The 72,089-nt window shown below is 36.4% G+C and overlaps 3 pseudogenes; 2 read left to right on the plus strand and 1 right to left on the minus strand.

The window, feature by feature from the left end:
• The first annotated feature begins 26,746 nt into the window (after positions 1 to 26,746).
• On the plus strand, positions 26,747 to 27,683 carry LOC123946057 (annotated as a pseudogene).
• A 16,989-nt stretch (positions 27,684 to 44,672) lies between these two features.
• On the minus strand, positions 44,673 to 45,055 carry LOC123946068 (annotated as a pseudogene).
• Positions 45,056 to 54,539: 9,484 nt separating this feature from the next.
• Positions 54,540 to 55,479, plus strand: LOC123947200 (annotated as a pseudogene).
• The last annotated feature ends 16,610 nt before the right edge of the window (positions 55,480 to 72,089 follow it).

A 72,089-nucleotide genomic window follows, 5' to 3' on the forward strand; every position in this document is an offset into this window, starting at 1 on the left:
AATAATCACTCTCAATGTGAATGGCCTAAATGTGCCCATAAAATGACACAGGGTTGCAGATTGGATAAAACGACAGGACCCATCCATATGTCGTCTACAAGAGACCCATTTTGAACCTTAGGATACACCCAGACTGAAAGTGAAGGGATGGAGAAGCATCTTTCATGCCAATGGGCCTGAAAAGAAGGCCGGGGTAGTGATTCTCATATTGGATAAATAAGATTTTAAACTAAAGACTGTAGTCAGAGATACAGAAGGACACTACAAAATTCTTAAATGGAATATCTGCCAAGATGATCTAACAATTGTGAATATCTATGCCCCCAATATGGGAGCACTCAATTACATAAGAAAACTATTAATCAAGAAAAAGAGTCATATTGATATGAATACAATCATAGTAGGAGATCTTAATATGCCTCTCTCAGAAATAGACAGATCATTGAAGCAGAAAATTAATAAAGAAATAAGAGCATTGAATGAAACATTGGACCAGATGGACCTCATAGACATATACAGAACATTCCACCCTAAAACAACAGAAGACTCATTCTTCTCAAGTGCACAGGGAACCTTCTCCAGAATAGACCATATACTGGGTCACAAAGCAGGACTCAACTGATACCAAAAGACTGACATTATTCCCTGCATATTCTCCGATCACAATGCTTTGAAACTGGAACTCAATCACAAGGAAAAGTTCAGAAGGAACTCAAACACCTGGAAGCTAAAGACCACCTTGCTTAAGAATGCTTGGATCAACCAGGAGATCAAAGACGAACTTCAACAATTCATGGAGACCAATGAGAATGAAGACACTTCGGTCCAAAACCTATGGCATACAGCAAAGGCAGTTCTAAGGGGGAAATACATAGCCATCCAAGCCTCCCTCAAAAACATTGAAAAATCCAGAATACACCAGCTGTCTCTACACCTTAAAGAACTGGAGAATCAACAACAAATCAAACCAACTCCACACGCAAGAAGGGAAATAATCAAGATTAGAGCAGAGATCAATGAGGTAGAAACGAGAGATACAGTAGAACGTATCAATGAAACTAGAAGCTGGTTTTTTGAAAGAATCAATAAGATCGATAAACCATTGGCCACACTAATCCAAAAGAAAAGAGAGAAAGCCCAAATTAATAAAATTATGAATGAAAAGGGAGAGATCACAACGAACACCAAGGAACTAGAAACAATCATCAGAAATTATTACCAACAGTTATATGCCAATAAGCTAAGCAACCTAGATGAAATGGATGCATTCCTGGAAAGCTACAAACTCCCAAAATGGAACCAGGAAGAAATTGACAACCTGAATAGACCAATATCTAGTAATGAGATTGAAGCAGTGATCAAAAACCTCCCAAAAAACAAGAGCCCAGAACCTGACGGATTCCCTGGGGAACTCTACCAAACTTTCAAAGAAGAAATAACACCAATTCTCCTGAAGCTGTTCCAAAAAATTGAAGCAAAATGACAACTTCCAGACTCTTTTTATGAAGCCAGCATTACCCTGATCCCCAAACCAGGAAAAGACCCTACGAAAAAGGAGAATTTCAGACCAATATCACTGATGAATATGGATGCTAAGATTCTCAACAAGATCCTAGCAAACAGGATCCAGCAGCACATTCAAAAGATTATCCACCATGACCAGGTGGAATTCATCCCTGGGTTGCAAGGTTAGTTCAACATTCACAAATCAATCAATGTGATAGAACAAATCAATAAGAGAAGAGAGAAGAACCACATGGTCCTCTCAATTGATGCAGAAAAAGCATTTGACAAAATCTAGCATCCGTTCCTGATGAAATCGCTTCAAAGTATAGGGATAGAGGGAACATTCCTGAACTTTATAAAATCTATCTATGAAAGACACACAGCAAATATCATCCTCAATGGGAAAAAGTTTACAGCCTTCCCGTTGAGATCAGGAACACGACAAGGATGCCCACTCTCACCACTCTTGTTCAACATAGTATTAGAAGTCCTAGCAACGGCAATCAGTCAACAAAGAGAAATAAAAGGTATCCAAATTGGCAAGGAAGTAGTCAAACTCTCTCTCTTCACAGATGACATGATTCTTTATATGGAAAACCCCAAAGACTCCACCCCCAAACTACTAGAACTCATACATCAATTCAGTAACATGGCAGGATACAAAGTCAATGTACAGAAATCAGTGGCTTTCTTATACACTAACAATGAAAATACAGAAAGGGAAATTAGAGAATCGATTCCATTTACTATAGCACCAAGAACCAGAAGATACCTGGTTTACCTAACGAAAGAGGTAAAGGACCTGTACTCGAGGAACTACAGAACACTCATGAAAGAAATTGAAGAAGACACAAAAAGATGGAAGACTGTTCCATGCTCTTGGATTGGAAGAATAAACATTGTTAAAATGTCTATACTGGAAACTGGAAGGGGAGATGAACCATGAGAGACTATGGACTCTGAAAAACAACCAGAGGGTTATGAAGGGGCAGTGGGAGGGGGTGGGGTGGGGTGGGAGGTTGAGGAACCAGGTGGTGGGTAATAGGGAGGGCACGTACTGCATGGAGCACTGGGTGTGATGCCAAAACAATGAACACTGTTATGCTGTAAATAAGCAAATAAAAATAAATAAATTAATTTTAAAAAAAATGTCTATACTGCCTAGAGCAATCTATACTTTTAATGCCATTCCAATCAAAATTCCACCGGTATTTTTCAAAGAGCTGGAGCAAATAATCCTAAAATTTGTATGGAATCAGAAGAGACCCCGAATTGCTAAGGAAATGTTGAAAAACATAAACAGAACTGGCGGCATCACGTTACCTGATTTCAAGCTTTACTACAAATCTGTGATCACCAAGACAGCGTGGTATTGGCATAAAAACAGACACATATTTCAGTGGAACAGAGTGGCAGCCCAGATATGGACCCTCAACTCTATGGTGAAATAATCTTCGACAAAACAGGAAAAAATATACAATGGAAAAAAGACAGTCTCTTCAATAAATGGTGCTGGGAAAACTGTACAGCGATATGTAGAAGAATGAAACTCGACCATTCTCTTACACCGTACACAAAGATAAACTCGAAATGGATAAAAGACCTCAACGTGAGACAGGAATCCATCAGAATCCTAGAGGAGAACATAGGCAGTAACCTCTTCGATATCAGCCACAGCAAATTCTTTCAAGATATGTCTCCAAAGGCAAAGAAAACAAAAGTGAAAATGAACTTGTGGGACTTCATCAAGATCAAAAGCTTCTGCACAGCAAAGGAAACAGTCAACAAAACAAAGAGGCAACCCATGGAATGGGAGAAGATATTTGCAAATGACAGTACAGACAAAAGGTTGATATCCAGGATCTATAAAGAACTTCTCAAACTCAACACACACAAAACAGATAATCATATCAAAAAATGGGCAGAAGATATGAACAGACACTTTTCCAACGAAGACATACAAATGGCTATCAGACACATGAAAAAATGTTCATCATCACTAGCCATCAGGGAGATTCAAATTAAAACTACATTGAGATCCCACCTGACACAGTTAGAATGGCCAAAATTAGCAAGACAGGAAACAACGTGTGTTGGAGAGGATGTGGAGAAAGGGGAACCCTCTTCCACTGTTGGTGGGAATGCAAGTTAGTGCAGCTACTTTGGAGAACAGTGTGGAGATTCCTGAAGAAATTAAGAATAGAGCTTCCCTATGACCCTGCAATTGCCCTGCTGGGTATTTAGCCCAAAGATACAGATGTAGTGAAAAGAAGGGCCATCTGTACCCCAATGTTTATTGCAGCAATGGCCACGGTCGCCAAACTGTGGAAAGAACCAAGATGCCCTTCAACGGATGAATGGATAAGGAAGATGTGGTCCATATACACAATGGAGTATTATGCCTCCATCAGAAAGGACGAATACCCAACTTTTGTAGTAACATGAACGGGACTGGAGGAGATTATGCTGAGCGAAGTAAGTCAAGCAGAGAGAGTCAAGTATCATATGGTTTCACTTATTTGTGGAGCATAACAAATAACACGGAGGACATGGGGAGATGGAGAGGAGAGGGAGTTGAGGGAAACTGGAAGGGGAGATGAACCATGAGAGACTATGGACTCTGAAAAACATCCAGAGGGTTTTGAAGGGGCGGGGGGGGTGGGAGGTTGAGGAACCAGGTGGTGGGTAATAGGGAGGGCACGTACTGCATGGAGCACTGGGTGTGATGCCAGAACAATGAACACTGTTATGCTGTAAATAAACAAATAAAAAAATTAAATTAAAAAAAAACAATGGGAAGGGGGGAATCTGAGGTAGTAATAATGTACTCTTTCTTGATCTAGATGCTGGTTATATGAGTGTGTTGAGTTGTGAACATTTAATAAGCTGTATATTGTAACTACACTTTGTGTTTGCATGTTATACTTCAATTAAAAGTTTAGTTAAAAAATAATAAAGAAATTTCAATGAGCTGTAAAATTATATGGCCTTTATTTTTTTAATTAAAAATTCACCCATTTTTTTAAAGATTTTATTTATTTATTTGTTCTTCTTTTTATTATTGAATACATGTTTTTCCATTTACATGATTTAGCCCATCACCTCATATACAAATTCATAAACCACACGAATTATCAATTATAAGTTTTTTTGTTGTTTTTTAAAGATTTTATTTATTTATTTGACAGACCGAAATCACAAGTAGGCATAGAGGCAGGCAGAGAGAGAGAGGAGGAAGCAGGCTCCCCGCTGAGCAGAGAGCCCGATGTGGGGCTTAATCCCAGGACCCTGGGATCAGGACCTGAGCTGAAGGCAGAGGCTTTAACCCACTGAGCCACACAGGCCCCCCTCAATTATAAGTTTTTATTGCTCAAATTATTAATAAGAATTAGCACCTCTAAAGAGCTGTCTTTCCTATTTTTAAAAACTGTATTAAAATATTTAAAGCCAATTCTCCAAAGAAAAAATATCCTCTGACCTTGTCATGTTTGATTGACTTGTAGAGTTGTCAGGCACTCTGTTTATCCAGAAAGCACTAGGATAATCCTCATTCCCTCCACTATTTTGCAGTGCAGTGTCTGGTTTTAACCACTTAAGTATTAGAAATGCAGGTGGAAATGCGTAAATCAAACTTCAAGCTCTTCCATTTATGGAATTAGAAAATAGAAAATGAGCAATAATTAATGCTTTATACAAGTAGTAATAATAAAATATCACTTTATCCCGCTATTTATTTGTATATAACTTACATGATATTTGTAATTATTCTTACATTTTTGAAAGAAAATAACAACACTTTTTACTTACCATGAGCAGTTTATGTTGGTATTTTTTTTCTGTAGTTTACATGAGCAAGGATCAATGATAATGAAATGCAAACATACTCACTAGAAAATAATATTTAATTTTGTAGTCAGAATGATTAATATAAAATAATCTCATGTTAATTCAAACCAAAGAGATAAAGTGTGAAATGTTAATAATATGATTTGTCTGCATTATCCCATATATCTGAATATATGGTAGTATCTATGGCTTGAGTAATAAAGATTTCTCATAAATTCCTTTGTTTAATACTCTATAATTTATAAAATGTGTGTCCAAATAACCCTACCTCACAAACATTCATGAAGATTATCATAGCTGAGATGATTAGATTACAACTTGGGAAATATATATTAGTTTCCAATTATCTAAAAGGAATGAAGGCATCTCCCTGGGAAATCTAAGGGGAGGATGTCCCTAATGAGAAATAAGAAAGATGAAAAATCACTCCAAAGAACTTACAAAACACCAGTTGACCTTGTCTTTATTCTTTCATTAAATATAAGCTTATTGTTTCAAGCATGATGATAAACAATTGTTAGAGCTGTCACATTAAAAACTGCCCATTTCATGATAGTCATCTAGACAATCAGCAAGTTTTGCTCTAAATTACCAGAATACTTTGGATCATACATAATACTTGCCAAGATACCAACAATATGTGCCAAGATAATTCCTTTTGAGGTTTGGTGGGGGGTTTTTGCAACATGTGAATCTATCACTGGAAGAACAGCATATGGGTATCTAACACAAATACTTCTCCTACTTATTTATTTTACAAGCAGCTGTGTTCAATAGTCAGAAAAGAAATAGAACTTCTGCTTAATATTATGCTTAGAGAATGAATATTTTCTTCAGTGATTTGAGAATGTACAAAGTTCAACCTCTTTGAAATACTACTGATCATTATAACACCTATCATTTATTGAATATTTACTATGCATGTAGTACTATGATGACTGACATACATACATTATTCAGTTAATCATCATAATAGGCAAAGTACACATGATTATTAACTTTTGGGGCTGTTGAAAAAAACAAGAATTAGGGAAATCAGTTTACATGCTCACACTCATGACAAAGTTTAGAAATTATATAGAGACAGAATTGTAATTAGATCTTTAATTCCAAAGTGCAGTTTGTTAAACCATTATGAAATATTTCTAATTAAGTAAATGGATAGTTGGTGGCGGCAGATTATGACAATTAGACAGAAAGATGATAGAGATGGTGCTAGATGGTAGATAGATGATAGATGATGATAGATAGATGATAGATAGATAGATGATAGATGATAGATGAAAGGGCTAATTTAGAAAATAATCAACAATCTAATGCCTGATGCCACACCTAGGATATAAGTGCTGAACTTTTTTTTGAATGAATAAATAAATATATGATTGAAAATTTGACATTCTTATTTCATAAATGCAAAAGCTTTTTCAAGAAATGAACCCATGAAGCTTTTTGAATAGACCTTTAAAATAAAATTTTGATTTTTCAACCATATTTTATGTTTTTCAAAGTTTAAAGAGAAAAAAACTGCAATTGAACATAAATAGAAATAAATGAAGTAACAGTAATTCACAATGAAAAAACCACAGCAGTAATAATCTAAGATACAGAAACAATTAGTGAATAACTCCTTAAATTGTCATGCTCTGATCACTGACTGTCCATGAGACATGTTCTAAAGAGTAAAGGGATGAAAAATCTTTAATTTCTTTGTTACTGATGATGGTACTGATAGAGTCATTCTGATTTCACTTTATACAAATTTTAGCATTGGGCAAATTAGTAAATATTCTGATGTTGACAACTAGGAATCTATGGAGGAAAAGAGAGGGAGGAGACTCAAATATAAATCAGAAAATAATTCAGAGTGGTGGATTAGAATTAGAGACAGCAATGTCAACTAATGATTTCTTAATGAATTTTTTTCCTGTGTCCTTCAAAAGATCCTAGAGAGCTTTTGAAAACATTACTATGCCTAAAAGCAAGGGGAACATTCCAAAATACCACAGGAGCCAAAATATTCTACTGATCCCACCTTGTTTTTCTGACTTCTGCATACTGGATTGGTCCAAGGTTCAGTCTATGGATCTGTTCTCTCATCTTTCTCTGCTTATTCCCAAAGTCCTCTTATTCAGTCTCATCTTTTAAAACTCCATTTATTTGCTGGAATTTAACCACATCTCACTATTTCCATGACCACTTTTATGCTTAAAATCACCCTTATTTTTATTCTGACATTTTACTATTTTAGTAGGCAAACATGTTGAGATTAAATGCCTACCATATGAGAAACGAGAACATCAGTCTATGTAATTCTGGGGGGAGGGGGGCTCAAATTTTCAACTTTAGTTAATAGACTATTAACATTTTGATAAAAATTAGCATTTTATGTAACAGATGCAAACACATCACCTCAGGTTTTTCTGCCCAGATTTTATATTTCTCAGTCTCAAAAATGGCATTAAAACAACTGTCTAATCATTTGGGGGAAAATTCTATATGCTCATGCCTTATACCAACTATAATCCAACAGTATAGATACTAATATGAGTAAGTTATAAAGTTATTGGAAGAAAATACAAGTAGGGGCGACTGGGTGGCTCAGTGGGTTAAAGCCCCTGCCTTTGGATCAGGTCATGATCCCAGGTTCCTGGGATCAAGCCCCACATTGGTCTTTCTGCTCAGCGGGAAGCTTGCTTCCCCTCTTCTCTCTGCCTGTTTTTCTGTCTACTTGTGATCTCTGTTAAATAAATAAATAAAATCTTTAAAAAATAAAAAATACAAGTAAATATATGACAAGATCAGAATAAGTAAAGCCTCTCAAGTAATGGCAACAGATTCAGAAATAATAAGACAAAAGAAGTACATTTTACCACATAGTAACCAAATTTTCTGTATATCACCACCACCCTAAATTATATTAAATGTCAAATAATAAATCATTAAATAGGATTTGTAATATATAAGACTTGCACAGACTTAATATCCTGAATATATGTGAATATTTTAGAAAAGGATAAAGAATCACTTTTATTCAAAAATAATGAAAGGAGAGTAATAGTATTTTCATAAATAAAGCATAAATTGCCAATAAACATATCAAAAATTGTTGTATATCATTAGCAATAAAAATGTGAATTAAAGTGAACAAAAGAACAAAATATTATTTGGATCATCATATTGGCAAAGATAATACATTGAAAATGCATCTTGTATTATTAATGCATCTTCTAATCTCCAAGGACGCTATCCCAATTCCCACATGCATCAGCTAGCTTTTGTTTTGTTTTATGTTTCTATATTAGTTACATTTTACATCCTTGAGTGTCTTTAAAGTAGGGTCACCAAAGACACTTTTCCTTTTAACTTAGTTGATCTTACCTATATAACAGGCTGAATATGTAAATCATCCTCAATCCTATCTCGGTGAAACTTTCAGAAACCCTCCCCATACTAAAATTCTTTGGTCAAACCATCAACTTTTCAAAAATCAAAGAGAATTTCTAGTTTTCCTTTGCCATTTACTAGTCTTTCCTTCTATGTAGCCAGTCAGATATGCAGAAATGGTTCCTTTATAATTTAGACAGATATTATATAATTCATGATAAATGTTAGCCCTAGAGAAATAAAAAATTTATATAGCTTGTGTATGCATTTCCACTGCTACCTTTGACTGAAAGTTAAGTGAGAAAGTGAGGCTATATTACATTCATGTCACTACTGATAGTTCTTATTTTTTTCCCATTTTATTTATTTTTTTCAGCATAACAGTATTCATTGTTTTTGCACAACACCCGGTGTTCCATGCAAAACGTGTCCTCCCTATTACCCACCACCTGTTCCCCCAAACTCCCACCCCTGACCCTTCAAAACCCTCAGGTTGTTTTTCAGAGTCCATAGTCTCTTATGGTTCGCCTCCCCTCACCAATGTCAATAGCCCCCTCCCCCTCTCCCAATCCCACCTCCCCCAGCAACGCCCAGTTTGTTCTGTGAGATTAAGAGTCATTTATGGTTTGTCTCCTTCCAATCCCATCTTGTTTCATTTATTCCTCTCCTATCCCCCTAAGCCCCCATGTTGCTTCTCCATGTCCTCATATCAGGGAGATCATATGATAGTTGTCTTTCTCCGATTGACTTATTTCACTAAGCATGATACGCTCTAGTTCCATCCACATCATCACAAATGGCAAGATTTCATTTCTTTTGATGGCTGCATAGTATTCCATTGTGTATATATACCACCTCTTCTTTATCCATTCATCTGTTGATGGACATCTAGGTTCTTTCCATAGTTTGGCTATTGTAGACATTGCTGCTATAAACATTCGGGTACACGTGCCCCTTCGGATCACTACGTCTGTATCTTTAGGGTAAATACCCAGTAGTGCAATTGCTGGGTCATAGCGTAGTTCTGTTTTCAACATTTTGAGGAACCTCCATGCTGTTTTCCAGAGTGGTTGCACCGGCTTGCATTCCCACCAACAGTGGAGGAGGGTTCCCCTTTCTCTGCATCCTCGCCAGCATCTGTCATTTCCTGACTTGTTAATTTTAGCCATTCTGACTGGTGTGAGGTTATATCTCATTGTGGATTTGATTTGTATTTCCCTGATGCCGAGTGACGTGGAGCACTTTTTCATGTGTCTGTTGGCCATCTGGATGTCTTCTTTGCAGAAATATCTGTTCATGTCCTCTGCCCATTTCTTGATTGGATTGTTTGTTCTTTGGGTGTTGAGTTTGCTAAGTTCCTTATAGATTTTCGATACTAGCCCTTTATCTGATATGTCGTTTGCAAATATCTTTTCCCATTCTGTCAGTTGTCTTTGGTTTTGTTAACTGTTTCCTTTGCTGTGCAAAAGCTTTTGATCTTGATGAAGTCCCAATAGTTCATTTTTGCCCTTGCTTCCCTTGCCTTTGCCAATGTTCCTAGGAAGATCCTGCTGCAGCTGAGGTCGAAGAGGTTGCTGCCTGCGTTCTCCTCAAGGATTTTGATGGATTCCTTTCTCACATTGAGGTCCTTCATCCATTTGGAGTCTATTTTCGTGTGTGGTGTAAGGAAGTGGTCCAATTTCATTTTTCTGCATGTGGCTGTCCAATTTTCCCAGCACCATTTATTGAAGAGGCTGTCTTTTTTCCATTGGACATTCTTTCCTGCTTTGTCGAAGATGAGTTGGCCATAGAGTTGAGGGTCGATTTCTGGGCTCTCTATTCTGTTCCACTGATCTATGTGTCTGTTTTTGTGCCAGTACCATGCTGTCTTGATGATAACAGCTTTGTAATAGAGCTTGAAGTCCGGAATTGTGATGCCACCAACTTTGGCTTTCTTTTTCAATATTCCTTTGGCTATTCGAGGTCTTTTCTGGTTCCATATAAATTTGAGGATTCTTTGTTCCATTTCTTTGAAAAAAATGGACGGTATTTTGATAGGGATTGCATTAAATGTGTAGATTGCTTTAGGTAGCATGGACATTTTCACAATATTTTTTCTTCCAATCCAGGAGCATGGGACATTTTTCCATTTCTTTGTGTCTTCCTCAATTTCTTTCATGAGTACTTTATAATTTTCTGTATATAGATTCTTAGCCTCTTTGGTTAGGTTTATTCCTAGGTATCTTATAGTTTTGGGTGCAATTGTAAATGGGATGGACTCCTTAATTTCTCTTTCTTCTGTCTTGTTGTTGGTGTACAGAAATGCAACTGATTTCTGTGCATTGATTTTATATCCTGACACTTTACTGAATTCCTGGACAAGTTCTAGCAGTTTTGGAGTGGAGTCTTTTGGGTTTTCCACATATAGTATCATATCATCTGCGAAGAGTGATAGTTTGACTTCTTCTTTGCCAATTTGGATGCCTTTAATTTCTTTTTCTTGTCGACATCTAGTACAATGTTGAATAGCAGTGGTGATAATGGACATCCCTGCAGTGTTCCTGACCTCAGCGGAAAAGCTTTCAGTTTTTCTCCATTGAGAATGATATTTGCGGTGGGTTTTTCATAGATGGCTTTGATAATATTGAGGTATGTGCCCTCTATCCCTACACTTTGAAGAGTTTTGATCAGGAAGGGATGCTGTACTTTGTCAAATGCTTTTTCAGCATCTATTGAGAGTATCATATGGTTCTTGTTCTTTCTTTTATTAATGTGTTGTATCACATTGATTGATTTGCGGATGTTGAACCAACCCTGCAGCACTGGAATAAATCCCACTTGATTGTGGTGAATAATCCTTTTTTTTTTTAAAGATTTATTTATTTATTTGAAAGAGAGAGATCACGAGTAAGCAGAGAGGCAGGCAGAGAGAGGAGGAAGCAGGCTCCCCGCTGAGCAGAGAGTCTGATGTGGGGCTCGATCCCAGGACCCTGAGATCATGACCTGAGCTGAAGGCAGAGGCTTAACCCACTGAGCCACCCAGGTGCCCCGAATAATCCTTTTAATGTACTGTTGAATCCTATTGGCTAGTATTTTGGCGAGAATTTTTGCATCTGTGTTCATCAAGGATATTGGTCTGTAGTTCTCTTTTTTGGTGGGATCCTTGTCTGGTTTTGGGATCAAGGTGATGCTGGCCTCATAGAATGAGTTTGGAAGTTTTCCTTCCATTTCTATTTTTTGGAACAGTTTCAGGAGAATAGGAATGAGTTCTTCTTTAAATGTTTGGTAGAATTCCCCTGGGAAGCCGTCTGGCCCTGGGATTTTGTTTGTTTGGAGATTTTTGATGACTGTTTCAATCTCCTTACTGGTTATGGGCCTGTTCAGGTTTTCTATTTCTTCCTGGTTCAGTTGTGGTAGTTTATATGTCTCTAGGAATGCATCCATTTCTTCCAGATTGTCAAATTAGTTGGCGTAGAGTTGCTCATAGTATGTTCTTATAATTGTCTGTATTTCTTTGGTGTTAGTTGTGATCTCTCCTCTTTCATTCATGATTTTATTGATTTGGGTCCTTTCTCTTTTCTTTTTGATGAGTCTGGCCAGGGGTTTGTCAATCTTATTGATTCTTTCAAAGAACCAGCTCCTAGTTTCATTGATTTTTTCTATTGTTCTTTTTGTTTCTATTTCATTGATTTCTGCTCGGATCTTTATGATTTCTCTTCTCCTGCTGGGTTTAGGGTTTCTTTCTTGTTCTTTCTCCAGCTCCTTTACGTGTAGGGTTAGGTTGTGTACTTGAGACCTTTCTTGTTTCTTGAGAAAGGCTTGTACCACTATATATTTTCCTCTCAGGACTGCCTTTGCTGTTTCCCATAGATTTTGAACTGTTGTGTTTTCATTATCATTTGTTTCTATGAATTTTTTCAATTCTTCTTTAATTTCGTGGTTGACCCATTCATTCTTTAGAAGGATGCTGTTTAGTCTCCATGTATTTGGGTTCTTTCCAGCTTTCCTCTGATCCCAATCTTTTGATACTGGTTGAGACCTGATTTGTGACCCAGGATGTGATCTATTCTGAAGAAGGTTCCATGTGCACTAGAGAAGAACGTGTATTCTGTTGCTTTGGGATGAAATGTTCTGAATAGATCTGTGATGTCCATCTGGTCCAGTGTGTCATTTAAGGCCTTTATTTCCTTGTTGATCTTTTGCTTGGATGATCTGTCCATTTCAGTGAGGGGAGTGTTCAAGTCCCCTACTATTATTGTATTATTATTGATGTGTTTCTTTGATTTTGTTCTTAATTGGTTGATATAGTTGGCAGCTCCCACGTTAGGGGCATAGATATTTAAAATTGTTAGATCTTCTTGTTGGACAGACCCTTTGAGTAGGATATAGTGTCCTTCCTCATCTCTTATTATAGTCTTTGGCTTAAAATCTAATTCATCTGATATAAGGAATGCCACCCCAGCTTTCTTTTGATGTCCATTAGCATGGTAAATTGTTTTCCACCCCCTCACTTAAAATCTGGAGGTGTCTTCACGTCTAAAATGAGTTTCTTCAAAAAAACAAACAGCAAAGGATCGTGGGGGGTAACAGTGGGAACCTGGGCGGTTAGGGTCATGGACCTAAGTCCCTGGACCCAGGACAGCCTCCCGGACCTAAGTCCCTGGACCCAGGACAGCCTCCCCTGGTGCAGAGCCAGAGAGAGTGCCGCGGAGAAATCAGGTCTCCGTCCCTGAGCCGCCAGTGCACCTGAATGCCAGCGCGCCCGAGAACGAGTGGGGTCTGGCTCCCATGAGGGGCTGGGAGCCTGGCCAGACGGCAATCCTGAAACGCGCGGGTCCCACACCCTCCTTGGGATAGGTGCTCATAGGCGCTAGCCTGGAGTGCTGGCAGCTGGAAAAACCAGACATTCCCAGCCCGGGACAGCGGGAAAATCTCAGTGTGCAATCTCTGCTCAGAACCCCTCTTGCAGTCTGGAGCTGCCTAGACAGCCACCGCTGCCCTGGTTTTGGGTACAACGAGGAGCTCCTGCATCCCCACGGACAGTGACTCAGAACCGACTCTGCCAGCCGCTTTTGCAAAACACTCTGAGGCTTCTCTCTGAGAGGGAGGTTGGGGTGCTGTTTGCTCTCCTCTAAACCTCCAAAAATCATCAAAAGCTGTCAAAGCGAGAGAAAGCAGATGAAAGAACATAAAAACCCCCAGAGAACAAAAGCCTGAAAAAAACAGTTTCCTGAAAAAAAAAGAGCTCACCCCCTTGAGGGGAGTGGGAGGACTTAACTCAGGGAACATCATTGTCTGAAAACCCACGTGGCAGGCCCCTCCCCCAGAAAACCAACCAGGAAGGAAGAAAAAAAAAAAAGACTACAAGAGAACAACCACCACTACTTCATAAATACAACTTTTATTTTTAACTCTTTACCAATATTCTGGTTCTTTTTTTTAATACACACAGATAATTTTTTAACCTATTTGCCACCACACTGAGATGTCCAGTACATCAAATTCTTTAATAACCTTCTAACCTGAACTTTTTGATACATACACCCGTGTTTTCTTTTGCTTTTCTATTTTTTTAATTCCTGGAAGCTAAAGACCACCTTGCTTAAGAATGCTTGAATCAACCAGGAGATCAAAGATGAACTTAAACAATTCATGGAAACCAATGAGAATGAAGACACCTCGGTCCAAAACCTATGGGATACAGCAAAGGCGGTTCTAAGGGGGAAATACATAGCCATCCAAGCCTCCCTCAAAAACATTGAAAAATCCAGAATACACCAGCTGTCTCTACACCTTAAAGAACTGGAGAATCAACAACAAATCAAACCAACTCCACACGCAAGAAGGGAAATAATCAAGATTAGAGCAGAGATCAATGAGGTAGAAACCAGAGATACACTAGAACATATCAATGAAACTAGAAGCTGGTTTTTTGAAAGAATCAATAAGATCGATAAACCACTGGCCACACTAATCCAAAAGAAAAGAGAGAAAGCCCAAATTAATAAAATTATGAATGAAAAGGGAGAGATCACAACTAACACCAAGGAAATAGAAACAATCATCAGAAATTATTACCAACAGTTATATGCCAATAAGCTAAGCAACCTAGATGAAATGGATGCATTCCTGGAAAGCTACAAACTCCCAAAATGGAACCAGGAAGAAATTGACAACCTGAATAGACTGATATCTAGTAACGAGATTGAAGCAGTGATCAAAAACCTCCCAAAAAACAAGAGCCCAGGACCTGACGGATTCCCTGGGGAATTCTACCAAACTTTCAAAGAAGAAATAACACCAATTCTCCTGAAGCTGTTTCAAAAAATTGGAGCAGAAGGAAAACTTCCAGACTCTTTTTATGAAGCCAGCATTACCCTGATCCCCAAACCAGGAAAAGACCCTACCAAAAAGGAGAATTTCAGACCAATATCACTGATGAATATGGATGCTAAGATTCTCAACAGGATCCTAGCAAACAGGATCCAGCAGCACATTCAAAAGATTATCCATCATGACCAGGTGGGATTCATCCATGGGTTGAAAGGTTGGTTCAACATTCGCAAATCAATCAGTGTGAGAGAACACATCAATAAGAGAAGAGAGAAGAACCACATGGTCCTCCCAATTGATGCAGAAAAAGCATTTGACAAAATCCAGCATCCTTTCCTGATGAAAACGCTTCAAAGTATAGGGATAGAGGGAACATTCCTGAACTTCATAAAATCTATCTATGAAAGACACACAGCAAATATCATCCTCAATGGCAAAAAGCTTGCAGCCTTCCTGTTGAGATCAGGAACATGACAAGGATGCCCACTCTCACCACTCTTGTTCAACATAGTATTAGAATTTCTAGCAATGGTAATCAGACAACAAAGAGAAATAAAAGGCATCCAAATTGGCAAGGAAGAAGTCAAACTCTCTCTCTTCACAGATGACATGATTCTTTATATGGAAAACCCCAAAGACTCCACCCCCAAACTACTAGAACTCATACAGCAATTCAGTAACGTGGCAGTATACAAAGTCAATGTACAGAAATCAGTGGCTTTCTTATACACTAACAATGAAAATACAGAAAGGGAAATTAGAGAATCGATTCCATTTACTATAGCACCAAGAACCATGAGATACCTGGGCATAAACCTAACCAAAGAAGTAACGAACCTGTACTCAAGGAACTACAGAACACTCATGAAAGAAATTGAAGAAGACACAAAAAGATGGAAGACTGTTGCATGCTCTTAGATTGGAAGAATAAACATTGTTAAAATGTCTAAACTGGAAACTGGAAGGGGAGATGAACCATGAGAGACTATGGACTCTGAAAAACAACCAGAGGGTTATGAAGGGGCAGTGGGAGGGGGTGGGGTGGGGTGGGAGGTTGAGGAACCAGGTGGTGGGTAATAGGGAGGGCACGTACTGCATGGAGCACTGGGTGTGATGCCAAAACAATGAACACTGTTATGGTGTAAATAAGCAAATAAAAATAAATAAATTAATTTTAAAAAAATGTCTATACTGCCTAGAGCAATCTATACTTTTAATGCCATTCCGATCAAAATTCCACCGATATTTTTCAAAGAGCTGGAGCAAATATCCTAAAATTTGTATGGAGTCAGAAGAGACCCCGAATTGCTAAGGAAATGTTGAAAAACAAAAACAAAACTGGCGGCATCACGTTACCCGATTTCAAGCTTTACTACAAAGCTGTGATCACCAAGGCAGTGTGGTACTGGCATAAAAACAGACACATAGACCAGTGGAACAGAGTGGAGAGCCCAGGTATGGACCCTCAACTCTATGGTCAAATAATCTTCGACAAACCAGGAAAAAATATTCAATGGAAAAAAGACAGTCTCTTCAATAAATGGTGCTGGGAAAACTGGACAGCGATATGTAGAAGAATGAATCTCGACCATTCTCTTACACCGTACACAAAGATAAACTCGAAATGGATAAAAGACCTCAACGTGAGACAGGAATCCATCAGAATCCTAGAGGAGAACATAGGCAGTAACCTCTTCGATATCAGCCACAGCAAATTCTTTCAAGATATGTCTCCAAAGGCCAAGGAAACAAAAGCAAAAATGAACTTTTGGGACTTCATCAAGATCAAAAGCTTCTGCACAGCAAAGGAAACAGTCAACAAAACAAAGAGGCAACCCATGGAATGGGAGAAGATATTTGCAAATGACAGTACAGACAAAAGGTTGATATCCAGAATCTATAAAGAACTTCTCAAACTCAACACACACAAAACAGATAATCATATCAAAAAATGGGCAGAAGATATGAACAGACACTTCTCCATAGAAGACATACACATGGCTATCAGGCACATGAAAAAATGTTCATCATCACTAGCCATCAGGGAGATTCAAATTAAAACAACATTGAGATACTACCTGACACCAGTTAGAATGGCCAAAATTAGCAAGACAGGAAACAACGTGTGTTGGAGAGGATGTGGAGAAAGGGGAACCCTCTTACACTGTTGGTGGGAATGCAAGTTAGTGCAGCCACTTTGGAGAACAGTGTGGAGACTCCTGAAGAAATTAAGAATAGAGCTTCCCTATGACCCTGCAATTGCACTACTTGGTATTTACCCCAAAGATACAGATGTAGTGAAAAGAAGGGCCATCTGCACCCCAATGTTTATTGCAGCAATGGCTACGGTCGCCAAACTGTGGAAAGAACCAAGATGTCCTTCAACGGATGAATGGATAAGGAAGATGTGGTCCATATACACAATGGAGTATTATGCCTCCATCAGAAAGGATGAATACACAACTTTTGTAGCAACATGGACGGGACTGGAAGAAATTATGCTGAGCGAAATAAGTCAAGCAGAGAGAGTCAAGTATCATATGGTCTCACTTATTTGTAGAGCATAACAAATAACACGGAGGACATGGGGAGATGGAGAGGAGAGGGAGTTGAGGGAAACTGGAAGGGGAGATGAACCATGAGAGACTATGGACTCTGAAAAACAACCAGAGGGTTATGAAGGGTCGGCGGAGGGGTGGGGTGGGGTGGGAGGTTGAGGAACCTGGTGGTGGGTAATAGGGAGGGCACATACTGCATGGAGCACTGGGTGGGATGCCAGAACAATGAACACTGTTATGCTGTAAATAAACAAATAAAAATAAATAAATAAATAAAATTTTAAAAAAAAAGAAAACAAACACTGAAAAAAAATAAAAAATAAAAAATAAAATAAAATGAGTTTCTTGTAGGCAACATACTGATGGGTTTTGTTTTTTTATCCATTCTGATACCCTGTGTCTTTTGATTGGGGCATTTAGCCCATTAACATTCAGGGTAACTATTGAGAGATATGAATTTAGTGCCATTATTAGTCTGTAAGGTGACTGTTACTGTATATTGTCTCTGTACCTTTATAATCCACTACTTTTAGGCTCTCTCTTTGCTTAGAGGACCCCTTTCAATATTTCCTGTAGAGCTGGTTTGGTGTTTGCAAATTCCTTCAGTTTTTGTTTGTCCTGGAAGCTTTTTATCTCTCCTTCTATTTTCAATGATAGCCTAGCTGGATAGAGTATTCTTGGCTGCATGTTTTTCTCGTTTAGTGCTCTGAATATATCATGCCAGCTCTTCCTGGCCTGCCAGGTCTCTGTGGATAAGTCTGCTGCCAATCTAATATTTTTACCATTGTATGTTACAGACTTCTTTTCCCGGGCTGCTTTCAGGATTTTCTCTTTGTCACTAAGACTTGTAAATTTTACTATTAGGTGACGGGGTGTGGACCTATTCTTGTTGACTTTGAGGGGGGTTCTCTGCATCTCCTGGATTTTGATGCTTGTTCCCTTTGCCATATTAGGGAAATTCGCTCCAATGATTCTCTCCAATAGACCTTCTGCTCCCCTCTCTGTTTCTTCTTCTTCTGGAATCCCAATTATTCTAATGTTGTTTCGTCTTATGGTGTCACTTATCTCTCGAATTCTCCCCTCATGGTCCAGTAGCTGTTTGTCCCTCTTTTGTTCGGCTTCTTTATTCTCTGTCATTTGGTCTTCTATATCACTAATTCTTTCTTCTGCCTCATTTATCCTAGCAGTGAGAGCCTCTATTTTTGATTGCACCTCATTAATAGCTTTTTTGATTTCAACTTGGTTAGATTTTAGTTCTTTAATTTCTCCAGAAAGGGCTTTAATATCTCCAGAGACGGTTTCTCTAATATCTTCCATGCCTTTTTCGAGCCCGGCTAGAATGTTCAGAATCGTCATTCTGAACTCTTGATCTGACATATTACCAATGTCTGTGTCGATTAGGTCCCTAGCCTTCGGTACTGTCCCTTTTTCTTTTGTTTGTGGTGATTTTTTCCGCCTTGTCATTTTGTCCACATAAGAGGATATGAAGGAGCAAATAAAATACTAAAAGGGTGGCAAAGACCCCAGAAAAATGCGCTGTAACCAAATGAGAAGAGACCCCAAATTGTGGGGGGGAGAAAGGGGATAAAAAGAGGTTCAAAAAAAAAAAAGAAAAAAATTTAAAAAATAAAACAAATAAAGAAAAAATATAAAAAAGAAAGAAAAAATATATATATTTAGATAAACTAGTCAAAAAACGTTAAAAAAGAAAAGGGTAAAAGTTTTAGAAAATTTAGCAGAAGAAGAAAAAAGAAAAAAATTGAAAAAAGAAAAAAGAAAAAAAAAATTGAAGTAGCCGCAAGACTAAAGAATCATGGGGAGAAAGCCATGAGTTCCGTGCTTTGCTTTCTCCTCCTCTGGAATTGCGCTGCTGTCTTAGGAATTGAACCTACTTTCCTTGATAGATGAACTTCATCCTGGCTGGATATTTTGTTGATCTTCTGGGGGAGGGGCCTGTTGTAGTGACTCTCAAGTGTTTTGCCCGAGGCAGGAATGCACCACCCTTACCGGCGGCCGGACTAAGTAATCGGCTTGGGTTCGCTTTTGGGAGATTCTGTTCCCTGAACGCTTTCTGTAGAGTTCCGGAGGACGGGAATGAAAATGGCGGCCACCTAGTCTCCGGCCCGGAGGATCCGAGAGCCTGGGGCCCCACTCTCAGCGCGCCCCCAGAGGACAGCACCCAATCACTCCCGTATCCCCAGCCTCTAGCCACGCTCCGAGCTCACCCAGCCCGCGACCAGTTCAAGGTAACCCCGAGCTGAGAGTTCAGTCCTTGGCTCTCTCTCTGCAGCTGGCTTCTCTGTTCTAATACCTGCGAGCTCTGTGACACTCCGACACCCCCGATCCTTCTGTGACCCTGCGGGACCTGGGGCCACGCTGACCCCGTGTGGTCTTCACCCCGTTTAGCCTCTGGAGCAATGTCCCTCAGTGGAACAGACTTTTAAAAGTCCTGATTTTGTGCTCCATTGCTCCGCCGCTTGCCGGGAGCCAGCCACTCCCCCCGCGGTCTATCTTCCCGTCGTTTTGGATCCACTTCTCCGCCAGTCCTACCTTTCAGAAAGTGGTTGATTTTCTGTTTCTAGAGTTGCTGTTCTTCTTCTTTCAATCTCCCGTTGGATTTGTAGGTGTTTGCAATGTTTAGATAAGCTATTGAGCTGATCTCCTGCTACCTGATGTAGTCTCAGCCTGCTACTTCTCCGCCATCTTGACTCCTCCCCCCTGATAGTTCTTATTTAACTGTGAGTTCTACTAAGGATCTGTGTGGATAAGAATTGGAGCATGAACAAGACACCAAAGTGTAAGTATGTTCATATTTCTCAAATCAATTATTTTCTTTTATGAAATTTGGAAAAATATTTAAAATATTTCTTGTCACTTTCCTAAGTGTGTGTATCATCTATCCATCTATCTATCTATCATCTATCTCTCTACATTTATATACAAACACATGTTTATGTAGGTTTGTGTACTTTTAAAAATTTAGACAGTTCATAATGATATGAGAAATTAACTTCATTTCCAGAATCCGATTTCTTTACCAAGAATATTAATCATGGGATCAAATGAAGAAGTTTCTAAGCTTGCTTTATGAACTGGTTCATATGTGAGCAATAAAATGGTTAGACCTGATAGGCATATAATGTGGTATCTATTGCCCTAATTGCCAACATATGTGCACACACACACTCACACATATAATCGAAATTGTAAAATTACATCTTTTCACTTAATAAAACTTGGTTGACATTTAACCTAAGAAAACCTTTTTTTAAACAAATGCTTTTTACTGTCTAGTTATATTAAACAAAAATTAGTAAGTTACAACTGCAATATAATTTATTTGTCAGAATGTTTCTGAGGCATGTTTCTGAGCAAAGTAATTAGAAGGACAAAAGGTCCCTTTGCATCCTGAGATAATGCCCAAGATCAGCAGGAACTTTTATTGGAGGTTACAATAGGGAATGAAAGGAAGATGACTGTAAGAAGAAAGGAGGGTGGGCTCTGGGTAACAGTTCCATGTTTCTCACATAGGCTACTGCAGATTTTTCAAGTGTCCAACTGCAGAACATTTAAAAAGTTTTTTGCCCATGAGTGTATTTCAGTGTTTGTCCTCTCTGATAATGTCTAGAAATTCATAAGGCTACCTTTTGTAACAAAGTTTCCATCTGAGACCATTCTGTCAAACTTGGAATCCAAGAACAGGCTTTGGTTGAAACTAGCCATCTAATACCACACCATCCAACAGAAATGCTAATACCAGTCTACCTGGACTACAGTCTAAGAAGTTTGCCCTATATCCTGTCAGTAAAATCAAAGAGTATCCCCACATAATTAAGGGACTTTCTAGTAACAGGTTCAGGTAAATATAATACAACAGAAAAATTATCATTACCTCCTATCTAGAACTTTTTAAAGACTTTGTTAAATTATACTTATTTGTTATGATCTCTATTTTTTCATATGGTCTATATTAGATTTTAAATGAAAAGTTCCATGGAGGTGTGATCACTAGAGAGGATTAAACACCCAGCCTGAGGGACTATACTCTAATACTCAAAATTTAGGCCACCAAATAGTCAAAGGAGCATGATACAAATTCTTATATTAAAGAAAGAACCTTTAACATTGGTGTAGTATCTTCTAAATGAACCACAGGAATAACAGGACTTTTGTTAAGCAGAAATTTGAAAGAGAATAAAGAATATATTCTGGTCTTTGTAAATATCTATGTGTTTAATTAATATACTGAGAAATTATAATATTTCAAAAATGTAATAAGATCTGAGTTGATAAGATCTGAGTCTACTACTGAGTAAGATGGCCCCTGCTCTCAAGACTGTCACAGTCTAATTGGGTGACAAACAGAAAAGAAGCTATTCAATGCAGCTGTGATGTAGGGATGACGGATATAGGAATACAGTGGAGATTTAGCCAGAATAATCTACAGGAATTGAGATGGTATCTCAGAATTTATTCTTTTTTATATATATAATTTATTTTCAGCGTAACAGTATTCATTGTTTTTACACCACACCCAGTGCTTCATGCAATACATACCCTCCCTATTACACACCACCTGTTCCCCAACCTCCCACCCCCTGCCCCTTCGAAACCCTCAGGTTGTTTTTCAGAGTCCATAGTCTCTCATGGTTCATCTCCCCTTCCAGTTTCCCTCAACTCCCTTCTCTCCATCTCCCCATGTCTTCCATGTTCTTTGTTATGCTCCACAAATAAGTGAAACCATATGACAATTGACTCTCTCTGCTTGACTTATTTCACTCAGCATAATCTCCTCCAGTCCCATCCATGTTGCTACAAAAGTTGGGTATTCATCCTTTCTGATGGAGGCATAATACTCCATCGAGTATATGTACCACATCTTCCTTATCCATTCGTCCGTTGAAGGGCATCCTGGTTCTTTCGACAATTTGGTCACTGTGGCCATTGCTGCTATAAACATTGGGGTACAGATGACTCTTCTTTTCACTACATCTGTATCTTTGGGGTAAATACTGAGCAGTGCAATTGCAGGGTCATAGGGAAGCTCTATTTTTAATTTCTTAAGGAATCTCCACACTGTTCTTAAAAGCGGCTGCACTAACTTGAATTCCCACCAACAGTGTAAGAGGGTTCCCCTTTCTCCACATCGTCTCCTACACACGTTGTTTCCTGTCTTGCTAATTTTGGCCATTCTAACTGGTTTAAGGTGATATCTCAATGTGGTTTTAATTTGAATCAATAAGAGAAGAGAGAAGAACCACATGGTCCTCTCAATTGATGCAGAAAAAGCATTTGACAAAATCCAACATCCGTTCCTGATTAAAACGTTTCAAAGTAAAGGGATAGAGGGAACATTCCTGAACTTCATAAAATCTATCTATGAAAGACCCACAGCAAATATCATCCTCAATGGCAAAAAGTTTGCAGCCTTCCCATTGAGATCAGGAACACGACAAGGATGCCCACTCTCACCATTCTTGTTCAACATAGTATTAGAAGTCCTAGCAATGGCAATCAGACAACAAAGAGAAATAAGAGGTATCCAAATTGGCAATCAAGAAGTCAAACTCTCTCTCTTTGCAGATGACATGATTCTTTATATGGAAAATCCCAAAGACTCCACCCACAAACTACTAGAACTCATACAGCAATTCAGTAACGTGGCAGGATACAAAGTCAATGCACAGAAATCAGTGGCTTTCTTATACACTAACAATGAAAATACAGAAAGGGAAATTAGGGAATCGATTCCATTTACTATAGCACCAAGAACCAGAAGATACCGGGGAATAAACCTAACCGAAGAGGTAAAGGATCTGTAGTCGAGGAACTACAGAACACTCATGAAAGAAATTGAAGAAGACACGAAAAGATGGAAGACTGTTCCATGCACTTGGGTTGGAAGAATAAACATTGTTAAAGTGTCTATACTGCCTAGAGTAATCTATACTTTTAATGCCATTCCGATCAAAATTCCACCGGTATTTTTCAAAGAGCTTGAGCAAATAATCCTAAAATTTGTATGGAATCAGAAGAGACCCCGAATTGCTCAGGAAATGTTGAAAAACAAAAACAAAGCTGGTGGCATCACATTACCTGATTTTAAGCTTTACTACAAAGCTGTGATCACCAAGGCAGTGTGGTACTGGCATAAAAACAGACACATAGACCAGTGGAACAGAGTAGGGAGCCCAGATATGGACCCTCAACTCTATTGTCAAATAATCTTCGACAAAACAGGAAAAAATATACAGTGGAAAAAAGACATTCTCTTCAATAAATGGTGCTGGGAAAACTGGACAGTGATATGTAGAAGAATGAAACTCGACCATTCTCTTACACCGTACACAAAGATATACTCGAAATGGATAAAAGACCTCAACGTGAGACAGGAATCCATCAGAATCCTAGAGGAGAACATAGGCAGTAACCGCTTCGATATCAGCCACAGCAACTTCTTTCAAGATATGTCTCCAAAGGCCAAGGAAACAAAATCAAAAATGAACTTTTGGGACTTCATCAAGATCAAAAGCTTCTGCACAGCAAAGGAAACAGTCAACAACAAAAAAAAAGAGGCAACTGAGGGAACGGGAGGAAGTATTTGCAAATGACAGTACAGACAAAAGGTTGATATCCAGGATCTATAAAGAACCCCTCAAACTCAACACACACAAAACAGATAATCATATCAAAAAATGGGCAGAAGATATGAACAGACACTTCTCCAATGAAGACATACAAATGGCTATCAGACACATGAAAAAATGTTCATCATCACTAGCCATCAGAACTTATTCTATATGCAGTGAGGATGATGTATTAAAATTATCAAAACAGGAGTCAGGAACTCCAGTTAGAATATGAAGTTTTCATATTGAGAATGAGATCAAAGTGATCTGAAGTATGGTAGAAGCAGAAGGAATGAAAAAGATGGACTATTTTGTAATACATTAAAAATGTAGAGTCTAAACAGATTGGCCTTATCCATATGTGGGCAATAGAGTGGAAGGAGGCCTTCTAAAAGAAGAGTAATAACAACAAATTAAGGAAGAGCAGTAATGGTAGATTAGTGGATAAAGGTGCCAGATTTCAGTAGCCTGAGTAATGAGTGAAAGATAGAGGAGTAGACAAAGAACAGATAATCAGGTTAATAGATGGGCAGGAGATATGAGCAGACACTTATCCAATGAAGACATACAAATGTCTAACAGAGACATGAAAAAATGTTCATCATCATCAGCCATCGGGGAGATTCAAATCAAAACCACATTGAAATACCACCTTACTCCAGTTAGAATGGCAACGATTAACAAGGCAGGAAACAACAAATGTTGGAGAGAATGTGAAGAAAGGGGATCCCTCCTACATTGTTGTTGGGAATGCAAGTTGGTGCAGCCACTTTGGAAAACAGTATGGTGATTCCTCAAACAATTAAAAATACCCTTTGACCTGGCAATTATGCTACTGGGTATTTACCCCAAAGATACAGATGCAGTGAAAACAAGGGCCATCTGTACTCCAATGTTCATAGCAGCAATGTCCACAATTGTCAAACTGTAGAAAGAGCCAAGATGCCCTTCAACAGATGAATGGAAAAAGAAGATATGGTCACATATGAAATGGAATATTACTCAGCAATCAGAAAGGATGAATACCCAACTTTTGCATCAACATGGATGGGACTGGAGGAGACTATGCTGAGTGAAATAAAGTCAAGCAGAGAGAGTCAATTATCGTTTGGTTTCACTTACTTGTGGAATTTAAGGAATAACATGGAGGACATTAGGAGAAGGAAAGGAAAAGTAAAGTGGGGAAAATTCGCAAGGGGAGAAAAAGTGTGAGAGGCTGTGGACTCTGAGAAACAAATTGCGGGTTTTAGAGGGGAAAAGGATGGGAGGATGGGTGAGTCTGGTGGTGGGCATTAAGGAGGGCACCTATTGCATGGAGCACTGGCTGTTATATGTAAACAATGAATCATGGAACACTACATCAAAATCTAATGAAGTATTGTATGGTGACTAACATAATACAAAAGAAAAGAAAAGAAGAGAAGAAAAAAAGAGAGAAAAGAGATGCGATGAAAATATATACATTGACAAGGAGAATTCGTTGAAATGGCATGGTCTTTGAAATTCAGTGATTGGATGTTAACTTGAACTATTCTAATGAATAAAACCTGTGCCAAGCATGACCTCATATTGTAGTAGACTGAATATATAAAAAAAAGGGTTTGGTGCATTACTAAGCAGTGTAGAAATAAGGAACTATTATAGAATACTAAAGTGTCACTTCTCCAACGAAGACATACAAATGGCTATCAGACACATGAAAAAATGTTCATCATCACTAGCCATCAGGGAGATTCAAATTAAAACAACATTGAGATACCACCTGACACCAGTTAGAATGGCCAAAATTAGCAAGACAGGAAACAACGTGTGCTGGAGAGGATGTGGAGAAAGGGGAACCCTCTTACACTGTTGGTGGGAATGCAAGTTAGTGCAGCCACTTTGGAGAACAGTATGGAGATTCCTGAAGAAATTAAAAATAGAGCTTCCCTATGACCCTGCAATTGCACTGCTGGGTATTTACCCCAAAGATACAGATGTAGTGAAAAGAAGGGCCATCTGTACCCCAATGTTTATTGCAGCAATGGCTACGGTCGCCAAACTGTGGAAAGAACCAGGATGCCCTTCAACGGATGAATGGATAAGGAAGATGTGGTCCATATACACAATGGAGTATTATGCCTCCATCAGAAAGGACGAATACCCAACTTTTGTAGCAACATGGACGGGACTGGACTTTCAAAATGTTTCATTTATATCTTCTTAATATCTGTATAATCTCTAACGATTTTATCATCGTTATCATCGTTATCATCGTTATATCATCGATAACGATGTTATTGCTCTTATTCCTGATAAATCTTTTATTTTCTTTTTTCCAGCTCAGTCCCACAACAGTTTTATCAATTGTTATTTATCCCTTCTAAGAATCAGCTCTTGATTCCTTTCAACTCCTCTCTTGCTTTATTGTTTTCTGTTTCTTCACATTTCCCTTATTGTTTCCTTTCTTCTGCTTAGATAATTTCTCTTTGACTTTTTACATGTAGATTGCCTAAAACATCAAAAGTAGCAATGAGAAATCACACAGCAATAAAAACATTCATCTTGTTGGGACTTACAGAGGACCCCCAGCTGCAAGTTTTCCTTTTTATCATCCTATTTCTCACCTATGTGCTGAGTATTACTGGAAATCTGACCATTATTATTCTGACATTCATGGACTCTCATCTTAAAACACCTATGTATTTTTTTCTTCGAAACTTCTCCGCCTTAGAAATATCATTCACCACAGTATGTATTCCCAGATTCCTGTACAGTATATTAACAGGAGACAAAACCATTACTTATAATGCTTGTGCTGGTCAAATATTTTTTACTGGGCTTTTGGGGCCACAGAATTTTTTCTCCTGGCAGCCATGTCCTATGACCGCTATGTGGCCAACTGCAAACCCCTTCTTTACGTGACCATCATGAACAACAAAGTCTGTACCATCCTCATCCTCTGCTGCTGGATCTCTGGACTCATGATCATCATCACACCTCTCGGTATGGGCCTCCAGCTGGAATTCTGTGACTCCAACGCTATTGACCATTTTGGCTGTGATGCATCTCCTCTTTTTAAGATTTCATGCTCAGATACTTGGTTTATAGAGCAGATGGTTATAATCTGTGCAGTGTTGACATTCATTATTACTCTGATAGGTGTCATTCTTTCCTACACATTTATCATCAGGACAATTCTAAGATTCCCTTCTGCTTCTCAAAGGAAAAAACTTTCTCTACCTGTTCTTCTCACATGATTGTTGTTACCATCACATATGGCAGCTGTATTTTCATCTACGTCAAGCCTTCCACCAAAGAAGAAGTGGACATCAATAAAGGAGTATCAGTGCTCACCACATCTGTTGCCCCTTTGCTGAACCCTTTCATTTATACTTTGAGGAACAAGCAAGTGAAACAAGCTTTCAGTGACACAATAAAAAAAATTTCTCTTCTTTTACACAAGTAAGAACACATGGAATTTGAAAACTCAATGAGAGCAATGACTTGTTCCATAACATTTTTTTCCTGGAAGTCTTAACTAGTTCACTATGATTTGTGAATCTACTTGAAACAAATAATTTCTTTCTCTCTTTAATCTCAATTAAAACTTTTTCCTCCATTGAAGGAACATGAGAATTTCTTTCCAAAAAATAAAATCCTCTCTCACCTCTCACTAAGCTTTTCTTTATTATTCAAAAAGAAATTATATAACATATTAAATATAGTGTCTGTGGGTACATGAAATTTTTAGATCAATACTTTTGCTAAACTCTTTTAATTTGCACATATAAATGTGCCAAAAGAAACACGTGAAATATAGGAAATATATATATCTTTGTTTTAAGATATTAAAAAGATGAGCTTTAAAATAAACTCAAAATGGGCATATTAAGTAAAATTGAAATATAATCAAAGTAAGAATGTAAATACCAGGAATGTGGAAACAAATATGATACATGAAAGATATAAGGAAACCAGAATATTTAGATTTTCTTAAAGAAACAGAAAAATTTAGACCACAACTGCTTGACAATAACATGCAAACATTCATACATGCATACACAAGCACAAAGAATGAAACAGGATAAAAAATAAGAGGACTTTTGCTTCCAGCTGTGTCAGCATAATTACTTTGAGCCCATGTTTTCTGCTTTAAATCATCATAAAACTGAATCAATTTTAAGAAGAAATTTGAAAACAAGCAGCTCAAAACCAGGTCTTTCTATAAAAGGAAAAGTCCAAAAAATATGTCCACAATTAACACTCGCTCAGTCCACAGTATGAGATAGAGACTAAGCTCAAAATGATTGTCTCTCGAACTTGAGTTGGCAAAGATCAAGTCAGCTGCACTGGTCAGTAAGCTCAGGTCAGTACTGTATTGACCTGAGATCTGGGCAGACGTTATTCACTTATGCCTTGGCTGAGGAATTGACTGAACACTTGCAGGTTTACCAGTGATAAAGCTGAGAGTTCAGCAGAGATAGTAGAGGCCAACCAGTCTGCAGCCTTGCAGTTTGGGCCCAGAGAAAGAGAAGAGACCTTGTTAACATCTCTCGAAACCATAACCTTCTAGCTAGACAGCAGGAAAGCCCTTAGGAGTACCTTAGGAGTAAGGACTGCATTATAGAACAAGAGTCAGAAAATTAAGGTCTGAGGGTAAAATCTATCTACCATTGGTTCAAGTAAATAAAGTTTTATTGAAACATGCCCATTCCCACTCATCTCCATATTGTCTATGGCTGCTTTTAATATCAGAGTTGAGTAGCTTAACAGAGACTTCATGGCCCAAAAAGCCAAAAACATTTACTATATAGTCTTTTACAGAAAAAGTTTGCTCATCTCTGGTGTAGAATCTACTTTTCCATTTTTACAGTTTTGTATCATTTGGGAAGAAATAATGAGAAGCAAGTTGCTAAACAGATACATTGTCTTCATCTACCAAGATGTCTCCAGAAAGTAATTTCTAATCTTGGTCAGCCTGAAGAATTGAATTAGTCCATCCCTCTACAATCTTCCCTTTTGTCCATGACTATACTTCAAAACAGATTTTGAAAGAATGAAAATTTGGGGAAGCCTGTCTAGATCTCACACTAACTCAAGTTAAAACCACATCAATGTTTTATAACAAATCGGGAATCCACTTGTTTGTCATTTAATAGAAAATGTTGTTCGCCCCACCAATTCCTATAAATCTCAAATCTCACCTCAACTGTTGGAAAAATACTTTACTCCTGAATGTGCAATTCAAAATCAAGCCACAGTAGTATGTTTCCTAGGGCTACTGATTTTGAAGTAAGGCCATCCATGTGATTTGTACATCCTTTGGCTTAACTATGTGCCTTAAGTGTAAGGCACCCTCCCTAAATTTGGATAGACTTTCAAGTGCTGTTTGGCTGAGTCAGTCCAACTACAGCTTACCCAGCAACCATATAAAAGTAGCCTATCATTTCTTGCCCAGAGCCACATTAATTGAAGAGACCATCCAAGATGAAAATTATTGAGACTAGTTCTTCTTAAATACTACTGGAAATTTTAACTGTTTTTTAAATCGAGTACATTTACTAATCCTAAAGTTGTATCTTGTCTCATGTATATAAAAAAAAATCTGTTTTATCCTAGGAATTTAGATATTGGAACTGTTTCAAAATTAAAATAAAATTCAATGTTATAGTCTGAAAATTAAGATTATTGAAAGCTGACATTTGATTGTCCCTCTTTAACAAAATATTAACATTTCTAATTTTATACTTTATAAACCAAAATAGATAAATAGCACATATTTGTTATATACATTGACCTTCTATTTACTGGTTTAAAGTAGCCAGTTTATGGTATGAACACTTAAAAAAGAGGGGAATAATCAACTAATCTGTTCATAAAGACTACTTGGAAACTTTGCTAATCAAAAAGGTTCAGATTGGAAGATATGAATTGACTGGTTATATTTATTACACATAGTTTATTTTTGCCTATTTTAAACAGGTAGGTGTTCTAGAATGTTTGATTGCTAATGAGTGAGGAACTGGTTACAGATAAATTCCTGTTCTCTGGTTTGTCAGTTAATGTGATATTCTTTTTTAATATAAAGGAAAACACCCATTGTGCTATGCAAATTAAAGTAGAATTTAATACAAGACCATACTGGCAGTATTAAGAACATAAAATGTTAAATCACTAAATTGTACACCTGAAACTAATATTACACTGTTTGTTAACTAATTGGAATTTAAATAAAAACGAAAAAGAAAGAAAGGAAGAAAGAGTATAACGTAAAGATTTTTTCAAAGAGTAAAATTCTTAGCTTTATCTGGTACCCTAAGATTCACCAAACCCATTGAAATCCATCAGGATTTCATAAAAAGAACTGACAATTTAGGTACATAAAAAAGTCATAAGATCATACCAAAAAAAAAAGAGAGAGAAATACAATTATTTTTATGGAATCAACTCATTATTATAAACAGTACAGGATTGCTGATTAATAGCTAGAGAAAATGATGCTATACATCTAAAGCAGAAGTGCAATAAGATTTAAACACTGGAACAGAGATATAGTGGCAAATTATATAATTGGGGATAAATGTATTTCAAATTATTACCTCAAAATAAAAGAAATCCTCTTCATGTGAAAATATATTTCCCACTTCTAGGATTTATGTGTCTAATTCATTTGAAAACTAGAACTAGCAAGGGGAGGGAGTCAAGATGGTGGGGAAGTAGGAGGAGGCGCCATTTCAACCTGTACCCTAAAGTGAGCTGATTACCTACCAAAGAACTCCAACCACCTATGAAATCAGCCTGAGATCAGAATTATACATGTCTGGATCTCTGCAGGAGCAGAAGATGCCAGTGGCAGGTAAAGCAGAGTGGGAACATCAGACTGATATCAGAAGATAAACAAAAGGGGGAGGGAGCCACCAGCGGTGACTGACTGGAAAGTAATATACCAATACGAGAGTGCCCTGCGTCTGGGGACCAGCATTAACTTGGAGTCTGGTTGAAAGCACTCAAAAAACAAAAAGAGCAAAGGATAGTGGGGGGAAATAGTGGGAATCGGGGTGGTTAGGGACAGGGACCTAAGTCCCCAGACCCAGGACATCCTCCCCTGGCGCTGAGCCAGAGAGAGTGCTGCGGAGAAATCAGGTCTCGGTCCCTGAGCCGCCAGCGCACCCGAGCCGCCAGCCCTCCCAAGAAACAGTGGGGTCCAGCTCCCTTGAGGGGCTGGGAGCCTGGCCAGACGGCAATCCTGAAAGGCACGCCTCCCAAACCCTCCCCTGGGAGAGGTGCTCATAGGTGCTAGCCTGGAGCTCTGGCATCCAGAAAAACCAGACATTCCCAGCCCAGGACAGCGGGAAAATCTCAGTGTGCAATCTCTGCTTGGAACCTCTCTGGTGGTCTGGAGCTGCCTAGACAGCCACTGCTGCCCTGGTATTGGGTACAACGAGGAGCTCCTGCATCCCTAGGGGCATGACTCAGAACCACCTCTGCCAGCAGCTCTACAGAGCATTTTTTTTTTTAAATATTTTATTTATTTGACAGAGAGAAATCACAAGTAGGCAGAGAGGCAGGCAGGGAGAGAGGAGGAAGCAGGCTCCCTGCGGAGCAGAGAGCCCGACGCGGGGCTCGATCCCAGGACCCTGGGATCATGACCTGAGCCGAAGGCAGCGGCTTAATCCACTGAGCCACCCAGGCGCCCCTCTACAGAGCATTCTGAGGCTTCTCTCTGAAAGGGAGGTCGGAGTGCAGTTTGCTCTCCTCTAAACCTCCAAAAACCATCAAAAGCTGTCAAGGCAAGAGAAAACAGATGAAAGAACATAAAACCCCATTTTGTTGAAGGTGGAGATGCTGGCAACAGGGAAGACCAGATCAATAGGCTTATTCAAAGAATGAACTAAGGTATCTACCATGATTATTTTTGTAATCGGGCCAGTTAATAAAGGACTACTCGCGAATGGAAAAAAAAATTCCCCCCAAAGTTTAAAGTTATTTTAAAATTTTCTTTCTCCTTTAAAAAAATTATAATTATTAAAAAAATTATAATTATTTTTTATTTTTTAAAAAGATTTTATTTATCTATTTGAGAGAGAGAGAAAGAGCAGGGAGCCTGACTTGGAGATCCAACCGACGACCCCCGCCCAAGAGCATGACCGGAGCCTCTCAGAACACTGAGAGCATGACTTGAGCCAAAGGCAGATAAACAGACTGAACCACCCCGGTACTCTTCTAGTTTCCGCTTTAAATATATCTCCCCCATCTCTCCTGCCCCATGAAATCATTCATCTGAGCAGATTGAGAGTTTTGAAATGAGACGGGGTGCTTGGATGATACAGTGGGTTAAGTCTTAGACTCTTGGTTTTGTCTCAGTTCATGATCTCAGAGTCCTGGGATCCAGCCCCTTGTGGGGCTCTGCACTCAGCACAGTCACCTTAGGATTTTTCCTCTCCCTTTGCCTCTGCCCCTCCCAGTCATGCTCTCTCTCTCTCTCTCAAATAAGTAAATAAGTCTTTTTGTTTTTAAATAGAGTGTTCCAGAATCTTTGTGAGAGAGCTGTTACTGGAGACTACATTATAATTATAGGTCCCTCATTTACTCTCTTTACTTTCCATTTCAAAAACAGTATCTTCAATACTATATATTTTTAAGATCTTATTTATTTGACACAGAGAAAGAGAGAGAGAGCACAAGCATTGGGAGCAGGCAGAAAGAGAGGGAGAAGCAGACTCCCTGCTGAGCAAGGAGGCTGATGCTGGGCTTGATCCCAGGACACTGAGATCATGACCTGAGCCAAAGGCAGATGCTTAACCTACTAAGCCCGCCAGGTGCTCTCTTCAAGAATATTCTTGATCACAATTACCACATGCTGCCTTTTCTCCTGCCTTAAATCATTCCTATTATTTATTCTTTTTTTTTTAGATTTTATTTATTTGACAGACAAAGATCACAAGTAGGCAGAGAGGCAGGCAGAGAGAGAGGAGGAAGCAGGCTCCCTGCTGAGCAAAGAGCCTGATGCGGGGCTCAATCCCAGGACCCTGGGATCCTGACCTGAGCCGAAGGCAGAGGCTTTAACCCACTGATCCACCCAGGCGCCCCCCTATTATTTATTCTTTAAGTCTTTTTTCATGTTGTTCCACTAATTCATTCACCTTGTATTTATATCATTCCTTTACTGAACTTAGTAAGGGTCATGATGTGAATTTTTAAGAAAAACTTGATTTTCAACATCTATTTTGCTTTTGAAAACTGCAGTGCTTTTGATAAACCATATGGATTTTTGGTATTCTGGTGCAATTTGTTATTCTTTTATATGTTTTTTTGAGAAGAAACTGTCTCTTTTATGTTACAGTGAAGCCAAATCAATCTTGTCAATATCTAGTAATTTTTTCATGTTTCTACAGTGTGAAATTTTCAGCTTTCTGATCCTTTGTTTTGAAGCTGGAATTGATTTTATTCATTTTAAAATTCATCTTTGTATTTTGTTGGTGATGATGAAGTATTCTTTTGGTTTTCATTTTTTCTGGTTTTTTTTCCTTCAGTGTTTTATCCTTTTGATACCATTATTAGTTAACAAATTAAATGATCATATTTATCCATCACTTACCCAGAAGTCCCTATTTAAATCTTTAATCATGCAAAATAGTTCTGTATTTGGCTATATTATGAAAAGGTTAGGAAAGTGTTAAATTTAGGCATGGTTGTCCTTGAAAAAAATTCTGTTACTTTAAGGAGGAAAGGCACCTGTTTATTATTTTTCACTCAGTAAAAGGGAAAGTAATGGTATGAGGGTAGGTTTTGTGATGAACATTAAAATTTTTTGAAAGAAGCCCACGTTGGCAAATTCCAGATGCAGTATAATTGACTAGACTAGTCAGGGGAAAATATTATTCCTGAGTGTCTTCATTCTTTTACTTTGATAGAAATTTCATTCTTTTGATTGAATCCTCAAAAGCTTACTTCACTTGCTTGTTTCTCAGGATATAAATAAAAGGATTAACACAGGGGTCATAGAATTAATGAGTACTGATACTCCTCTATTAATGGCCACTTGATCCTTTGCTGAAAACTTGATACAGATGAAGATGCAACTGCTATTGTGATAGAGATTACAATTATGTAGGAGGAGCAGGTGGAAAAGGCTTTCTTCCCCCTCTGTTGAGCAGAAGGAAATCTTAAGTCTTGATGATGTAAATACAAAGTTAACATCACAAGAATGAGAGTAATGATTAATGCTAGTGAAGCACAGGTAATGATTGTTTCCTTTATGAACCATGTATCTTAACATGAAGTTTTCAGGAGAGGAGATCCATCACAGCCAAAATGATCAATCACAGCGGATTCACAAAATTCTACCTGAAAGCTCACACAAAGTGGAGCAAATGTGATTAGTAAATAAGTCAGGCAGCAGCCGAGGACAAGGATAATACAGACCCATTCATTCATCATGGTCACAAAATGCAGGGGTTTGCATAGAGTCCCAAAGTGATCATGTGACATGGCAATCAAGAGACAGAAATGTGTCACTCCAAAACGTATGACAAAAAATATCTGAGTAGCACAACCACTGTAAGTAATAGTATTATCTGTTATCACCAGTTGATATGCTATAAAGGAATCTGGGAACACAAATGCTTTTGAGTGAGACTTCTAAGAACAAGAAATTTCTGAGAAAAAAAAATACATAGGAATTTTAAAGTAAGAATCAATAAATGAAAGCATGATGATAGTCCAGTTTCCTGTTATACTCAACATGTGGGTGATAAGTAGAAAATGAAAAGAACTTTCATTGTGGATTATTGGTCAATCCCAAAGGATGAATTGGTTACAGCATACTGTATGGTTTCTCATTGCTAACTTCTGACTTGTCTCTGATCGGCAAGGACAATTTGAGAAATTGAATCTTGATAAGAGGGGTCTCTCAATATCACATGACAATGAGCAATAGGTGAAGCATAAAGGAAAGCAAGATCATATATGATTTTTTTTTTTTACTTAATCACCTACACAGTCAGTATAATTTTGGTCCCTCTTTGCTTCTATTACTAGGAGAGATTTGACTAATAACCCTTGTTATTGAATTGCATATTTAGCACAGCATTCTTCCCCACTTCTTCATTTTGGTTTTTCTTTCTAGGAAGAGTTAGTTCAATTAAATGAATACTCTAAAGCAACTTTTTTCTTTTTCTTCAACTTCCATTATTTTACTTGATCTTAGGAGATGTGATTGACTAACCTGAGGGGTATACTTGGGCTGAAAACAGAAAAATATTTCTGGCTTAGGTCCCCACTTTTATCCAATGGAATGAGTATCCTTCAGTACTCTTCTTAATTTCTCCATGACAGTTTTCATACTTGGAGACACTTGCCCTAACACAGTGTGATCTTTATAGTTCTGCGAATACTGTTAGAATTTATTTATTTATTTGTATTCTTTTTTTAAAAGTTTTTTGTTTAAGTTTCAGTTAGTTAACATACAGTGTAGTATTAGTTTTGAGTGTACAATTTAATGATTCAGCACTTACATGTAATACCCAGTGTTCCTCACAACAAGCATTCTCCTTAATCCCCATCACCTATTTAACCCAAACTCCACCCTCCTCCATTCTATTAGAATTTAAACTTGACAGCAAATATAAGTGTCATTCTTCAATCCCCAACCTTTTTTTTTACATTTGAAATGCAAATACTGAGATAGTAGTGATGTTCTCATTATTTACATCATCAATTTATCTAGAATTTTCCTTCTCTAACCATTATTAGACTTGAAGACATTTTTGTATTTTTCTATTTACTTGTTTAAAGGGCTACAACAGAAATCCTTTAAGTGAAAATTCATTCCTTGGCTTTGGGTCCTTTCTCTTGGATCCTGAAACTTCTTTACAAGTATTGGTCTTCACAACATAGCATAGGAATCTTTGCACATTTGATTATTTTGATCCTCATCCAGGAAGAAGTGTTGGATACAGGCTATCATCACAGAAATTACATGCTTTTAGATAGTTTGTCTCAAGTTGGAATTTTCTGTGATTCTGGTTTTAGTGTCACTGAGGCAAAAGTCAAGTTGACTATCCCAGGCACATTATTATTGCGTTACTTGTTTTTAATTTTAAAGATTTTATTTATTTATTTCACAGAGATCACAAGTAGGCAGAGAGGCAGGCAGAGAGAGAGGAAAGGAAGCAGGCTCCCTGCTGAGCAGAAAGCCTGATGCAGGGCCAGATCCCAGGACCCTGGGATCCTGACCTGAGCCAAAGGCAGAGGCTTTAACGAACCACGCACACACCCCTGCATTTTTTTTTAATTCTATCCAGCTTACCCTGACAGTCTCCACTCAACCATGCCAGTATCTCAACCTCTCATTCACTGCTTGGTTAATAACAATAAGGTTCATTGTAATAGCCAGTGATTTATGACTACATTTTCTCTTTTTCATGTGTGTATTTTGGTTATCTAAATTTTAAGCATCTCTAAGATTACTAATTTAGTTGCCCTATTTTCCTTTTCTCATATAGGTAAAGTGGAATTCTAAGAAAATATATTTATAACACAAAGAAGATTAATCATAAAGATGAACATAATTAATCACAGTGCATGATAAAAATGCCATCATGTTTCCAATAATCACTTTTCTATTTCCTGATTATTCCATTTTCCTATCCTCCTTCTCCATCCATACTATCTATAGCATCTGTTTTCTACACCATTTTACCCATGCTCTTAAAAATATAGCCATATTTTATATCTATTACATTTAAGAAATTTAATAAGATCCAATGCAGGAAGGTAATAGTATTATTAATTACATGCTGTTGTTAAAAAATGAGTGGAATGATAATTGTGAATGTCCCAAAGACAGACTTCGCTTTTTAAATAATTTGACTTGTGGGTCAATTGTCTTTAGCTCTTCTGCTGTCTAGTGTGGTTATCTACCAAAATCTGTATCCATCCATCTTTTATTTTTTTTTCCTGTTCTGAGTGAGAAACACTGTTGCTTCATCTTTCATGAATACTCAACAAATCCCTTTACTAATCCTTCTTATTCTGCATTGTTTTCTGGTAAAATCTTGTCTCAAAGGCAGTAAGGATTAGTTTGACCGGTGAGATAATTTAAGTCTAACACAATTTTGAATTAGACTGAATTTGCCCCTTGTATTTTAAGTCATTCCCTTTCTGTAATATTTTTCCACTCGGCTTGTTTGGCCCGAGACAGGGAACTTCACTGGGCATCACGCTGTTTAATCTTCCTTTATATTTGCTTGTATGGGCCTCATTTTGTCATATGAACCCACATGAAGAATAAAAGTAACAAGCTTACTGAAGTTTATGTCCTGCTTTATTTTTGCTAATGGCCATCTTTGACTGCTTAGTGTTTTATTAGAGGAGGAAGGACGCCAGATGTCAGGGATTCTGCCATTCACGAGTAGGTTAGTGTTTGGTACATAGCTTTTCCTCAGCTCTTACTAACTCATTTATGTTAGAAGCTACTCAGATGTTTCCACTCTTTGATCAGTGATGCTAGGGCTGTAGATTTTCCTTTCTGAAGACAGTAACTCATTATAGCCCTAGGATTTATAAGCATGATCAAAAAGGGGGTTTTGGACTTGATTTAAGGATAAGACTGCACGTCAGTATAATTATACCCTCAAATTTATTGCTGAGACCCTCAAAGAATGATCAAAAGGCCAATTTCTGTTGTAGAATAGCATTGTCTCTCCATTCCATTCATCATCTCTTTGGCAATCTCCTGACTCTCCTCAAAATCCAAGGACTCACAGTGATTAGTGGGAGGAAATAGAGGAAAATCTGACCCTCAAAGTTTTACTGTCTGATGAATGATTTGCTGTGTGTAATTCCAATCTTTCATTTTCTTTTGGTAAAAGTTCAGATACTTGACCTCTTATTGCTATCGGCTATATATCTACTGAAGGACTGAAGAATTTCCACTCACCCTTGCAAGATTTTATTCCCAAGTGTTCCTCCCCATTTCTTTGCTCAGTCCAAATTGTCTGACCAATAGCTGCTAACCCATAGCTTCAGGCTTACAGTCCCTACATTCCATTCCATGATTAACACTACCCCAGTTTACCCATACTTACTGAGAATTTGAGTGACAAACACTTATCAGTGAAATATTGACCTTCGTTAAGCCTTTTCAAAAATCTTCCCTGGAAATTTTCAACCTTCTTATTAAGTTAATAATGGTGATCTTGAGTTGTCCTTATGTTGAAACCTTTAAATAAAAACTTGAGCTAATGGATTTGATATTTTTTCTTCTTTTGACAATATAAATTTTTTGAGGATAAGGAGGTGGGAAGAAAGCTATTTCTGATAATCTTATATTTACTGAAATGTAAAGCCAACTTTGCTCATGAATGTAACTTAATTATAGGTCAGGTACCAAGGGTCAGGGGTGGGAGGTTGGGGGAACAGGTGGTGGGTAATGGGGAGGGCACGTTTTGCATGGAGCACTGGGTGTTGGGCAAAAAGAATGAATACTGTTACACTGAAAAAATAAATAAAATGAAAACATGGAAATCAAAAAAAAAATAGTTTAAAAGTACTGTGAATTCACTTCATGAGATTTGTAAATTATTTCTACACAAAGATTAAAGGATAAACACAAAATACACCCCAAATTGGGTGCTACTCTAACCTTGAGTTATTTCATCATTGTTTTTTCTTCCTAAAAGTTTTCAAACTTAAAAATTTAAAGTGTCATACTTAGTTTTCTGATAGTAATTCATAGCTTCTGTTGACAATTTCACCAAAAATGTCTTTAGGTCCCTTGTGCAAGTAAAAGTCAAAATAGAAGGTTTTATTCCATTTTTAAAATTTAAATTTGATTAGCCACAGTATAGTACATTATTTGTTGTTGATATAATGTTCAATGATTTATTAGTTGAATATAACACTCAGTGCTCATCATATCACATGCCCTCTTTAATTCCCGTAATTTTTAGTAGAGATATATAAGTATAGTGACTATGTGTTTTCAGAAACCCTCATTCATGAAAGCGCTCACAATGCAGAGATCTTAAACATGTTTTATTCAGATACAATCACTAGATATTGTTTCCCATCGCAAAGTTGGGAAATAAGTTCTTTGCATTTAGTAGTTTAAGGAAAAGTAAACACCAGCACTGAGGCAAATGAATACCAAAAATGGATTATGGAAGAGTTGATGGCCTGATCTTTTCTAGACATGGAGATAGGGTGCCCTGTAATTTTTAAACTACCAATGACTTCTATTATATTTGGTGAATATGCTATGGGTACATAAGAATCAAGTGAAATAAAAAAAGCAAGAGGGTTCTTTGTGATTATTGTATAAAAGCTGGTAATGAATCTTTTAATGAACTCTGACACACACAAAAATACATACAGCAGTGGGACCATTTCCCTAGAGACACAGAAGCGTAACTGTAGCATTAAATATATAAAGAAACACAACAATTATATTAAAACAAAGCAAATGCCTGGCTTCTCTTCTAAGGCAATTGGATATAAGAATTTGATTTTTAATTTTTGTTTTAATTTTTTACATTAAAAATTTAGAAGATTTTATAAAGGAAAATCCATACATAAAAATTCACATATTTTAACTGCACATTACAATGAATTTTCATTAACTGAACTTATACAGATACTTAGCAACAACAGAACAGAACAGTACCATCACCTGGAATATTTCCCTAGTGCTTACTTAGTCAGATAATTATTGAACATCCAACCACTCACTCTTTCATATCTACTGCCAGGAAAATCACTGCCCTGATTTGTAATAATATAGATTATTCATGTTTTTGTATTTATATTAGTGGAGTCATGTAACATGAAACATTTTATGTCTGACTTTTCAGTCAGTATGAGATAGTGAGATCTTCCTGTATTATTGCATGTGATTGTAGACCATTCATTCTTATTGCTTTATAATATTCTTTTATGTAAATTAACTATATTTTATTTATCCATACTATACTGTTTTTCTGCCTTTGTTTAGTTTTCAGTTTCATGCTATTATAAATGGCATTTCTATGATCATTCAAGCACATATATTTTCTTCTCCTTGATTTTGGTATGATAGATTTTTTCTTTTTTTTTTTTTCCTGTTTTATTTTATTTTTTTTTCCATTTTATTTATTTTTTCAGCGTAACAGTATTCATTCTTTTTGCACAACACCCAGTGCTCCATGCAAAGCGTGCCCTCCCCATTACCCACCACCTGTTCCCCCAACCTCCCACCCCTGACCCTTCAAAACCCTCAGGTTGCCCCAACCTCCCACCCCTGACCCTTCAAAACCCTCAGGTTGTTTTTCAGAGTCCATAGTCTCTTATGGTTCGCCTCACCTCCCCAATGTCCATAGCCCGCTCCCCCTCTCCCAGTCCCACATCCCCCCAGCAACCCCCAGTTTGTTTTGTGAGATTAAGAGTCATTTATGGTTTGTCTCCCTCCCAATCCCATCTTGTTTCATTTATTCTTCTCCTACCCCCTACCCCCCCATGTTGCTTCTCCATGTCCTCATATCAGGGAGATCATATGATAGTTGTCTTTCTCCGATTGACTTATTTCACTAAGCATGATACGCTCTAGCTCCATCCACGTCGTCGCAAATGGCAAGATTTCATTTTTTTGATGGCTGCATAGTATTCCATTGTGTATATATACCACATCTTCTTTTCCTGCACTTAGGTTGCGTGGTTGCCTATGTCCTGGTTGTGAGATTGTATCTCATAAGATGTGACCATTGCAAAAAACTGGGTAAAGCATGCATGAGTTCTGTCTCTGTTACTTATTACAAGTGCATATGTACCTATAGTTATATCAAATAAAACTTTTAATTAAAAAAAGAAAAAATCTAAGACAGCAGAGATTTTTTCTTTTTTTAATTAAAAGTTTTATTTGATATAACTATAGGTACATATGCACTTGTAATAAGTAACAGAGACAGAACTCATGCATGCTTTACCCAGTTTTTTGCAATGGTCACATCTTATGAGATACAATCTCACAACCAGGACATAGGCAACCACGCAACCTAAGTGCAGGAAAATTTCATTATCACAGTATCCCTCATTTTGCTCTTTTTTGGCCACTCAAGCCTCCATTCCCTTAGGTCTTCTATCACTGCCATTCATTAATTTTGTAATTTTGTAATTCTATAATTTGCAATTACAATTAAAAAATTCTGTAATTTGTAAAATTCTGTAATTTTGTAATTTGGGTATATATAAGCAAGTCAAAAGTGTATATGACTGTTGGGATTGGCTTTTGGACTTGGCATAATTGCCTGGAGAAGTATGTAGTTCTATGCAATTCAGTGGGTTTTTTTGTCCTTACATCTTCAGCTTTTTAATTTGTTCATTTTTTTTTGGTTTTATTTAAATTCAACTTAGTTAACATATACTGTATTATTCATTTCAGGGTAGAATTTAGGGCTTCATCAGTTGCAAATAACACCGAGTGCTCATTACATCAAGTGCCCTCCTTAATGCCCATCAACCCAGTTACCCCATCCCCCCCACCCACCTCCCATCCAGCAACCCTCAGTTTGTTCTCTACAGTTAAGAGTCTCTTATGGTTTGTCTCCCTCTCTGTTTTTAACTTATTTTATTTTTTCTTCCTTTCCCCTATATTCATCATTTTTGTTTCTTAAATTCCACATATGAATGAGTGAAATCATGTGATCAGAGTTCAGTGGTTTTTAAACCATATACATAGTTGTGCATTCATCAACATAATAAATTTCAAAATGAAAGAGAATAAAACTATATAAGATGACTATAGTGAAAATATAGTTAAAGCATCATTAAAAGGATTAAAATGTTAAAACAGGAAATATTCACTTAATGCAAAAGGAAGCATTGAAAGAGAGATGGAATAGGAAAGAGTACATTATACATATAAAGAGCAAAAAGGAAAGTGGTAGAGGTATATCCAACCATATCAATAATAACATTATATGTGAATGGATCCAACTATCTAATTAAAAAGGCAGAGGATTTCAGTCTGGAGTAATGAAAAAGAAAATTACCACCATATACTATATACAGAAGATACATAATAGATTCAAAAACATAAATAAGTTGAAAGTGAAAGAGTAAAAAAGATAAATTTAAAACATATGTGAACCTAACAATGGAGCTTCAAAATACATAAAGCAAAAACTGACAAATGAAGAGAGGAATAGACAGTTCAACAATAATAATTGGACACTTCAATACTCTTTTCACAAATGGATAGAGCAACTAGGTTAAAGATAAACAAGGATTAAAAAAAGTCTTATAAAGCAATCATACTTAATACTCAAATCTAGAACACTCAAACCCAAAACATCAGAAAAAGAATTCTTCTCAACCCTTGGTATTATTGATTTCCTTTACTGAAAAATTATTTCCATATATTTAGTTTTTGCTATTATACACTCTTCCACATTTTTTTGGTTCAATTTGTACTTTTTCTTATTTCTTAAAATGGATATTTAGATCACTGATTTTAGTGTTTCTTCTTTTTAAAATACAAATACCTAAACTATATATTTCTTTCCAAGCACATGTTTATCTGTATCACACAGGCTTTGTATTCATATAATAGAATACAAAATATTTTCTAATTTCCATTTTGAGTTCCTTTTTTACAGAAAGGCTTTTAAGGTGTATGCTATTTAGTTTCTGAATATATTTGAGATTTTCAGTGTATCTTCATATTGATAGCTTACTCATAACTTCAATTTTATAAACACTTTTTCTTTAAAATTAGTGTGCAGTTTCCAGGGTTTTTTGTACAATATTTTATTCTGTTGATTAGGTCTAGTTTGGTGCATGAGTTGCTTAGACTTCTGTATCATACTAATGCTTAGGTCAGTTTGCTCTATACAATGCTGAGATAAAATGTTAAAATCACCCACTATGATTATGGATTTTTCCATTTTTCCTTTTTGTCCTACATGACTTTTATATTCTCAGGTTCTATGATAAAGTGTACAAAATTTAGAAATATAATATCGTCTTAATGAATAGAAACTTTTTTTCAACTGTTTTTATCTCCCCTTGCTAGTTCTTTTTTGTTGTTGTTGTTCATTCTTTTTTTATTATTATTTTTATTTGTTTATTTTCAGTGTAACAGTGTTCATTGTTTTTGCACCACACCCAGTGCTCCATGCAGTATGTGCCCTCCCTATTACCCACCACCTGGTTCCTCAACCTCCCACCCCACCCCACCCCCGCCCCTTCAAAACCCTCTGGATGTTTTTCAGAGTCCATAGTCTCTCATGGTTCATCTCCCCTTCCAGTTTCCCTCAACTCCCTCTCCTCTCCATCTCCCCATGTCCTCCATGTTCTTTGTTATGCTCCACAAATAAGTGAGACCATATGATACTTGACTCTCTCTGCTTGACTTATTTCACTCAGCATAATCTCTTCCAGTCCCGTCCATGTTGCTACAAAAGTTGGGTATTCATCCTTTCTGATGGAGGCATAATACTCCATTGTGTATATGTACCACATCTTCCTTATCCATTCATCCGTTGAAAGGCATCTTGGTTCTTTCCACAGTTTGGTGACCGTGGCCATTGCTGCAATAAACTTTGGGGGTACAGATGGCTCTTCTTTTCACTACATCTGTATCTTTGGGGTAAATACCCAGCAGTGCAATTGCAGGGTCATAGGGAAGCTCTATTCTTAATTTCTTCAGGAATCTCCACACTGTTCTCCAAAGCAGCTGCACTAACTTGCATTCTCACCAACAGTGTAAAAGGGTTCCCCTTTCTCCGCATTGTCTCCAACACACGTTGTTTCCTGTCTTGCTAATTTTGGCCATTCTAACTGGTGTAAGGTGATATCTCAATGAGGTTTTAATTTGAATCTCCCTGATGGGTAGTGATGATGAGCATTTTTTCATGTGTCTGATAGCCATGTGTATGTCTTCTATGGAGAAGTGTCTGTTCATATCTTCTGCCCATTTTTTGATATGATTATCTGTTTTGTGTGTGTTGAGTTTGAGGAGTTCTTTATAGATCCTGGATATCAACCTTTTGTCTGTACTGTAAATTGCAAATATCTTCTCCCATTCCGTGGGTTGCCTATTTGTTTTGTTGACTGTTTCCTTTGCTGTGCAGAAGCTTTTGATCTTGATAAAGTCCCAAAAGTTCATTTTCGCTTTTGTTTCCTTTGCCTTTGGAGACATATTTTGAAAGAAGTTGCTGTGGCTGATATTGGAGAGGTTACTGCCTATGTTCTCCTCTAGGATTCTGATAGATTCCTGTCTCACATTGAGGTCTATTATCCATTTCAAGTTTATCTTTGTGTACACTGTAAGAGAATGGTCGAGTTTCATTGGGTGGTCTTTTTCTTCATTCCCCCTCGTGGAGAAGAGAATTTGAAGGGCCATAAAAAGTTGTTTGCCTCTTTCAAACTTTTTCCAACAGTATAGATCTCATGAATCAGATCCTCCATGCAGATGATGCCATATTTACCAGGAGATCAGGCAATCAGTGTGTTATCTGTCAGGGCAATTCGCTTCTTGTTGATTTTGCCATAACCACGCTTGTAGATCAATTCATTCACTGACTTCAGGTTCGGGTACCCCCATGCTATATATGGTTCCACAATCCTTAACGTGTTAACTGAAGCCTTGTTGAGCTTAACAAAGGTGCCATTGATGATTTGACAAAGGCGAAGAAGCTGCACACCTTTTTAACCTTTGGGCTCACACCATTGATACCTCTGATCCTGATGACAAATGCCAACTTGGGTTCCGCAGGTACATAGAAGTTGCCAGCTTTTCTTGCCATCCTTGCCATTCGAATCTCAGTTCTGTACATCTGTCTATATTCCTTGTGGTAATGCTTAACTTTTTCATAAGCTTCCTCCTGCCTTTCGAAGCATCTTTTTTTTTTTTTCTTTTTTTTTTTCTCATTTTATTTATTTTTTCAGCGTAACAGTATTCATTCTTTTTGCACAACACCCAGTGCTCCATGCAAAACGTGCCCTCTCCATTACCCACCACCTGTTCCCCCTCCCACCCCTGACCCTTCAAAACCCTCAGGTTGCCCCAACCTCCCACCCCTGACCCTTCAAAACCCTCAGGTTGTTTTTCAGAGTCCATAGTCTCTTATGGTTCGCTTCCCCTCCCCAATGTCCATAGCCCGCTCCCCCTCCCCCAATCCCACCTCCCCGCAGCAACCCCCAGTTTGTTTTGTGAGATTAAGAGTCATTTATGGAATACTATGCAGCCATCAAAAGAAATGAAATCTTGCCATTTGCGACGACATGGATGGAACTAGAGCGTATCATGCTTAGTGAAATAAGTCAATCGGAGAAAGACAACTATCATATGATCTCCCTGATATGAGGACATGGAGAAGCAACATGGGGGGGTAGGAGATAGGAGAAGAATAAATGAAACAAGATGGGATTGGGAGGGAGACAAACCATAAATGACTCGAAGCATCTTTTGAGCAAACTTCTTCCTCAGAAGCTTGATTTCAGCTCTGCAAAATTCCCTCGTTTCTTTTAAGGGTTTCTGGCACAGCAGGAACCTTCTTTTTCTTCTCTTCTGCACCCTCCATGGTTCCAGCTGGAAAAAGAGGAAGTCTGGAAATTTTATTTTTGAATATAGAAGATGAACCTTGAACCAAGTGATAGAGGTAATTATCAAAAAAGTTTTGACTAAAGAGAAAATAGAATTATATATTTATCTTATTTAGCAGTGACAATATATTCTACATAGTAAATTCCTTTCAGACAGTCATAGAAAATATGCAAGTCTTGTGAATCCATTTTATTGAGAGAGGGTGGTAAATGTAATGGGAAGTTAATTTTCTGGCCCCGTTACACATAGCCAGTAAATAAAGATTCAAATTCCTTTTGGTTTTCTTCCAAATATCTTGCTCAGTCTCCTCCCTATGCAATTTCTACACAAGACAAAAAGGCTGTTACCTTCAAGCACAAGAGGCATGAAACTTGAGAAAATACAAATTATTCCCAAATATTTTACATGAAATAAAACTAAAATTTCTGGCTCATTTAACTTTGAGTCTGAGTCTTGCCTTCTATCTTTTTTTTTCCTTTGGGAAAACTACTATGCTTAGTTTTCCAAATGAACACTAGTAGCATTTGTCAATTTTACAACAATTCTTGATATTTTTAAGCATGTTACATGCATTTGTAAGTTAATTTAGGGAACATTAACATACTAACACTATTGCACATTTTTATACATGAACAAGTGTCTTTCCATTGGTTCAAGTCTCATTTGTATACTTGTATACAAATTATCTTCCAATTTTTAAGTTTTATTTAATTTTTGTAAGAACATTTACCATGAGGCCTGCCCTCATTACAGATTGTTAAGTGTATAATACAATGTTATTAACTAGAGGCACAATATGGTGCAGCACATCTCTAGAACTTATTCAGTATCTTGTTATTACTGAAGCTTTAACCCCACTGATTAGCAACTCCCCATTTTCTCCTCCTCTCTGCCCCTGGTAATTACCATTCTATCCTCTGCTTCTGTGAGTTTGACTACTTTAGATTCCATAAGTGAAATCCTAACAGTGTTTGCCTTTCTGGGACTTAATTATTTCACTTACAATAATGTTGTTCCGATTCATCCATGTTTCCACGAATGGGGGAAGTCACTTCTTTTTCCAAAGCTAAATAATATTTCATAATGTCTATGTACAGTTTATCTATCCACCTATCTGTGGGCATTTATGTTATTTTCTTATATTGACTATTGTGGATAGTGTTGCAATGGCTGTGGGGGGTGCAGATAACTCTTCAAGACTCTGATCTGATTCTTTTGGATATGTACCCAGAAGTGGGACTGATGGATCAAATGGTAGTTCAATTTTTAATTTTTTGAGGAACACAAATAGCATTTTCTATAGCAGTTGAACCATTTTTGCATTGCTATCAACAGTGTAAAAAGGTTCTCTTTTCTCTGTATCTTGACCTTCCCTTGCCTTTTGTGGATTTTCTAGTAATAGCCATACTGATGGTTATCAAGGGATATCTTATTATGGTTTTGATTTGCACTTCCCTGATGATTAGTGACTTTGAGTGATTTTTTTAATATACCTGGTGGCCACTTGTACATTTTCTTTAGAAGAATATTTATTCAAGCCCTTAGCTCATTTTTTAATACAGGGTTATCAGTTTGGGCTATTGAGTTGTAAGAGTCCCTGACATATTTTGGAGATCAACCCTTTATCAGATACACAGTTTGCAAGTATTTTCTCACATTCCATACCAGATTTTTTAATTCTGTTGTTTGTTTCCTTTGCTTGCTCAAGCTTTTTAGTTTGATGCAGTACCACTTGTCTATTTTTGCCTTTGTTGCTTGTGTTTTTGTTGCCATATCCATGAAATCATCGTAAAAATCAATGTTATGAAGATTTTTGCGTATGTTTTCTTCCATGAGCTTTACAGTTTCAGATCCTGTGCTTACGTCTTTAATCCACTTCAAGTAGATTTTAGTGTATGATAAAAGATAAAGGTCCAATTTCATTCTTTTGTATGTGGATACCCAGTTTTGCCATTTTACATTTGGAGAAACCATTCTTCCACCATTGTATATTCTTGGCACCTTGTTGAAAATATGTTCACCACATATGTATGGATTTATTTCTGGTCTCTATGTTCTGTTTCATTGGTCTATATGGCTGTCTTTATGGTGTTACCATACTCTTTTGATTGCTGGAGGCTTGTAATATGTTTTGAAATCAAGAAGTGTGAAGCCTCCAGCTTTGTTCTTTCTTGAGATAGATTTAGCTATTAATTAATTTTATGGTTCCGTATGAATTTTAGACTAGTTTTTTTTTATTTATGCTTGGAAGAGGGCCATTAAGATTTTGATAGGAATTCCAATGAATCTGTAGATCCTTCTGAATAGTATGGACATTTTAACATTATTAAGTCTTCTAATCAGTGAACAAAAGATGTCTTTCCATTTGTTTGTACTTTCTTTAATTTTCTTCTTCAATGTTATATAGTTTTTAGTACATTAGTCTTTCACTTGTATATTATTGTATATTTCCTCTGGTTCCCACTAACAGAAAGTATGAATATGAATGAAATACATATATATTTGAGGCATCATTATTTTTAAGTTGATAATTATGACTAGCAAAATGTCTTCCAAGAATAAGCTAGAACTGATCTCTTTCAGGAAATTTCCCACTACTCTGATCTTCATTTCATATTTCCTCTAATGCTCATGTATTATATGAATATTATATCTAAGTGAAGTTATTTAAAATATTTAATGTTGATTTAAATTTCTGGAGATAATTTAATTCTTTCAGCTTTTTATAAGATAGATTTTATTTCATACATCTTTTTTCATATGGATTACATGCAAGTGTTATAAAACTTAAAATACTATTATGAACACTGGGAATTAAGTCCCTTCCTCACCCTTTCCCCCTACTATTCATTCTGCCATGGAGTCATTCATTATCATATGCCCTTTTATGTGTCCCTCCAGAGATGTTTGATACACACAAAAATGTAAGAGTCTTCCATCCAGACTCTTCTATTCTGAGAGAAATAATCATTTTAGAAAAATAAACAATTGTAGGAGTAGAGTTCAAGTTGATGGTGAAGTAGGAGACCTGAGTTTCTTCTGGTACCAGAAACTCAGCTTGATAGCCATCAAATCATCCTGAACACCTGTGAACTCAGCTGGATATCTAGGAAAAGAATAGCTGCAACTCAACAAAAAGCAACCACTTTCTGCAAGGTAGGAGGTGCTCAGAAGGGAATCCAAGGCAATATATAGGAAGATAGACCACAGCAAAGGGGGAGGCAAGGAAGAGAGGGGGAGGAACCCTCTGTAAGCAGGCTACTGGGAAATGATATATAATGATATAACAGCAGATTGCAGAATCAGAACTTTTAGAAATCTGCTCCAGTGAGGTACCTCCAGGCAGGTACATCCCTGCCTGAAAGGGGCAGAACCCTAGGTGGGACAGTGTGGGCTCAGGATCCTTGGGGCCACAGGAAGACCAGGAGTGCCTGAGTGCAGCAGAGTTCCCACACACTGGAGTGGGGACGCTAGATGCAAACAGTGAGCCCAGGAATGGGCTTCCAGCTCAGGGTTGCCATAAACCACTGTTGTGAATGAGATCTCTAAGATGGAGAAGTTTCAAAGAAAAAAATACATAGGTGTTTTAAGATGAGAGTCCATGAATGTCAGAATAATAATGGTCAGATTTCCAGTAATACTCAGCACATAGGTGAGAAATAGGAAGATAAAAAGGAAAACTTGCAGCTGGGGGTCCTCTGTAAGTCCCAACAAGATGAATGTTGTTATTGCTGTGTGATTTCTCATTGCTACTTTTGATGTTTTAGGCAATCTACATGTAAAAAGTCAAAGAGAAGGTATCTAAACAGAAGAAAAGAAACAATAAGGGAAATTCGAAAAATCAGAAAACAATAAAGCAAGAGAGAAGTTCAAAGGAATCAAGAGCTGATACTTAGAAGGGATAAATAACAATTGATAAAACTGTTGTGGGACTGAGCTGGAAAAAAGAAAAGAAAAGATTTATCAGGAATAAGAGCAATAACATCGTTAGAGATTATACAGATATTAAGAAGATATAAATGAAACATTTTGAAAACATCTGCAGAGTAGATTTGGCAACTTAAATGAAATAAACAAATTCTTTGAAAGATCCAATTGACCAAAGCTAATTAAAAATGAAATATCTTAACCCATACAGTCCTGTATCTATTAAAGTGAACAAATACATAGTTAAGTCATCCTATCAAGAGAACTTCAGGTTCAGATGGCTTGGTTGTAGATTTCTACTAAACATTCAAGATAAATTAAAACACCAATTCTATACAAATCCTTTCATAAACTGATTGTTGAAATTATAACATTATTTTATAACATTATAACATTATAACATTATCTGGTGGAGATTCTGATGTATATAAACATAACATAAATTATAACCAGCATAAAAAAGGGAAGAGTGAAGGGTCCTATAGAATAATACAGTTTTTACCTTCTACATCAATATATTTATTAATTTGTCCAATGCTAAAATGTATACAAAATGAAATTAGAATCACTCCATCAATACCACCAATAATAACAACGTTAGATTTATTTGTCATCCTTTTACTCTTTAGAATATATCTCATAGACCACCAGTAATCAGAGCATAATATTTCAAAGAATTACACACTAAATATTTCTGTATCTTTGATTTTTTATCCCTGTGTTCAGTGTGAAATGCTGTTACTTCATTTATTTCTATTTATTATCAGTTGTTTTTTTTTTCTTCCTGTACTATGGTGCCTTAAACTTTAAAACATATAAAATATGGTTGAAAAATCAAATTTCTATTTTAAAGGTATACTCAAAAAAGCTTCATGAGTTCATTTCATTTCTTGAAAAAGTTTTTGCATTTGTGATGTAAGAATGTCCATTTTTCCATCATTATTTATTAATTTAAATTCAGCACTCCTATGCTAGGTATCAGGCATTAGATTATTGCTTATTTTCCAAATTAAATAGCCCTTTCTTCTATCTAACTATACCTATCTATCATCTAACTATCACCACTTTGGAATTAAAGATCTAATTGCAATTCTGTCTCTATAATTTCTAAACTTTGTCATGAGTGTGAGCATGTAAACGGATTTCCCTAATTCTTGTTTTTTTTTCAACAGCCCCAAAAGTTAATAATCATGTGTACTTTGCCTATTATGATGATTAACTGAATAATGTATGTATGTCAGTCATCATAGTACTACATACATAGTAAATATTCAATAAATGATAGGTGTTATAATGATTAGTAATATTTCAAAGAGGTTGAACTTTGTACATTCTCAAATCACTGAAGAAAATATTCTCAAATCATAATATTAAGCAAAACTTCTATTTTTTTTCTTAATATTGACACAGCTGCTTATAAAAAAATATTATAAGTAGAACTATTTGGGTTAGGTACCCATATGCTGTTCTCCCAGTGATAGATTCATTATGTTCTGAAAAAAAAAAAAAACCTACAAAACCTCAAAAGGAATTATCTTGACACGTATTATTGGTATCTTGGCATGTATTATTATGTATGATCCAAAATATTCTGCTAGTTTAGAGCATGACTTGCCTTGCTGATTGTCTACATGATTGTCTTGAAGTGAGCATTTTTTTAATGAATCAATTCTAACAGTTGTTTATCCTCATGCCTGAAAGAATAAGCTTATATTTTTTTTGAAATTATACACTATCCCTTTCTTTTTTTTTCCATTTTATTTATTTTTTCAGCGTAAGAATAAGCTTATATTTAATGAAAGAATAAAGGCAAGGCCAATTGATGTTTTGTAAGTTCTTTTGAATGTTTTTTCATCTTTCCTATTTCTCCTTAGAGACTCCATCCCCTTAGATTTCTTGTGGAGATACATTCATTCCTTTTAGATAATTTGAAACTAATAAATATTTCCCAAATTTCAATCTAATCATCTCAACTATGATAATCTCCATGAATGTTTGTGAGGTAGGATTAGTTGGACACACATTTTATAAATTATATGGCATTAATGGGGCACCTGAGTGGATCAGTCCTGAAGCATCTGCCTTTGGCTCAGGTCATGATTCCAGAGTCCTGGGATCCAGTCCCACATTTGACTCCCTGCTCAGCGAAGAGCCTGGTTCTCCCTCTTCTGGTCCCCCATGGCTTGTGTTCCCTCTGTCGCTATGTCTCTCTTTCATAAATAAATAAAATCTTTAAAAAAATTATACAGCATTAAGAAGAGGAGTTTATGAGAAATCTTTACTATCCAAGGCATAGATACTACCATATGTTTAGATATATGTGATAGTGCAGACAAATCACATTATTAAAATATTCACACTTTATCTCTTTGTATGAATTAACATGAGATTATTTTATATTAATCTTTCTGCCTACAATATTAAATATTATTTTCTAGTGAGTATGTTTGCCTTTCATTATTGTTGATCCTTGCTCATGTAAACTACAGAAAAAAAAATACCAACATAAACTGCTCATGGTAAGTAAAATAGTGGTGATATTTTAAAGTAGTGGGATTATTTTCTCTCAAAAATTTAAGAATAACTACAAATACCATGTAAGTTATATACAAATAGTGATGATAAAAGTTGTATTTTATTATTGTTCCTTGTATAAAGCATTAATTATTGCTCACAAATGCAAGAGCTTGAAGTTCGATTTATGCATTTCCACCTGGATTTCTAATACTTAAGTGGTTTAAACCAGACACTGCACTGCAAAATTGTGGAGGGAATGAGGATTATCCTAGTGACCCCTAGATAAACAGAGTGCCTGACAACTCTACAAGTCGATCAAACATGACAAGATTGGAGGATACTTTTTCTTGGAGAACTGATATTACATGTTTTAATACATTTTTGAAAAAATAGAAAATAAAGCTCTTTGGAGGTGCTAATTCTTATTAACACTTTGAGCAAAAAAACATCATTGATAATTTGTGCGGTTTGTGAATTTGTATGTGAAGTAGTGGGATAAATCATATAAAGGGTAAAATGTTATGTATTCAATAATAAAAAGAAGAACAACTTCAGAACAGGCAAAGATAATTGATTCACAAAACTAATAAGGGATGTAATTTAAATATTTTTTTATTTAAAGGAAAGAAAAAATACACTATATATTTTTTTCTCTCTCTGCCAGTGCTTATGTTCATTTGGAAATACCTTATTTAATTAGAAAATTGACAACAATTCCTCAGGTTAATAGGAAAATGAAGTGCCTAACTAGAATATTTTAATTGAAAATATGACTCTAAAATATATAACCAATCAGTGTTCTGAGCTCACGTTGTTTTTATTTTGTTTTCATAAAATAATAAATTAGAGAAAATAGAGAAATCTTGTTCCATTGCATAATTTCTTTGGTAACATATTAATAAGAATGACCAAATTTTTAATGAAAAATATAAATGACCTATAATAACAACTCATTGAAAATACTTTTTTTTATATATTTGCAGAAATCATACCTTCATGTGTCAGATGCAGACATTTATAAAATTGGGGTCAGTTTGTATAAACTTTTTTGCAACTTATTTTAAATGACTTTAAAATGTAATTATCTAAATGAATAAAATTATTTAAAGAATTGCTGATGTTTAAATAAATTATTTTCTACTTTTCTACTATGCCATGACATATAGCTTATATGTAATGTGAAAATTGAATTGCCTTTTGAGAAAGGTAAATATGTCATTATATATTCTAAACATTTTTTTCCTTTGTAAAGGAAAAAAGTTTTTTCACATTACTGAACTTATTGTTATAATAGTTTTAATTTATTATTTTGGATATTCTTGGGGGGATATTCTTTAATACTCATATTCTTAAACAATAAAAGACCCATTGAAACTTCAGTCTTTTTTTTTAAAGATTTGATCTATTTATTTGTTGGAGGAAGAGAGAGAGAGAGAGAGAACAAGCAGGGGGAACTTCAGGCAGAGGAAGAAGCAGGCACCCCACTGAGCAGGGAGCCCCATGCTGGGGACTGGATCCCAGGATTCCAGAATCATGACCTGAGCCAAAGGCAATGCTTAACTAACTGAGCCACCCAGGCATCCCAAAACTTTGTCCTTAGAGTGGATTGTCCTTCTCCTTGCTCAGATCCATTACTGGATTTTTGTACATGTGGTTTTATCTGCTTTATATTGTTTCAGTTTTTTTCTAGATTTGACTAGTATTTATTTTGTTGTGGTATCACACTTTGTTTTCTTTTGGTATTATCACACTCTTACACTCTTTTTCTTTTGTCATATTCTGTCTTCATCAGTAATTCATAGAAAAGTTGCAAGAGGCTATAGTGGGGCTCTAAACAAATATCACTTTAATATGAAACCTAAAGTTTCAAAATTTAACTGTGGGTCTTAATTCATTACACAGGCATTTTTATTTTGGTGAAATTAATAATTAAAATGAATGAATGATTTTTGAATCTGGAACCAAGATTTTATCTAGTTTATTTAAGAAATGAACAAATTTGGAATGGGTTACAATTGAGCTGGAAGTTTGTAAGTAACAGTGAAAAATAAACTATTACAGATTTTGCAAGTCAATTTTTAAAACAGAGTTGACTTCTATTGTGCTTTTTAAAAATAGTGTCTGTTGCATGGTCCTAGATCATATCTCCAACCTCATGGAATATCTTCTCATAAATGGGCATATATGTGAATATGGATCCTTTTATGTATCATTTCCTGGATATAAAGCTACTCATATAGTTTCTTATCATTGTACCTTTTATTTCTATAATTTGTTTGAAATCACAAAAGAGAAATGAAGAACCATACAAAAACAGGTAGAGTTGATCCTTCTGGGTCTGACAGATAATTCTCTGTTACAGATCATAATTTTCTTATTTCTATTTCTAAATTACATGCTGAGTATGATAGGAAACTTAACCATCATTGCCCTTACTCTACTGGATTCTCATCTCAAGACCCCAATGTATTTTTTCCTCCGTAATTTCTCTTTCCTGGAAATTTCATTCACAAGTGTTTGCATCCCCAGATTCCTAATCACCATTGTAAGCAGAGAAAAGACCATTTCCTATAATGGCTGTATATCTCAGTTGTTTTTTTACATATTCTTGGGGGTTACAGAATTTTTTCTTCTGGCAGCTATGTCCTATGACCTTTATGTTGCCATATGCAAACCTCTGCATTATACATCCATTGTGAGCAACAGAATTTGTCATCAGATTGTACTCAGTTCCTGGGCAACTGGATTCCTGGCCATTTTCCCTCCATTGTTTTTGATTCTGAACCTGGATTTCTGTGCTTCCAATATCATTGGTCACTTCATTTGTGACGTTTCTCCTGTCCTGCAACTTTCTTGCTCAGACACACATTTAATAGAACAGATTGCCTTTTTCTTGGCCTTGATGATCCTCATTGTCACGTTGTTATTACTAATCCTTTTTTACTCTTACATCATCAAAACAATTCTAAAATTCCCTTCGGTTCAGCAAAAGAAAAAAGCCTTTTCGACCTGCTCTTCTCACATGATTGCTGTATCCATCACTTATGGTAGTTGCATATTCACATACATGAAGCCATCTGCAAATGAAAGAGTCACTTCAAGCAAAGGAGTAGCGGTGCTCAATACTTCAGTTGCCCCTATGTTGAATCCATTCATTTATACTCTGAGAAACCAGCAAGTTAAACAAGACTTCAGAGATGTGTTTAGTAAGATATTTTCTGCTTCAGATAAATAATACTGCCTGTTGAAATAAGTAACATAAAAACATAACAAGAACAGTGAAGAAAAATATCTTGATCCTTCCAGTGTAAGGATTGATCTTAAAAAAAAAAGAATTGATTGTTAATATTTAATTATTTGGATCACTTCAACTTACTCGAACTTAGAAACTCTTTCCATTCTATATATTCTAACTTTAACTTTCTGTTCTTCAAAGTGAAACATTTCTATGTAAGAAATATGAAATTGCAAGGTTTTTTTTCTAGACATGTTGTAGAATAAAATGAAAGACTGAGATTGTATTATACAATACAGGTGCTTGTAGAAGTGTGTTTGTTAAATAATTTAAACAAATGTACCATGTTTTATTTAGAAGCCATGTTCTTTAAAATTTTTAGATTAATTGAGTTTTGTCATTATTAAATACACCTTAGATGTTCCAAGAGACCTTACACTTTAAAAAGGGTAATGTGAAGAAATATTTTGTAACTTGTTTTTTAAAATGTCAATTGTCAACATGGTAAAAAAGAATAGGTTATTTTTTAATGAATCATACATTTCATTTGTGTGATTTTTAGTATGAATGTTGGCTAAATTTTTAAAATTTCAGTAGAAGATAAAATGTGATTTAATACACATGTAGTTTATTTCTCACACAATCCTTTTAAAAAACATAAAAGTTTAATCTTGTAAACATGTCAACAGATCTATTGACTAAATGGGAGTATATGAGAAATTTTGTTAGTTTTTAATTCTGTACAAGTTTTCCATAGTAAATGATGTCAAATATCAATTTTTCTTAATTCAAATGACTTCTTTAGTATAGAATTATGTTTTATTTTCTCCAGAGCTAGGGTCACTCTAAGTGTCAGCTCTTAAGACACATAGATGCCACAACTCTTTAATTCTCCTATTGTATATGCCAGCTGGTTTATAGCATAGCTGTAATTAAGCTATTTGCTCAAGATTATCTTCCATATGTGTCAGTGGTATTTGTCTATGTCTATTTCTACAGTTACCATACATTTCTCTGGTCAATATTCTTGAAAGTATCTATTGATTAATTTTAATGAAATCATACCAAAACTAATCCATAACTCAAAAGTAGAAACCATAAATAATGATTGATCTTGACAATGACTTATACTTGTCAAAACTCATCAAATTGGATACTTAAGATCTGTTCATTTCATGAGATGTAAATATTTTATTTAAAAAATTACGAAAAAATTGAATAGGGGATACTTGGTTTCTTTTTCACAGTGATACAATGATCAATTCTGTAATTTCTTTGTTTACTCTAGGTTTATTCAAGTGTGGCATTGAAGAAAGTGATACCGAGGCTTCTCATTGTAGGAGAAACAAATTACAGTCATTTCTTAAGTAACCTGAATAGTGTATATTAGAATATGAAGTATCAGTATGAATTCATTACACACACGCATACACACACACACACACACACACACACACACACACAGAGTCTTCTGAGAAGACTTTTAAGCAATAACACACCCATAGAACTAATGCCCATATTGGTTTTTATCTATCATTAACTAAAAGGAGCCTGGGGTCCTTTGAGAAATGACAGGACAGTAGGACTGATCAAGGAAAGTATAAGAGAGTTAAAATCACCTGTTGTAGAGAAGTACTCAAAAATGAAGAGGACATATAAACAAAATTCAATTGGAAGAAGTTCCCACTCAACATATTTGGGTAATTTGGATGTCAAATAAATGATGACATTAATAAATTACAACTTATTGAGTAAAATGAGTATCCTTGAATCAATATTGCTTTCATAGTAAATGAATAATATACATGGGAGAAAAGAAAGACCATCTTTAGAGTAAAATATACTTAACTACCAATATAGAAGTAATGATTAAGCTAGGAAATCATCAGTGAATGCTAAAACTAGTGGATGAAAGTTTCATGAGAAAAAGGATAGTTATACAGTCTCAAAATATCTCCAAATAATTTCTTAGTATTACATGGAGAAAATAGTAACTTTGCAGTCAAGAGAGATTTGAAAGAGCCCATCTTAGGCAAGTGATCAGTTATCAATACCAGTGGAAAAATCAGCATTATATGGCTCTGGAAAACGTGGACTAAGAAGGCTCTATCATCACTTCTGTTTTTTTCTTGAAAAACAAACAAACAAAACTCAGTTTAAACTTGAAGAAAAGTCAGATGAGCTTGAGTAACATGCCTTCTTCAAAAATTTCAAAACAATAAGGTGAAATATAGACTGAGGAGCTGTTCTAGATTAACAGAGGTAAACAGAAATGAGAACTAAATGAAGTGTATAATCATGCATTATGCTGGATCCAGAGGGAATAAAAAGATATAAAAGATATCACTTGGAAAAATTTATAAAATTTTAATATGGACTATGGATTAGATAATATGTCAATGTCAGCTTTTCTAATTCTGATCATTATACTTTGTGTATGTAATGTAATGATCTTATTAGGAAATATACCCTGAGATAGATAAGTAGACACAATGTCCAATTTATTATCAAATGGTTTAGAAAGTATATATATGTATATAGGCATATATTTTTTTTGTGGTTTTATATATATATATGTATATATATATATGCCTAACAAAAGACATTCTTTAGTCATTCATCTACTGAAGGGCATGTTGGTTCTTTCCACAGTTTGATAATTGTGGACATTGCTGCTATGAACATTGGGGTACATATGGCCCTTCTTTTCACTACATCTGTATCCTTGGGGTAAATACCAATTTATACCAATTGCAGGGTCATAGGGTAGATAATGTCCAAATAAAGGAAAAATAAAAGCACACTTCCATTTAACATAATGTGACAAAATCTCTTGTGCCTCTTAACCTACTGCTCAAAAGAGGAGACACAAAGTCCCAATCACTTTACCCATCTTTTGGTGTTTGTATGATATGCATTCCTGTTCTAGCTGAGACACATAGTCCTTGTGATAGTCTGTAACTACTACTACTGCAATATAAAGCTATTATTTATTATCAATATTAGCATTTAGTTTCATATTTTATACTATAGGGGAATGGAAAAGTGGAAAAATTAAATAAATTTCAATGAAATGGGTGCTTGTGGTGGATAAGGATATACATGTCAGGGGGCAGGACATTACCTTTCTCCCAACTCAATGTTTTACTTCACTGTCTTAACATATTTATTTATTTATAAATGAATAATTGCTTCTTAAAAAATTGTGTGTTAAGGAAAAAAACTATTAATGTCTTGACTTCTGCAACTAGTCAGGTGGCAATAGTTGATATTTAAAATTTTCTTCTACTTCCATTTCCTTTTGTTTCTTTTTATATTTTATTGATATATAATTGGCATACAACATTGTGTAAGTGTAAAGTGTACAACATATCAGATTGGCAGATTAATATATTGCAATATGATTACCATTTTAACTTTAGTTAACACCTTTCATGTCACATAATTATAATTTCTTTTCTTGTCATGAGAACAAACTTGCAACTAGTAAGTAAAATAAATTCTGGTGATCTAATGTACAGCATAGTGATTATAGACAACATACTATATAATAAACTTCAAAGTTGCTAAGAGAATAGGTCTGCTCCCATTTCAGTATTTCTTTTGCCCTCATCTAACATGTCAGCTGGTCATAGAATCTTTCCAGATTGAGTGAACTAAATCTACATTCCTGATAAGTCTGTGATGTCGTGTTGGTCTATGTTGGTTCTTTATCATCTATCATAGGTCATGAGACAATAAAGAGGTATGTTAGGCAATATCCTGAATTCTATTCTATTATAATCTTCCCTGGTCCATGATTTCCTCTTGAGAATCTGAATTATTTACCCCATCCAGGATAATAACATACTTCTGTACCCATTGGCTCAACAGAATAACATGCACAAATTGGACAGGTGGTAATTTCAGCTTCTAGTTCAATAGAACTATTGCTGTGTTGCCTAATAGAATTATTCATCCCTTTGGAACTAAGATCTACATACCAGCAGAAAAAATTCACTGGCAGGTCCATAGGGGTAATACTTAAGAGACACAATACAATTTTCATGCTTTCATTCTCAGAGTTTTATATCCTGCTTTTGTTTCCCTTGTCTCTGGTGACATAAGACAGTCTCCAACGAATAGTGTTGGAAAAACTGGACAGCAACATGCAAAAGAATGCAAAAGAATGGAAATGGACCACTTTTTTACACCATACACAAAAAACAAATTCAAAATGGATTAAAGACATAAATGACAATAGAAAACCATCAAAATCCTAGAGGAAAACACAGGCAGTAGTAACCTGTGGGACACTGGTCACAGCAACATCTTTCTAGATAGGTCTCTGGAGACAAAGGAAACAAAAGCAAAAATAAACTATTGGACCTTCATCAAAATTAAACGCTTGAGCACTGTAAAGGAAACAATCAACAAAACTAAAAGGCAACCTACAGAATGGGAGAAGATATTTGAAAATGACATATCTGGGGTGCCTGGGTGGCTCAGTGGGTTAAAGCCTCTGCCTTCAGCTCAGGTCCCAGGGTCCTGGGATCGAGCCCCATGTTGAACTCTCTGCTCAGCAGGGAGCCTGATTCCCTTCCTCTCTCTTTGCCTGTTTGTGATCTCTGTCTGTCAAATAAATAAATAAATAAATAAAATATAAAAAAAAGAAAAAAGAAAATGACATATCTGATAAAAGGTTAGTCTTCAAAATGTATAGAGAACTTATAAAACTCAACACCCAAAAAATGAATAATACAGTTAAAAAATGGGCAGAAAACATAAATGGATATTTTTCCAAAAGAAACATACAGATGGCTAATGAACACATGAAAAGACACTCAACATCACTTATCATCAAGGAAATACAAAGCAAAACTACAATGAGATATCACTACACACCCATCAGAATGGCTAAATTTAACAATGCAGGAAACAACACGTGTTGCCAAGGATGCAGAGAAAGAGAACCCTCCTGCACAGTTGGTGGGAATGCAAATTGGTGCAACCACTCTGGAAAACAGTATAAAGGTTCCCCAAAAAGTTAAAAATACAACTACCCTACAGTCCATTAATTGCACTACTAGGTATTTATCCGAAAGATACAAAAATACTAATTCGAAAGGATATATGCACCTTCATGTCTATAGCAGCATTATCAACCACAGCCAAATTATGGAAAGAGCCCAAGTTTCCATTGATAGATGAAAGAATAAAAAAGATGTGGTCTATGTATACAGTGGAATATTACTAAGCCATCAAAAAGAATGATATGGGGCACCTGGATGGCTCAGTGGGTTAAAGCCTCTGCCTTAGGCTCAGGTCATGGTCCTGGGGTTCTGGGATCAATACCTCATTGGGCTCTCTGCTCAGCAGGGAGACAGCTTCCTCTTCTCTCTCTCCCTGCCTCTCTGCCTACTTGTGATCTCTATCTGTCAAGTAAATGAATAAAATCTTTAAAAAAAAAAGAATGATATGCCATTTGCAATGACATGGATGGAGCTAGAGAGCATTATGATAAGAGAAATAGGTCAGTCAGAGAAAGACAAATACCATGTGATTTCACTTGCATGTGGAACTTAAGAAACGTGGAAATGAACACAAGGAGAAAGAGAGGCAAACCTAGAAACAGACTCTAAACTATAGAGAACAAACTGATGGTTACTGGAGGGAAAGTGAGTGGGGGCATGAGTTAAATAGGTGATGGGGATTAAGGAGGGCATTTGTGATGAACACTTATTGTATGTAAGTGATCAATCACTATATCTGAAGCTAATCTTTCACTGTATGTTAACTGACTGGAATTTTAATAATTAAATTTAATAAAAGTTTAAAGAAAAAGGAATAATACACAAAGAACAAAAGTTTGAACATTTTTTAAAGGCACATGAAATAGTCACCAAGACAGTCGTATGCTGGGACATAAAACAAGTCTCAATAAGTTTAGAAGGATTGAATCTAATATAAAATATATTTCCTGTGCACAGAAGAATTATATATTTTTATTTGTTTTAAAGATTTTTCTTATTTGAAAAAGAGAGAGAGTGAGCAAGAGAAAGAGAGAGAAGGAACAAGGGGAGAAGCAGAAGGAAAGGAGAAGCAGACTCACCTCTGAACAGGGAGCAGGACATGGGGCCCAATCTCAGGGCTCCAAGATCATGACCTGAGTCAAAGGCAGATGCCTAATTGACTAAACCACCCAGGTCCCCAAGAATTATAGTGAGTTCAATTTTAAAAGGACATCCAGAAAATCTCCAAATGTTGAGAAATTAAATAACGTACCTGGATCACACTACAAGCATGGGGCAATGAAGAAACTACAAGAAAAGGGAAAATACTATGAGCTGGTTAACAGTAAAGGATAGAAAAAATCAGCCAAAGCAACTTCTTTCAAGATATGTCTCCAAAGGCAAAGGAAACAAAAATGAAAATGAACTTTGGGACATCATCAGGATCAAAAGCTTCTGCACAGCAAAGGAAACAATCAAAAAAACAAAGAGGCAAGAACCAAAATGCCCTTCAATGGATGAATGGATAAGGAAGATGTGGTCCATATACATGATGGAGTATTATGCCTCCATCAGAAAGGATGAATACGCAACTTTTGTAGCAACACGGATGGGACTGGAAGAGATTATGCTGAGTGAAATAACTCAAGCAGAGAGAGTCAATTATCATATGATTTCACTTATTTGTGGAGCATAACAAAGAACATGGAGGACATGGGGAGATGGAGAGGAGAAAGGAGTTGAGGGAAATTGGAGGGGGAGATGAGCCATGAGAGACTATGGACTCTGAAAAACAATCTGAGGGTTTTGAAGGGGCAGGGGGTGGGAAGATGGGTCAGCCTGGTGGTGGGTATTATGGAGGGCATTTATTTCATGGAGCATTGGGTGTGGTGCTTAAACAATGAATTCTGGTACACTGAAAAGAAAATTAAAAAATAAAAAGCATTTTTAAAAAGGATAGAAATAATGAAGACAAAGCAGAAATCAATTAAATAGAAATCAATTCAAGTAAGCAATAGAAAAAAAATCAGTGAAATGTAAAGCTCCTTTTATGACCATTTTATAAAACTTGAATATAGTTGACACACAATGTTATATTAATTTTAGGTATAACAACATATTGATTCAATTCTCTACATGTTATACTATGCCAGCACAAGTGTAACTACCATCATCACCATCAACACTATTAGAATATCATTGATTATTTTCCCTATGTTGTGCCTTTTTTTCCTGGGACTTATGCATTCCATAACTAGAAGCCTGTATCTTCCACTCTCCTTCACCCATTTTGCCCTTCCCCTCAACCCTCATCCGTATGTCAACCATCAGTCTGTTCTTTGTATTTATAGGTCTGATTCTGATAAAGCTAATTTTTTTAAAAAAGATCAATATAATCAATAAACTTCTACTTAGGAGATCAAGAAATAGAGTTAAAACAAATTACCAATTGTGCCACTTATCAAATTCCATATTGTCTCTCAGCTTCAAATTCAGTTTCCAATCTGTTATAATAAATAGATGGATTTCTTTCAAGCATTTCAGATAGCACCGTATAAAGATACTCAGTATCATAAGATAAACTCGCTCAGTGAAGAAATGATATTCTCTTGCTATGTTGGCTTGAAAACTGGCTTCCATACACAGAGGGCCAGAAGAGACAAAAGAAAGAGGAAGACCACTCCAGACTGAGAGGTAGCCATTTTAATAAGCAAGGGAACTTCCACAGGTTTGTCTTGGGCAGCCACAAGAGGCGTAGATCTCTGCATCCACCTGACAGAATCCTAAAAGTTTACATAAAGCCCTTGAGTTCAGTCATATACATAATCCAGATGGTCTCAACAACACTTTATTTTTTCAATAATATTTCCATGAAATAGCTCCTAGTGTAGGAATGACAGACAGACAATACATTCTCAGGACAGAGGGTTGGGGGTGGGGGTGGCAGTAAGGAGCCTTCAGTTGCCAGAGTCCAGCTGGGTGTCAAGTCCTCTCAGTGACTTTATCCAACATGCTAGTTCTGCCAGCTGCACAGTGTCAAGAGGTGTGAGAGTGAGGGCATATAGCCCAACCACGCACCAGTTACACAGAGCCCTTCAGCAACCTCACAGCCCTGGACAGGCTGGTGATCACTATTTCTGTTCTTCCTGATGTGAAGGCCTCCAGCCCACTGTTATACTCTTACCACCTATGCACACTTTTACGGGCACCCACTGGCTAGGACTAGTTAGTGCCCTGGGTTGTTCTTTCTGACTTATGCAGAACTGTTGACTAGTTTAGGCCCAGAAAAACCTGTGAACTTCTCTCCACCCAGTGTAATGCAACTATACTTTCTACAAAGAGATTTGAATCTGTCTTGGAGATTCCATTCCCTTTAAAATCATCCTTCCTAGCTAAATCCTCCCTGGGTCTTAGGGTATCTCCTAAAGTTCTCTTATATTTTATGGTTACTTATTTATCATAAGTTAGTAATTCTTTTTTTTTAAGATTTTATTTTATTTATTTGTCAGAGAGAGTGAGCACAGGCAGTCAGAGAGGCAGGCAGAGGCATAAGGAGAAGCAGGCTCCCTGCCGAACAAGGAGCCTGATGCGGGACTCAGTCCCAGGCTGCTGGGATCATGACCCGAGCCAAAGATAGCTGCTCAACCAACTGAGCCACCCAGGTGTCCCATAAGTTAGTAATTCTTGACATAAAATTACCCTTGTTTAAATCACCATGTGGTTTGTGTCCTGATAGAATAGGTAGATACACCAATATAAAGAATGTAAGATAGAACAGCAATACAGATCCTCTAGATATTAACATATTAACAAGAGAGGGCTATGAACAATGTTACACCAATACATTTGACAACTTAGATAAAATGAAAAAGTTATTTGAAAGATGTAAATTACAGAACTGACACATAAAGAAACAGGAAATCTGCATACCTTTATTTCTGTTATAGAAATTGAATTAATACCTAAGTCCTTTCACAAAGAAAATTCCAAATTTATGTTGCCTCACTGGTGACTATCAAAAGGATAAATAATCCAGTATTTCAGAGCATGTGAGGAAAGAACACTCTCACACTCATTTTATGAAATCAGAATAAATTGATACTAATATCAAGCAAAGAAATTACAAGAATGAAAGTATTGACCAATATCCCTCATGATCATAGATATAAATGTCCATAACAATATATTAGTGAACAATAATTATCAACTAAATATGGTCAAGAAAATTTATTAGATGCTTCATAAAGGAAGATATGTGAATAGCTGATAGGCATATGTAAAGGAGCTCAGTATCATTAGTCACCAAGAAATTCAAATTATAACTAAAATGAGTCACACACTCACTAGAATGACTACAATTAGAATGTAAGCTGACAACATAAATCATGACAAGGATGGAGAGCAACTGAAGTATCATATACTGCTGGCAGACATGTGAAATGATATAACTACTTAAGGAAACATTCTGGCAGTTTCATATAAATACAGTTATCATGTCTTAGTAATTGCTCTCCAAGTTAAATACCTGAGAAAAATGAAAATATCTATCTCCAAAAATTATACACATGAAACTAGGACAGTAGCTACCTTTGGTTGAATCTTGACTGCCAGAGGGTAAGAAAGACTTGTTTTGATTGTTGGTAGTATTCTTTTTCTGGGTGGTGGCTTCATGTTTGTATATATTTGTAAAGTTTAATTAACCAGCAAAATTTAATTATTTGCCTTTACTGTGAATGTGTTATTAAAGGTAAAACAGAGAAATTTCCAAAAAAACAAACACTAAGTGAATTCATCACCAGTATATCTACACTAATAGAAAAAAATAGCAAAGTGGTCTTTATTTATAACTGAGAAAAATAATTACATGTATTGATGTCATGAGTGATGAAATACAGAATAAGAAAATGAGTTGAAAAGTTAAATGCACATTGTCTGTATAACACAATAATAAAAATATCTTGTGGGGTTTAAATATATGAAGAATTTTTTTATATATTTTATTTATTTGACAGAGAGAAATCACAACTAGGCAGAGAGGCAGGCAGAGAGAGAGGAGGAAGCAGGCTCCCTGCGGAGAAGAGAGCCTGACATGGGGCTCGATCCCAGGACCCTGGGATCATGACCTGAGCCGAAGGCAGAGGCTTTAACCCACTGAGCCACCCAGGCGCCCCATGAAGAATTTTTAAAACAACAAATATTCCTGGAAAATTCACATCTGGGGATAACTGATATAAAGACCAAGGTTGTTTTAGTAAATTTCTTATATGCTAGGGTTAAAAAATAAAGAGCAACATACTAAGTTCACTGGTTTCCCTAACACTTCAGAATCTCTACAAATGGGCAAATTAGACTCTTACATCCTTTAAATCCTTAAAAGAGTTAATCCAATTAAGAAGATATCAACTCAGGTTTTAGCTTTTGAAAAAAAAAAAATCTGAATTTTATCCAAACATCAAGTGTCCTCTACTTAAAGACAATGGATACATTCATTATCTTTATTGTGGTGATGGTTTCACAGGTGTCTGCATAGGTACAAACTCATCAAGTTGTATACATTAAATTGTGCAGTTTTCTGTATATCAGTTATCCTTCAATAAAACTGTTAAGAATAGAATAAACAGAATAAATTACACTCTAAGAATTGTTAATTGTCTATATATGGGATGTCCCTAAGTTATGGAATTTTCTTACTGAAGTATCTATAGTGTCATTCGATATTAGGTTGCATGTGTTAGATAACGTATCTGTACTTGACATTGGAAAAATATTAGAAGGTAGATTTTCATTTACAGGTTTAGAGTGGCCTTGCTAAATTATTTTTCGAGTACACTGATTCAGAGTAACTTCTGAAATGTCCAACATAGGTCTAGAAAGATAGTCAGAGGAACTGGCAATGGGAAAGTAAAACTGGGAAGGTGGACTCTTTTGCCTTAAAGAGAGCTAATTTCACTCTCTTTTTTTTTTTATTTCTTTATTTTCAGTGCAACAGTGTTCATTGTTTTTGCACCACACCCAGTGCTCCATGTAGTACGTGCCCTCCCTATTACCCACCACCTGGTTCCTCAACCTCCCAACCCCCCCCCCCGCCCTTTCAAAATCCTCTGGTTGTTTTTCAGAGTCCAAAGTCTCTCATGGTTCATTTCTGTCTTAAGCAGTATAAGCATACACTTTGTTAACCACAGGCTTAATGTTAAGCTAACCGGTTAAGAAAAAAATCTTAGAAATATGATGAATATATGAATATTAGGAAAAATATATACTCCCTAATCTTCATATTTCTCTCCACGTGGAGGGGAATTTTTAAGAGTAATTTTCAAAAGGTAAAAAAAATACAATATTCATACAATTATTCAACAAACATATGCAAAGTATTTTATTCCACTAGTTAAACAGTAAAATGGTAAGGCTGTTTGAAAGGAGAATTCAGGGCCATCTGTACCCCAATGTTTATAGCAGTAATGGCCACGGTTGCCAAACTGTGGAAAGAACCAAGATGCCCTTCAATGGACAAATGGATAAGAAAGATGTGGTCCATATACACTGTGGAGTATTATGCCTCCATCAGAAAGGATGAATACGCAACTTTTGTAGCAACATGGATGGGACTGGAAGAGATTATGCTGAGTGAAATAAGTCAAGCAGAGAGAGTCAATTATCATATGATTTCACTTATTTGTGGAGCATAACAAAGAACATGGAGGACATGGGGAGATAGAGAAGAGAAGGGAGTTGAGGGAAATTGGAAGGGGAGATGAGCCATGAGAGACTATGGACTCTGAAAAACAACCTGAGGGTTTTGAAAGGGCAGGGGTGGGAGGTTGGGGGAACCAGGTGGTGGGTAATAAGGAGGGTATGTATTGCATGGAGCACTGGGTGTGATGCAAAAACAATGAATACTGTTACGCTGAAAAGAAATTTAAAAAAAAGAAAGAAAAAAGAAAGGAGAATTCAAGGAATAAACACTATATAATCAAATGATGACTCTTCGGTATCTATTAGATACGAATTGATTAATATCTTATAGAATCATAAAACTGTAGTCCTTAGGATATCTTTTCTACTGAACAGAAATCTACTTAATGTGCTAATGAGTTAATGTGTTATTTCAAGGTGTGTGGACTTTAAGCAAAAAGTAAACAACAAAGTCAGATTCTTGTGTATTTTCCGGAATTATTAAAAAATTTTTGGATGACTATGTTTGTATCTTTAGGGTAAATACCCAGTAGTGCAATTGCTGGGCAATAGGGTAGTTCTATTTTCAACATTTTGAGGAACCTCCATGCTGTTTTCCAGAGTGGTTGCACCAGCTTGCATTCCCACCAACAGTGGAGGAGGGTTCCCCTTTCTCCGCATCCTCGCCAGCATCTGTCATTTCCTGACTTGTTAATTTTAGCCATTCTGACTGGTGTGAGGTGATATCTCATTGTGGTTTTGATTTGTATTTCCCTGATGCCGAGTGACGTGGAGCACTTTTTCATGTGTCTGTTGGCCATCTGGATGTCTTCTTTGCAGAAATGTCTGTTCATGTCCTCTGCCCATTTCTTGATTGGATTGTTTGTTCTTTGGGTGTTGAGTTTGCTAAGTTCCTTATAGATTTTCGATACTAGCCCTTTATCTGATATGTCGTCTGCAAATATCTTCTCCCATTCTGTCAGTTGTCTTTTGGTTTTGTTAACTGTTTCCTTTGTTGTGCAAAAGCTTTTGATCTTGATGAAATCCCAATAGTTCATTTTTGCCCTTGCTTCCCTTGCCTTTGCTGTTGTTCCTAGGAAGATGTTGCTACGGCTGAGGTCGAAGAGGTTGCTGCCTGCATTCTCCTCAAGGATTTTGATGGATTCCTTTCTCACATTGAGGTCCTTCATCCATTTGGAGTCTATTTTCGTGTGTGGTGTAAGGAAGTGGTCCAATTTCATTTTTCTGCATGTGGCTGTCCAATTTTCCCAGCACCATTTATTGAAGAGGCTGTCTTTTTTCCATTGGACATTCTTTCCTGCTTTGTCGAAGATTAGTTGACCATAGAGTTGAGGGTCGATTTCTGGGCTCTCTATTCTGTTCCACTGATCTATGGGTCTGTTTTTGTGCCAGTACCATGCTGTCTTGATGATGACAGCTTTGTAATAGAGCTTGAAGTCCGGAATTGTGATGCCACCAACTTTGGCTTTCTTTTTCAACATTCCTCTGGCTATTCGAGGTCTTTTCTGGTTCCATATAAATTTTAGGATTATTTGTTCCATTTCGTTGAAAAAAAATGGATGGTATTTTGATAGGGATTGCATTAAATGTGTAGATTGCTTTAGGTAGCATGGACATTTTCACAATATTTATTCTTCCAATCCAGGAGCATGGAACATTTTTCCATTTCTTTGTGTCTTCCTCAATTCCCGAATGTTTATAGCAGCAATGTCTACAATAGCCAAACTATGGAAAGAACCTAGATGTCCATCAACAGATGAATGCATAAAGAAGATGTGGTATATATACACAATGGAATACTATGCAGCCATCAAAAGAAATGAAATCTTGCCATTTACGACAATGTGGATGGAACTAGAGCGTATCATGCTTAGTGAAATAAGTTAATCGGAGAAAGACAACTATCATATGATCTCCCTGATATGAGGACATGGAGAAGCAACATGGGGGGTTAGGGGGATAGGAGAAGAATAAATGAAACAAGATGGGATTGGGAGGGAGACAAACCATAAATGACTCTTAATCTCACAAAACAAACTGGGGGTTGCTGGGGGGAGGTGGGATTGGGAGAGGGGGAGGGGGCTATGGACATTGGGGAGGGTATGTGCTATCGTGAGTGCTGTGAAGTGTGTAAACCTGGCGATTCACAGACCTGTACCCCTGGGGATAAAAATACATTATATGTTTATTAAAAAAAAAATTTGGAAGGGGAGGCAAACCATAAGAGACTATGGACTCTGAAAAACAACCTGAGGGTTTTGAAGGGTCAGGGGTGGGAGGTTGGGGGAACAGGTGGTGGGTAATAGGGAGGGCACTTTTTGCATGGAGCACTGGGTGTTGTGCAAAAACAATGAATACTGTTACACTGAAAAAATAAATAAAATGGAAAAAAAATTTTTGGATGAACTTGTAAAATAATGACATTGTTAAGATGGGCAGTCATTCTACTTTATTTCTAGGGTTTGAAGATTTTCTTCAATAATTCATTCATGCAATTCTCCTGACACTCTCCTATCTCTCCTTCCACTGGTGTTGAAAAGACTTATCTGACAAGTAGAATTAGGGGGGTTTGGGTGGGCTTTTTGGTTTTGATTTTATCTTTGTAACTTTTCTGTTTTTTCCCCTATTTCTTTTTATTGTGGGAAAAAGCGTATATCATAGAATTTACCATTTAAAAATTTTTAAGAATACATACAGTTCAGTGGTATTAAGTATATTTACATTGTTGTCCAGCCATCACCTCTATATAGCTACACTACTTTTTCCATCTTCCCAAACTAAAACTCTACACCCATGACAGGTAGATTTTGAACAAGGATCTGGATATGCTAGATCTATCCTGTTCCCTTTCCTCTTTTATGTTGTCTTTTCTACAGCTAGATTTAAAACTGCCTGAAGTCATTCAATAGAAGATATACCCCTGGTCGACGGGGTAGATTTGGATCTAGTCCTGTCTATCCAATAGATATGACTAACTTGAGAATTTTTTTTTTAATTTATTGATTTGACAGACAGAAATGAAGAGTAGGCAGAGAGGCAGGCAGAGAGAAAGGGGGAAGCAGGCTCCCAGCCAAGCATGGAGCCAGATGTGGGGCTCGATCCCAGGACCCTGGGACCATGACCTGAGCTGAAGGAAGAGGCTTGAACCCAATGAGCCACCCAGGCGCCCCCTAACTTGAGAATTTCTTATTGCAATGTTCAAAGCCATCTTTTCAATACTTCTATTTATAATAAAACTGGAATTTTAATATCCATTTACTTGCCTACTTTCTCTCCCTAACTGACTCAGAAATCAAGCAAGGAATAAGGGTGGAATTCCTTCACAATCCCAACAATGGCAAGGAACCCAAATGCTTCTGTGAATATTATGTGGCATTACACATGGCAATACACTTCTGTTGTGATGAGCACTAGATGTTATATGCAACCAATGAATCACTCAGCAGTACAAAAAATAATAATTAATCATTGTATATAATTAATTAGATATATACACATATATCTATAAAACTGGTCTTTGCCTCAGAAATTCCTCTTCTGATAATTTATACTAAAGAAATAGATGATATTAATATAAAATAATATATAATGTTATAATGGTTAAACATGGGAAGCTTAACCAAATAATGGCTTGTCCATAAAAAGAGTCTAGTGCAGAAAAATTTGTGATGCAAATCTATATTTTTATCATGGAAAAGTATTTACAGTTACCACTCAGAAATAGATCGTATACTATTTTCAAGTGTATTTATACATTTTTCCACTGAAAGTACAGAGTTAAAGCAATTTTGTTGTCTTTTGTTCATATTTTGTTATCTCTGGGTTGAAGAGTAGCCAGAAATATCTTTTCATCAGAAAATTACTGTTTTGCCTTTACAATGCATCTAAGAAAATTGTTGCACCTTATTGTCTCCAAGGACATGATTCCCACTGCTGCCTCTATTATATATTTTGCCAAAATGCAGTGCATATTAGAATCATTAGTCATGTTCAAACTTCGGTCACAGAGGACCCTTTCTTTACCCATATAGAGAGCTCCTTAACATCCACAACAGTCCAAGATAACAAAATACTCATGTAACTTCACTGTGTAAAAGTCTATCTTTGCCTGGAGAAGTCAGAAATCATCTGTCAAAATCTTCTAAAAATCATATTAGATTGCTCATCATTTAAAATAAATGACAGGGATTTTTCTCAGGTTTGCTATATAAGAAATTTTTTCCTAGGTTTAAAGTGGAATAGAATCTTTGAGGAGAGTTTGTTGGCAACTCAGAGGACACTATCTGCAGTAAAAAAAAAATTGTCTGTGACTGTGTGTGTCTCTGTGAGTGGGGCATTTGTACACATATTTGACTCCACGTACACTTCCAGTTTCATCATGAGGACCATCATGATTACACAGTCACCTAAAGCCATGATTACCTCCTATAAGAGTAAGTATAGTCTTATTTGGTAATTTCAGTTTCTTTCTTCATTCAACATTCTAGTTCCTTGGTCTCTAAAATATCAGGCTGATCTTTTTAAATATGAGATGGCAATAAATTAACTTGGATTTCTCTGAATAAGCAAGTAGCTATTTAAAATGTTATTTCCTTGTAGAAAAATTAAATTTTAAGGGATTTGACTCACTGGAATTATTTGATACACATCAGTGGAGATGGGTCAATACCTGTTCACTCTTTTTTTTTTAATCAGTCTACTCATGTCTTTTATTTTTTTATTTAATTTTATTTTTTCAGTGTTCCAAGATACATTGTTCATGCACTACCTGTTCACTCTTTTCATCTTTAGTATCTATAACAGTACCAAACATATCATAGGTTCTCAGTAAATATGCTTTGAATTAATTCATAGAAATAGGAGGAACGAACAGAAATGACCTGGCCCACAACATCACACTTTCCAATCAATATGTATTTATACCAA

This window comes from Meles meles, chromosome 7 (genome assembly GCF_922984935.1).
Source record: "Meles meles chromosome 7, mMelMel3.1 paternal haplotype, whole genome shotgun sequence".
Classification (NCBI taxonomy): Eukaryota; Metazoa; Chordata; class Mammalia; order Carnivora; family Mustelidae; genus Meles; species Meles meles.